General features: G+C 34.0%; 4 protein-coding genes and 1 long non-coding RNA gene across 17 annotated transcripts; 3 read left to right on the forward strand and 2 right to left on the reverse strand.

Annotated features, from left to right (window-relative positions):
* Positions 1–4,841: 4,841 nt before the first annotated feature.
* On the reverse strand, positions 4,842–12,544 carry LOC130826795 (kinesin-like protein KIN-14A). 3 transcript variants are annotated; one of them, XM_057692386.1, is made up of 6 exons: positions 12,368–12,511; positions 10,077–11,113; positions 9,914–9,961; positions 9,338–9,478; positions 9,082–9,240; positions 4,843–8,529 (listed from the first exon to the last, which is right to left on the reverse strand). In XM_057692386.1, the coding sequence occupies exons 2-6, from the start codon at positions 10,188–10,190 to the stop codon at positions 8,443–8,445; spliced, it is 549 nt and encodes a 182-aa protein (XP_057548369.1). In that variant the 5' UTR covers positions 10,191–11,113; positions 12,368–12,511; the 3' UTR covers positions 4,843–8,442. The 3 variants fall into 3 exon arrangements, with proteins under 3 accessions (XP_057548370.1, XP_057548369.1, XP_057548367.1); XM_057692387.1 differs by having other exon boundaries at positions 4,842–8,912; positions 10,077–12,524; XM_057692384.1 differs by having other exon boundaries at positions 10,077–12,544.
* Positions 12,545–19,919: 7,375 nt separating this feature from the next.
* LOC130826796 (protein MAIN-LIKE 1-like) lies at positions 19,920–21,714 on the forward strand. Its single transcript, XM_057692388.1, has 3 exons — positions 19,920–21,075; positions 21,152–21,540; positions 21,619–21,714. The coding sequence occupies exons 1-3, from the start codon at positions 20,335–20,337 to the stop codon at positions 21,623–21,625; spliced, it is 1,137 nt and encodes a 378-aa protein (XP_057548371.1). The 5' UTR covers positions 19,920–20,334; the 3' UTR covers positions 21,626–21,714.
* Positions 21,715–28,442: 6,728 nt separating this feature from the next.
* On the forward strand, positions 28,443–49,413 carry LOC130826797 (uncharacterized). 11 transcript variants are annotated; one of them, XR_009047115.1, is made up of 9 exons: positions 28,445–28,692; positions 29,106–29,342; positions 29,441–29,656; positions 29,747–33,286; positions 33,382–33,560; positions 33,727–33,868; positions 33,973–34,033; positions 38,902–38,995; positions 46,495–49,413. XR_009047115.1 is itself a non-coding variant. In XM_057692389.1 (6 exons), exons 2-6 carry the CDS (start codon positions 29,136–29,138, stop codon positions 33,812–33,814), a joined length of 4,233 nt encoding a protein of 1,410 aa, XP_057548372.1. In that variant the 5' UTR covers positions 28,443–28,692; positions 29,106–29,135; the 3' UTR covers positions 33,815–34,145. The 11 variants fall into 11 exon arrangements, 2 of the variants coding, with proteins under 2 accessions (XP_057548372.1, XP_057548373.1); XR_009047114.1 differs by having other exon boundaries at positions 33,727–34,033; positions 46,495–49,412; XR_009047110.1 differs by having other exon boundaries at positions 28,452–28,692; positions 29,744–33,286; positions 33,727–34,033.
* A 2,589-nt stretch (positions 49,414–52,002) lies between these two features.
* Positions 52,003–57,444, forward strand: LOC130826526 (uncharacterized). The gene is made up of 3 exons (XM_057692108.1): positions 52,003–52,163; positions 52,230–52,468; positions 57,326–57,444. The coding sequence occupies exons 1-3, from the start codon at positions 52,003–52,005 to the stop codon at positions 57,442–57,444; spliced, it is 519 nt and encodes a 172-aa protein (XP_057548091.1).
* Positions 57,445–58,668: 1,224 nt separating this feature from the next.
* On the reverse strand, positions 58,669–60,511 carry LOC130826799 (uncharacterized). Its single transcript, XR_009047117.1, has 2 exons — positions 60,226–60,511; positions 58,669–59,534 (listed from the first exon to the last, which is right to left on the reverse strand). It is a non-coding gene; the product is annotated as an uncharacterized LOC130826799 (long non-coding RNA).
* Positions 60,512–64,069: the final 3,558 nt, after the last annotated feature.

A 64,069-nucleotide genomic window follows, 5' to 3' on the forward strand; every position in this document is an offset into this window, starting at 1 on the left:
TAATAACCTATTTGAGTTGGCAACCATAGAGTAAAGCAAGATATAATTTTTGTTGACAAAAGAGCAATTTACTACAAGAAAAGATGAGATTGGGTCATGCATTACATAAATATGATAAACTTAACTATTTTCTCCATTCACACAACTAAGAAGGAAGATAAATGTTAGTGACGACTTGCCTACAATTATCTAATTTTAGCATTATATTTAGACATAAGTTGGGTAACTTTTGCAATTTAAATCTAGAGTAACAAATAAAATCCTAACATAATTTAGAGCGAAAATTTGAAAAAAATAAGACTTTTTAATGACTTTATTCAAAAAATAAGCTTCGTTCAAACTTTATTTCCAAAATAAGCGTCTTTGGCCCCAAAGCTAGGCTTGATACGTAATCGTTGTTACTAACAGTGAGTATAAAGAAATGGTCAAAAAATTTAGTCAAGGTACTAACAATGACATATTGTCAGGGAAATATTTTTCCCTTTGATGTAGATTGGAAAATATTTATATCTTTGGCATTATTTTGGGAAAAAACTCCAGAATAATCCTTAATTTAATTACTTAATTTATAGATTTATTTAATATATATTTTGATTTCTCATCATTTAAATGATTTGAGTCTTAAATAGACATGTGCAAAATTATGTGTTAAGTAGTCTTTTTAAGAACTTTGTATTTGAAACAAAGTTTGACATGAATCTTTATTGATTTCTTTCTAATATTGTGCGCACGACAACAAAAATAATCTTGATTGTGGCTATTACATTATAAGATATATGCACGATATATCATCTACTGTCATAGAAATTGTTGATCATGTTGAAAAGGCAAATATAATTTTTAAATTATATTTATGGTATGTAATACTATATGAAAAATCTAAAGTATTTTTGTTATTATATTTAGGTTTTAGACACTACTAGCAGAGAAGAACATCCTTTCACCAAGGGTGAAATCAAGAAACCAAGGACGCGGTTTCCTTTGATTGCAGCAAATAGTAAAGCTAGTCGCATGGAGGGGCAATAAAGGATTTTCCCATCACAATTGGCATTATCAAAGCTCGATCGTGAGCCCCTTTCTTTTTGCCGTGGTCTTAAATGAGATAAACACAATGGATACAAGAAGGGGTGCCTTAGTGCATGTTGTTTGTTGATGACATTGTTTTGGTAGATGACACTAAAAAGGGGGTAAATGCTAAGTTAGAATGAAGGAGACAAGAATTGGGGTCATGAGGTTGCAAATTAAATCAGAGCAAGATAAAGTAGATGAAGTGTATTTTAGCAAGAACGAGATAACAAGAGACATCATAAAGCTAGAAGCGAAAGAAACTATTTCAAGTGGGTGCTTCAAATACCTCAATTCTATATTTCAGAGTAGTGGGGACATCCAACAAGATGTGAACCATAAAATTATGTGGGTGGAAAAAATAGAGAGCGACTATTGGAATATTATGTGATCGAGGTGCTACTATATGGATCAGAACGTTGAACTTTTAGAAAGGATCATAGTAGAAAGAGGGAGTAGTGAAAATGCAAATGCTTGGACTGAATGAGTGGACAAACTTTAGGGATATCATTCGAAGTGAATATATAACAAAGATTTTACGAGTTACATATATTGAGGAAAAAATAAAATATAATCGTTTAAGATGGTTTGAACATGTGCAATGACGAAGTAGTAACAGATTGATAAAGAAGATAGAAAGCTAAAGCTCGAAGGAATTAAAAATAGGGAAAAAAGACCGAAGATAATTCGAAGGACAAGAGTAGAAATTGATATAAATGGCCTAGACTTATTAATTAAAATTATTGAAAATTAGAATGAACTGGGAAGAAAAATCCATATGAACGAATGCTGAAACTAATATTTTAATTTAGAAGTTATTCCGGCAGGCCCGTCCCAAGTTAAGTAATTTAGATTAAAAAATTGTACTATTTATAGTTTAATGAAAGTATTATGTAAAAAAGTTATAATATATAATTTTATGAAAAAAGTAATGCATTAAATTGAATACAACTAGTTGACAATGTTCCATCTCATATAATACTACCAATAATAACCTATTTGAGTTGGCAACCATAGAGTAAAGCAAGATATAATTTTTGTTGACAAAAGAGCAATTTACTACAAGAAAAGATGAGATTGGGTCATGCATTACATAAATATGATAAACTTAACTATTTTCTCCATTCACACAACTAAGAAGGAAGATAAATGTTAGTGACGACTTGCCTACAATTATCTAATTTTAGCATTATATTTAGACATAAGTTGGGTAACTTTTGCAATTTAAATCTAGAGTAACAAATAAAATCCTAACATAATTTAGAGCGAAAATTTGAAAAAAATAAGACTTTTTAATGACTTTATTCAAAAAATAAGCTTCGTTCAAACTTTATTTCCAAAATAAGCGTCTTTGGCCCCAAAGCTAGGCTTGATACGTAATCGTTGTTACTAACAGTGAGTATAAAGAAATGGTCAAAAATTTAGTCAAGGTACTAACAATGACATATTGTCAGGGAAATATTTTTCCCTTTGATGTAGATTGGAAAATATTTATATCTTTGGCATTATTTTGGGAAAAAACTCCAGAATAATCCTTAATTTAATTACTTAATTTATAGATTTATTTAATATATATTTTGATTTCTCATCATTTAAATGATTTGAGTCTTAAATAGACATGTGCAAAATTATGTGTTAAGTAGTCTTTTTAAGAACTTTGTATTTGAAACAAAGTTTGACATGAATCTTTATTGATTTCTTTCTAATATTGTGCGCACGACAACAAAAATAATCTTGATTGTGGCTATTACATTATAAGATATATGCACGATATATCATCTACTGTCATAGAAATTGTTGATCATGTTGAAAAGGCAAATATAATTTTTAAATTATATTTATGGTATGTAATACTATATGAAAAATCTAAAGTATTTTTGTTATTATATTTAGGTTTTAGACACTACTAGCAGAGAAGAACATCCTTTCACCAAGGGTGAAATCAAGAAACCAAGGACGCGGTTTCCTTTGATTGCAGCAAATAGTAAAGCTAGTCGCATGGAGGGGCAATAAAGGATTTTCCCATCACAATTGGCATTATCAAAGCTCGATCGTGAGCCCCTTTCTTTTTGCCGTGGTCTTAAATGAGATAAACACAATGGATACAAGAAGGGGTGCCTTAGTGCATGTTGTTTGTTGATGACATTGTTTTGGTAGATGACACTAAAAAGGGGGTAAATGCTAAGTTAGAATGAAGGAGACAAGAATTGGGGTCATGAGGTTGCAAATTAAATCAGAGCAAGATAAAGTAGATGAAGTGTATTTTAGCAAGAACGAGATAACAAGAGACATCATAAAGCTAGAAGCGAAAGAAACTATTTCAAGTGGGTGCTTCAAATACCTCAATTCTATATTTCAGAGTAGTGGGGACATCCAACAAGATGTGAACCATAAAATTATGTGGGTGGAAAAAATAGAGAGCGACTATTGGAATATTATGTGATCGAGGTGCTACTATATGGATCAGAACGTTGAACTTTTAGAAAGGATCATAGTAGAAAGAGGGAGTAGTGAAAATGCAAATGCTTGGACTGAATGAGTGGACAAACTTTAGGGATATCATTCGAAGTGAATATATAACAAAGATTTTACGAGTTACATATATTGAGGAAAAAATAAAATATAATCGTTTAAGATGGTTTGAACATGTGCAATGACGAAGTAGTAACAGATTGATAAAGAAGATAGAAAGCTAAAGCTCGAAGGAATTAAAAATAGGGAAAAAAGACCGAAGATAATTCGAAGGACAAGAGTAGAAATTGATATAAATGGCCTAGACTTATTAATTAAAATTATTGAAAATTAGAATGAACTGGGAAGAAAAATCCATATGAACGAATGCTGAAACTAATATTTTAATTTAGAAGTTATTCCGGCAGGCCCGTCCCAAGTTAAGTAATTTAGATTAAAAAATTGTACTATTTATAGTTTAATGAAAGTATTATGTAAAAAAGTTATAATATATAATTTTATGAAAAAAGTAATGCATTAAATTGAATACAACTAGTTGACAATGTTCCATCTCATATAATACTACCAATAATAACCTATTTGAGTTGGCAACCATAGAGTAAAGCAAGATATAATTTTTGTTGACAAAAGAGCAATTTACTACAAGAAAAGATGAGATTGGGTCATGCATTACATAAATATGATAAACTTAACTATTTTCTCCATTCACACAACTAAGAAGGAAGATAAATGTTAGTGACGACTTGCCTACAATTATCTAATTTTAGCATTATATTTAGACATAAGTTGGGTAACTTTTGCAATTTAAATCTAGAGTAACAAATAAAATCCTAACATAATTTAGAGCGAAAATTTGAAAAAAATAAGACTTTTTAATGACTTTATTCAATAAATAAGCTTCGTTCAAACTTTATTTCCAAAATAAGCGTCTTTGGCCCCAAAGCTAGGCTTGATACGTAATCGTTGTTACTAACAGTGAGTATAAAGAAATGGTCAAAAAATTTAGTCAAGGTACTAACAATGACATATTGTCAGGGAAATATTTTTCCCTTTGATGTAGATTGGAAAATATTTATATCTTTGGCATTATTTTGGGAAAAAACTCCAGAATAATCCTTAATTTAATTACTTAATTTATAGATTTATTTAATATATATTTTGATTTCTCATCATTTAAATGATTTGAGTCTTAAATAGACATGTGCAAAATTATGTGTTAAGTAGTCTTTTTAAGAACTTTGTATTTGAAACAAAGTTTGACATGAATCTTTATTGATTTCTTTCTAATATTGTGCGCACGACAACAAAAATAATCTTGATTGTGGCTATTACATTATAAGATATATGCACGATATATCATCTACTGTCATAGAAATTGTTGATCATGTTGAAAAGGCAAATATAATTTTTAAATTATATTTATGGTATGTAATACTATATGAAAAATCTAAAGTATTTTTGTTATTATATTTAGGTTTTAGACACTACTAGCAGAGAAGAACATCCTTTCACCAAGGGTGAAATCAAGAAACCAAGGACGCGGTTTCCTTTGATTGCAGCAAATAGTAAAGCTAGTCGCATGGAGGGGCAATAAAGGATTTTCCCATCACAATTGGCATTATCAAAGCTCGATCGTGAGCCCCTTTCTTTTTGCCGTGGTCTTAAATGAGATAAACACAATGGATACAAGAAGGGGTGCCTTAGTGCATGTTGTTTGTTGATGACATTGTTTTGGTAGATGACACTAAAAAGGGGGTAAATGCTAAGTTAGAATGAAGGAGACAAGAATTGGGGTCATGAGGTTGCAAATTAAATCAGAGCAAGATAAAGTAGATGAAGTGTATTTTAGCAAGAACGAGATAACAAGAGACATCATAAAGCTAGAAGCGAAAGAAACTATTTCAAGTGGGTGCTTCAAATACCTCAATTCTATATTTCAGAGTAGTGGGGACATCCAACAAGATGTGAACCATAAAATTATGTGGGTGGAAAAAATAGAGAGCGACTATTGGAATATTATGTGATCGAGGTGCTACTATATGGATCAGAACGTTGAACTTTTAGAAAGGATCATAGTAGAAAGAGGGAGTAGTGAAAATGCAAATGCTTGGACTGAATGAGTGGACAAACTTTAGGGATATCATTCGAAGTGAATATATAACAAAGATTTTACGAGTTACATATATTGAGGAAAAAATAAAATATAATCGTTTAAGATGGTTTGAACATGTGCAATGACGAAGTAGTAACAGATTGATAAAGAAGATAGAAAGCTAAAGCTCGAAGGAATTAAAAATAGGGAAAAAAGACCGAAGATAATTCGAAGGACAAGAGTAGAAATTGATATAAATGGCCTAGACTTATTAATTAAAATTATTGAAAATTAGAATGAACTGGGAAGAAAAATCCATATGAACGAATGCTGAAACTAATATTTTAATTTAGAAGTTATTCCGGCAGGCCCGTCCCAAGTTAAGTAATTTAGATTAAAAAATTGTACTATTTATAGTTTAATGAAAGTATTATGTAAAAAAGTTATAATATATAATTTTATGAAAAAAGTAATGCATTAAATTGAATACAACTAGTTGACAATGTTCCATCTCATATAATACTACCAATAATAACCTATTTGAGTTGGCAACCATAGAGTAAAGCAAGATATAATTTTTGTTGACAAAAGAGCAATTTACTACAAGAAAAGATGAGATTGGGTCATGCATTACATAAATATGATAAACTTAACTATTTTCTCCATTCACACAACTAAGAAGGAAGATAAATGTTAGTGACGACTTGCCTACAATTATCTAATTTTAGCATTATATTTAGACATAAGTTGGGTAACTTTTGCAATTTAAATCTAGAGTAACAAATAAAATCCTAACATAATTTAGAGCGAAAATTTGAAAAAAATAAGACTTTTTAATGACTTTATTCAAAAAATAAGCTTCGTTCAAACTTTATTTCCAAAATAAGCGTCTTTGGCCCCAAAGCTAGGCTTGATACGTAATCGTTGTTACTAACAGTGAGTATAAAGAAATGGTCAAAAAATTTAGTCAAGGTACTAACAACGACATATTGTCAGGGAAATATTTTTCCCTTTGATGTAGATTGGAAAATATTTATATCTTTGGCATTATTTTGGGAAAAAACTCCAGAATAATCCTTAATTTAATTACTTAATTTATAGATTTATTTAATATATATTTTGATTTCTCATCATTTAAATGATTTGAGTCTTAAATAGACATGTGCAAAATTATGTGTTAAGTAGTCTTTTTAAGAACTTTGTATTTGAAACAAAGTTTGACATGAATCTTTATTGATTTCTTTCTAATATTGTGCGCACGACAACAAAATAATCTTGATTGTGGCTATTACATTATAAGATATATGCACGATATATCATCTACTGTCATAGAAATTGTTGATCATGTTGAAAAGGCAAATATAATTTTTAAATTATATTTATGGTATGTAATACTATATGAAAAATCTAAAGTATTTTTGTTATTATATTTAGGTTTTAGACACTACTAGCAGAGAAGAACATCCTTTCACCAAGGGTGAAATCAAGAAACCAAGGACGCGGTTTCCTTTGATTGCAGCAAATAGTAAAGCTAGTCGCATGGAGGGGCAATAAAGGATTTTCCCATCACAATTGGCATTATCAAAGCTCGATCGTGAGCCCCTTTCTTTTTGCCGTGGTCTTAAATGAGATAAACACAATGGATACAAGAAGGGGTGCCTTAGTGCATGTTGTTTGTTGATGACATTGTTTTGGTAGATGACACTAAAAAGGGGGTAAATGCTAAGTTAGAATGAAGGAGACAAGAATTGGGGTCATGAGGTTGCAAATTAAATCAGAGCAAAATAAAGTAGATGAAGTGTATTTTAGCAAGAACGAGATAACAAGAGACATCATAAAGCTAGAAGCGAAAGAAACTATTTCAAGTGGGTGCTTCAAATACCTCAATTCTATATTTCAGAGTAGTGGGGACATCCAACAAGATGTGAACCATAAAATTATGTGGGTGGAAAAAATAGAGAGCGACTATTGGAATATTATGTGATCGAGGAAGAAACTATTTGTTCGCTGTTAGTAACAGCGACTTTAAGGGTTAGGGCTGTAAAACGAAGTTATGTGAAATGAGGAAGGAGGAAGAAGACTGCTGTATTTAGGCACGCATAAGGTCGCTGGTACTAACAGAGACTTTAAAGTTTGACTAGGTTTGACCATATATCGCTGTTAGTAACAGCGACTTTACCATTGACTAAATTTTTTTACCATTTCTTTATACTCGCTGTTAGTAACAGCAATTATGTACCAAGCCTAGCTTTGGGGCCAAAGACGCTTATTTTAAAAATAAAGTTTAAACGAAACTTGTTTTTTGAATAAAGTCATTAAAAAGTCTTATTTTTTTCAAATTTTCATCTAAAGCTACAATTCCACCTAAATATTAGAAGGCTTTGCCGAATTACAATTATAGCCCTCCAACTGGAAGTATCAGATTGCTACAAAATTAAGTTCAACTCAAAAGAAATTGAATTGAACAAAGTAATAAAGAAGTAAACATTCAACAAATCATTACATACATTATTATTGTATGTATAGTTGTGCTGGTTGTTGGACACACTCTTACATTGGTTGGTAGTTTCAAAAAGAAAGGGTAAAAAAAACTAAATGTACAAAGATTTAAAGTAACAAATAAAAAAATCCAAGTTATATTCATATGTACACAAATTTTCAAAATGACTTAAAACAAAGTAGTGTTGATGAGAAGAAAGGTATCCTCATAAGTGATACTTCCACAATCATAGTATATAATACATGAATATTGATGGTGCCACTTTTCAAAAATACTTGAACAAAATGAACATGAACCTCATTGCACTAAGCAGTCAAAAGTCATTTGGATTGAAAAAGCTTAGTTGTGAAAAAATACTTTGATGCAGATGCTGCCATTGTAATTGGTACAGAAGTTGAATCTGACAACACAATCTTACAATCTTATAACCAAAAAATATGGAGCATTGGCTCAAGTAAAGAAAATATAAACTTGACTTTAAAGTTCAGCTCAAGCAAAGAAAATACTAAATTAACATCAAGTAAAGAAAATACAGACATAACGTTAACTTTATGTAATTTATATCCCGTGATCCATGAAATCAAGTGTGGGTGACAAAAATGAAGCGACAAGTAGAATATTATGTGATCGAAGTATGCCCTTAAAGCTAAAGGGAAAGTTTTATCGAACAACCATTAGACCCGAGTTACTACATGGATCATAATGCTGGATTTTTAGAAAGGATCATAATAAAATGATGGGAGTAGTGAAAATGCGAATACTTCAATGAATGAGTGGGCATACCTAAAGATATAAAATACAAAAAGAAGATAAAAGAAAGGGTTTATGAGTTACAAATATTGAGGAAAATATGAAATAGAACCGTTTAAGATGGTCCAAAACAATATTACCAAAAAAAGCAATGATTGCGAAAGAATTAAACTTCAAAAAAGTATTCATAAAGTACTATTACCTCAACAATGACTCGAGCTTCAGCAATTTGCCTCGGGGCACATGGATGATCAATCTCAAGAAGAGATGGCATTTGCTCACCAAGTTCATCTAGAGAAGTAAACATTGCTCTTTTCTTGCTTTTACTCAAGGAATTTATGGAACCTTGCCTTGTTATGACCTATTGATGAGACATTGACATTTAAGGTTTCATTTATCATATTTGGATACACAATAAACAACAGAAAAAGAAAATCAACAAACACCAAGTAATCAACCTTGACTTGTGTCAATATGCCATCAAGGGAAATCAGAGATGCAAGCCTTGCATCTTCAGCTGCAGTAGAAGGATTTGGTATTGGCAAGCCACCGCCTTCCAACGTTAGTAGACTTGCGTCAACTTTCATCTGTTGCAATATCTGCATGTGGTGAGGAAAAAACATAGTAATTTGTCATGTGCACAAATGTAAGAGAATGTTTGTATAATTTTATGTAGGAGACTTTTAAACTACAACCCTTGCTCACTTTGTAGTCCCTCCATCCCTTTTGAGTTTTCCGCACTTCCTTACCCATGTAAGAGTATTCACAAGGGGAAAGCTTAAAGAAATAGGTCTAACAGTATAAACTCATTTTCCAATGTGCTAAGATATTAGAACATTGATGATACACCTGAAAAACACATGGAGGTAATCCCAAACCCAACAAAAACACTGCTAGTTCCACTTTTCAAGACCCTATGAATTTATAATAAACACAGGTCATACAAAGTTAGCAAAAAGTACACAATATACCCAATTAGTAAAATAATTGGTTAAAATAGTCTAAAGAAACAGAGCATAGCGTAGTTTTGCCACCTGAGCAGGATCTTTAGCCATTTCCATTGACAATGTGCCTGCAATATCCTGACAAGAGATATACATGATTTAAGAGTATTACATGAGTGTGCTATCAAACAGAACAAAAGCTTGGCGACTACATGAACCTTAAAGCAGGACATTATCTGCTTTGTGTATTTACCTTCAGATGCTGCAACTGAGATGTATACACCCGTTTTGTGTACTCAAATAGGAGTTGACCAAGAGCATCTGTATTTTGGAGGTAAAGCAGCACCAAGCCCAGCAATCCAACCATCCATGATAGTGGTAGTACCCGCTAGTGCATCATCACCTATAACTGAATGAAACTCAAAATTCTCAACTAGCCATGATCTAATTTGATGCTGTAGCTCCCCAGCTACTGTATGAACAAAGAGAGCAGCAAGGGCCTTAATTCCAACAGCAAAGCCTTTGGCTTCCTCTGTTATCTCCCTGAGTTTTCCACCAGTTACATGTTGCCTCCACGTTTCTTATAAATTTTCATAATGTAATCAACTTTATTCAACGAAAAGCTTCCAAAGGATGAAGAAGTTAGAGCAACAGTTAATTTCATGCATTAAATACTTAACCTTTACTGTACAAAATGCAAGATTAACATTTTAAAGTATGAAGGAAAACACACATATGTAAAATACTTGTGTAACATCATAAATTTCATAAACGAGCTTGAAACTCAATAAAGTTGGAAATGAACCAAATAGTTCACAAGAAAACATAGTCTCCAGGTCAAATGAACATGTCTACCTCATCTATACCCTGCAGCTTCAAAACCACAGAATAAAATTTGATATTCTTCTCTTGTTTTATATTCACTCTGAAGCCTTGAATTTGCCCTTAAAAGAGAAGATTAGAGCCCAAATGATAACGCACTGGAGACCGTCCAGGGCGATTCATATAACCTATATATTGCAAACTATCACAATTGATTGTACTTCATTTCAGCATCCTAAACTGTCTTGGAAGCAGACATCCCTCCAGCTCCACACAAATCTGCATTAACACGCTTGCTAGAAAGTGTCACCGACATCATTTGCTGATTTCCACAATGGAATTTAGAAAAACTCTCTCATTGTCAGAGTTGTAGTTTGTAGAATCTTCATTGCCAGCTTTTTGTGACGCTGAAATGTGCGTCTCACTCACTATTTTCATCCTAATCCGCTCAACTCTTGAGCTAATTACCTGACCCAGAATAGACGCACCAATGGTTAAGGCTATGGCAGCCTTAGGCATCATGACAAATAACAAATCTCAAACATACCCATTTAAATTAACCAAAATCAAAACAAACCTAAAAATCAAATGTAAAAACTAACCTAAAATGAAAATCAAAACAAATCTTCATGCACCTCACTAAGTGAGACAGGGATGATCTCTTACAAATGACAAAACCAGTCCATCAGAAACAAACCTTTATTTCTCTACCTAGTCACCACTTCAGTCAAAACTCACCAATCATGGCCACATTTTCATCATATGAATTACAAGCAGAAAGAGAAGTACCAACTTGGAACCATATCCTCTAAATTCTATGGAACCAACTTGGAATCATATCATCTGAATTACAGTCAAATGAAAAACCGAACAGATGAAAAAGAAATTCAAAGAATTACCAGCTTGAACAGGGATAAATTGTTGGCCTTGAAAATTTGTGGGATAGAATTGGAAGGTCTAACAATAAAGAGATCTCCATCCTATATCCAATCATTCAAATCCCATTCTAAACCCCTCTTTCCTATTAACCCTCAATTCAGAGGGATCTATAAAATGAAAAGGGTGAGCTTGTTCCTTCAAATCACACTTAAATCTCAATTCAAAAAGAAACAAATAAAATAAAATCCTTCTATATATGTATATATTCACCTAGGGAGAGAGAACCTAGGGTTATTCTGCGCCAGATGAGTTTAAAAATGGCATGAATTAGATCCTATTATATCGAAATCAACAAATTAAAAACAACAAATTAAGGGTAAAAATTGAAGGAGAATGGACGAATTACAATAAATTAGCTTACAGGATCAAAAGTTTCCTCCATTTTTGGAGCAAAGAAAGTTGAATTTAAATGCATCAAAATTACTAGAAATGGCCCCTCTTTCCCTTATCGCTTTTTAATCCTGAAATACATCAATCTTAAGAAGTTTGTTCTGTTTAATATAAATTGATAACAAATAGGGCCCTATAGCTCAGTGGTAGAGCGTCAGTTTTGTAAACTAAAGGTCTGTAGTTTGATCCCATAGTTGTAGACTGAGAGAAAATGCTTAGGAATCAAATTGATCTTGCTTTACAGAAGTCACAATGAAAAAAAAAATAATGAAAATACATTATATTTCATGGAGTTCAAATTTAAAAGAAGAAGATTAAGTAATGAAAGAGGAGACTGAAAATCGAGAATTCACAATTGAATGAAATGAAATCACCAAAATCAATTCAAATTACCAAAATCGAATTCATCTTGCTTTAATCACAATTGACATTTCATGGAGTTCAGATGTGAAAGAGGAAGATGAAGAGCTGAGGGAGATGGAACATCAGAACACGAAGACGAGCAATTTGAAGAATTCCCAGCTTGAACAGGGATAAATGTTGTGGGTCCAGCCCAAGTTGTGATAAAATGTTTTATTTTTTTTGGTCTTAATAAATGGGCTAAATCGTAACATTTTACTTGTTGTTATGAGTCCTCTTTGGGCTTATTTTTGGTGGCTTCTTTAGCAAGCCTTTGGGGAGTAATTCTTGCTATATAGGACAGCAAGTGAAGCAAGGAAAAAAGGGAATTCAAAAAGACACAAAAGAGAGAGTTTGAGAGAGTAGTGAATTTTTCGGATTTTCAAGGTCAGCCTTCTGTATTTTGTCCGTTGCCGGAAATCCGACCGTTGGATTGCTCTGAAATTTGGTGAGCTTGTTCCTGACATCGAGGGCTTCATTTTGGACGGTTGGATCGTCGTTTTAAGCTCTGGGTTGGTCGGAATCGTCTCCGGACAGAGCTGCTGTTTTTGGTGATTTCTACTCCTTTAGTTCTCTATTTTTTCATCTCTTATAGCTTGATGTATGTAGGTGGGCGTTGATAAACCTTTTATAGACTGATTTGGGTTTATTTTTACCCTCAATTATCAATAAGAGAAGATTAAGGGTGGACTCCTCAAGAGGTCCCGTGGTTTTTATTCTTCACATCGAAGAGGTTTTCCACGTATAAATTATGTGTGTTGTTTGCATTTTTATTCCGCTTATTATTGTTGATTTGTTACTGTCATATTGCTGTCCACAATTGTTATTCTAGGTTGATTAATATTGGTGAATTAATTTGGGTTCTTTGGTTTGGATAATTGGTTGGTTGTTTTGTGTGTGTGACATTGTGGGTGTCGTAGTGACCCCTTCCGATCCCTACAACTTGGTATCAGAGCTGGAGGTTTGTTTGTCACATTATGGAGTCGAGTAGTAGTAGTTCGATGGTTAAATTGACATCCACTAATTATTCTATTTGGAGACCTATGATGGAAGACTTATTATATTGCAAGGACTTGTATGACCCGCTTGATAGTATCACTAGTTCAGATGGTAGTGTGTCTAAACCATCTAAACCAGATAAAATGGATGATAAAGAATGGGCAAAGTTGAAAAGAAAGACTTTGGGGACTATTAGACAATGGGTTGATATTAGCATATTTAACCATGTGTCACAGGAGTCCGATCCTTATGATTTGTGGAAGAAGTTGGAAGGTTTGTATGAGCGGAAGACTGCTCATAATAAAGCTTCATTGATTAAAAGACTTGTCAATTTGAATGAAAGGTGGGAAGTCTGTTTCTGAGCATCTTAGTGACTTCCAGGATATTATTAACAAGTTGACTACTATGAAGGTTGTTCTTGATAATGAGTTGCAGGCCTTGTTCTTGTTGAGTTCTTTGCCAGATAGTTGGGAGACCTTGGTTGTGACTATTAGTAACTCTGCTCCAGATGGTGTGCTATCTTTGGATGTGATCAAAGAAAGCATGTTTAATGAGGAAATTAGAAGAAAGGAGATGGGAGTTGACAATTCACAAGCTCTTGTTGTTGAGAACAGAGGAAGAAGCAAGAGTAGGGGTCCCAGAGGCCGTGGTAACTCGAGGAGCAGGTACAAGTCTAGTGATGGAAAGAATGTCACTACATGTCATTACTGCAACAAGCCTGGTCATATCAAGAATTTTTGTTTCCGCTTGAAAAGGGAACAAAGGAAGAAGAATGACAATTCACAAAAGGAGGGAGATGATAAAAATACTGCAGCAACCGCTTCCAAGAGTGATGATGTCGTCACTTTGATTTGTGCAACTAGTGAGTGTCATCATGTTGATAGTTCAGACACCGAGTGGCTAGTGGATACAGGTGCTTCATATCATTGTGTTCCTAAAAGGGAGTATTTCTTGAACTACCAAGCTGGTGATTTTGGTAGTGTAAAGATGGGTAACCAGAGCTCAGCAAGCATTGTTGGGTTAGGTGATATTCGTGTGAAGACAACTGTTGGGTGCATGCTTACATTGAGGAATGTGCGCCATATTCCTGATCTACGCCTTAATCTATTGTCTGCAAATGTCCTTGATCAAGAAGGCTTTCAACATACTTTTGGAGATGGTAAATGGAAGTTGTCCAAGGGTTCTATGACAGTTGCACGTGGCGAGTTGTGTTGCTCGTTGTACAAGACATATTTGAGTATATGTTCTGGTGAGCTTAATGCAGTGGAAGAGAAGAATTCTCCTAATTTATGGCATCGAAGATTGGGACACATGAGTGACAAGGGTTTGAAATGTTTGGCAGGTAAATCTCTTATTCCCGTTGATACTACAGTTGCTCTTAACCCTTGTGATCATTGTTTAGCAGGTAAGCAGCATAGAGTTTCCTTTGCTAGGAAGTCTACTAGGAGGCAAGCTAATCTGGAGCTTGTGCATTCCGACATTTGTGGTCCCATTGAGGTGGAATCTAATGGTGGCAACAAATATTTTGTCACTTTCATTGATGATGCTACTAGAAGAACTTGGGTTTATATGTTGAAGACCAAAAACCAAGTGTTTGAGACATTTCAGAAATTTCATGCTTTGGTGGAAAGGGAGACGGATAGAAAATTGAAGTGCCTTCGTTCTGACAATGGTGGTGAGTATACTTCACATGAGTTCGAGAATTATTGTGCACGGCATGGTATTCGACATGTGAAGACAGTTCCTGGTACCCCACAACATAATGGTGTTGCAGAGAGGATGAACAGAACCATTGTGGAGAAAGTGAGGTGTATGTTGAAGATGTCTGATCTACCTAAGTCTTTTTGGGCAGAAGCAGTGAAGACTGCAGTTTACTTGATCAACCGTTCTCCATCTATTCCCTTGGGTCTTGACATTCCCGAGAGAGCATGGAAGGGATGTGATCCCACTTATTCACATCTTAGAGTCTTTGGATGCAAAGCATACATGCATGTGCCGAAAGATCAGAGATCGAAGCTTAATTCCAAGACTACTCCTTGTGTGTTTGTTGGCTATGGTGATGAAGAGTATGGGTATAGGCTCTATGATCCCGAGAAGAAGAAGGTAGTGAGAAGCAGAGATGTAGTGTTCTTTGAGCATGAGAAAGGTGCAGAGCTTCTAAGTGCAAGGTATCGCACTAACTCAGACTCATTTCTTGATTCTACTAATGTTTCTCCTGTTCCTACTTCCTTTTCTGATGATCAGCCAGCACTTGATGATCTTGATGCAACACATGATGGTGTTGAGGAGGTACAGCCTAATGATGATGGTGATGTACCACAGTTCGATGATGCTCCTAACGATGCTCAACTAGATGATGATGAGGCTATTGAGCAGGGGGAGCAACCTACCTCTCCAGTTGATGACGTTCAGGTTAGGAGGTCAACCAGAGATCGCAAACCTTCTACAAAGTATCCTAGCTCAGATTATATCTTAGTCACTGATGAGGGGGAGCCCGAGGATTTTCAGGAAGTATTGACCTGTGAAGACAAAGATCTTTGGCTCGAGGCTATGAAAGAGGAGATGAATTCTTTGAAGAAGAATCAAACTTATGAGTTAGTCAAGCTTCCTAGCGGCAAGAAAGTCTTGAAGAATAGATGGGTTTTCAAGAACAAGAAAGATGGTGAGAAGAGTGTGAAGAGAAAAGCTAGATTGGTGGTCAAAGGATGCAACCAAAAAAAGGGCATTGATTTTGATGAGATTTTCTCCCCTGTGGTCAAAATGACATCTATCAGAACTGTTTTGGGTTTAGCTGCAAGTCTTGATCTTGAGTTGGAGCAGCTTGATGTGAAGACTGCTTTCTTACATGGTGACTTGCATGAAGAAATCTACATGGAACAGCCTGAAGGTTTTGAAGAAAAGGGGAAAGAAAAGCTTGTTTGCAGGTTGAAGAAGAGTCTTTATGGGCGTAAACAGGCACCAAGGCAGTGGTATCGAAAATTTGATTCGTTCATGACAAGCAATGGTTATAAGCGAACTTCAGCTGATCCTTGTGTGTATTTCAGAAAGTTCCCCGATGGTAATTTCATTATCCTTCTTTTGTATGTGGATGATATGCTGATAGTTGGACAAGATGCAGAGAGGATTAGTACTTTGAAGAAAGACTTGTCCAAGTCATTTGACATGAAAGACTTGGGTCCAGCAAAGCAAATCTTAGGCATGGAGATTGCTCGTGACAGGAAAGCTGGAAAGTTGTGGTTATCTCAAGAGAAGTATATTGAACGTGTGCTTGAAAGGTTCAATATGAAGCATGCTAAGCCGGTTAGTACACCACTCGCATCACATTTTAAGCTAAGTAAGAGAGTTTGTCCTACCACAGAGAAGGAGAAAGCAAGTATGTCTTCTATTCCATATTCTTCTGCTGTTGGTTCTTTGATGTATGCTATGGTGTGTACTAGACCCGATATTGCACATTCTGTTGGTTTAGTGAGTAGATACTTATCCAATCCGGGTAAGGCTCATTGGGATGCAGTGAAATGGATCTTTCGATACTTGCGCGGCACTTCCAAACTTTGTTTGTGTTATGGAGGTGGGAAACCTATTCTTGAGGGGTTTACTGATGCAGACATGGCTGGTGATGTTGACAGTAGAAAATCTACCTCAGGTTATGTGTTCACATTTTCAAGGGGAGCCATTTCTTGGCAATCCAAGTTACAAAAGTGTGTGGCCTTGTCGACTACTGAGGCAGAATATATAGCAGCTGTGGAAGCAAGTAAGGAAATGCTTTGGTTGAAAAGATTCCTTCGAGAGTTGGGTTTGGAGCAAGGTGAGTATGTTGTACTTTGTGATAGTCAAAGTGCTATAGATTTGAGTAAGAACTCAATGTATCATGCTCGCACCAAGCATATTGATGTCCGATATCATTGGTTGCGAAATGTTATTGAAGAAAAGATGATGAAATTGAAGAAAGTCCATACGAACAAGAATGGTGCAGATATGTTGACGAAGGTGGTTCCCGCAAGCAAGCTTGATGTTTGTAGCAAGCTTGTGGGTATGAGCTTCAAATGGTGATTGAAGTGTGATCGTCTTCCCCGTTATGGGCTGGAGGGGGAGATTGTTGTGGATCCAGCCCAAGTTGTGATAAAATGTTTTATTTTTTTTGGTCTTAATAAATGGGCTAAATCGTAACATTTTACTTGTTGTTATGAGTCCTCTTTGGGCTTATTTTTGGTGGCTTCTTTAGCAAGCCTTTGGGGAGTAATTCTTGCTATATAGGACAGCAAGTGAAGCAAGGAAAAAAGGGAATTCAAAAAGACACAAAAGAGAGAGTTTGAGAGAGTAGTGAATTTTTCGGATTTTCAAGGTCAGCCTTCTGTATTTTGTCCGTTGCCGGAAATCCGACCGTTGGATTGCTCTGAAATTTGGTGAGCTTGTTCCTGACATCGAGGGCTTCATTTTGGACGGTTGGATCGTCGTTTTAAGCTCTGGGTTGGTCGGAATCGTCTCCGGACAGAGCTGCTGTTTTTGGTGATTTCTACTCCTTTAGTTCTCTATTTTTTCATCTCTTATAGCTTGATGTATGTAGGTGGGCGTTGATAAACCTTTTATAGACTGATTTGGGTTTATTTTTACCCTCAATTATCAATAAGAGAAGATTAAGGGTGGACTCCTCAAGAGGTCCCGTGGTTTTTATTCTTCACATCGAAGAGGTTTTCCACGTATAAATTATGTGTGTTGTTTGCATTTTTATTCCGCTTATTATTGTTGATTTGTTACTGTCATATTGCTGTCCACAATTGTTATTCTAGGTTGATTAATATTGGTGAATTAATTTGGGTTCTTTGGTTTGGATAATTGGTTGGTTGTTTTGTGTGTGTGACATTGTGGGTGTCGTAGTGACCCCTTCCGATCCCTACAATAAACTGCTGACCTTGAAAATTTGTGGGTATAGAATTGGAAGGTCTAGCAATAAGAAGATTTCCATCCCATTTTCAATCATTCAATCCCATTCTAAACCCCTCTTTCCCATAACCATCAATTCAGAGGGATCTATAAAATGAAAACGGTGAGCTTGTTCCATCAAATCACACTCTCAAATCTCAATTCAAACAGAACAAAAAAATAAAACCGCTCTATATATGTATATATTTACCTATTCAGAAACTTTTGTACTTCTATATCAATAATTTCAACCTAATAATCACACAAAGACACAAAGTTACTAAAAACAACACCAAATAATAAACCCGATCCTTAAATTTCGCCACCCTTTTCATTTTATCGCCACCCTTTTTATTTTATTGCCACCCTTGAGTAAATTACCATTTTGCCCTTAGATTTTCAAAAAATAACAATATTGCCATTAAAGGTAAAATTTCTATATATACCACATTCCAACTAAAATAATTCTCATTACAACTAAAAACCAACTCACAAAAGCTATATTTCGAAGCAAAAATTAAGTACAATCTGCAAATTATTAATCGAGGTAAGTTATTTTTAATTTAATTAGTTGCAAAAGAAAAAAAAATAAAAATTTGAAGAGGAGTCGCCCAGATCTGGGCGACTCTTCTTCAAATTTTTATTTTTTTTTTCGTGTATTTAGGCATAATTAATTTAAATTTTGAAGTATGTTTTGTTTTATAAATTATTAGTGTAAATTTGTATGTTGTAATGTGTATTTATTTTTTTTAGTAAGTTTTATATATTGTTTTGAAATTATGATATTGAAAAATAAAAAAAAAAAATTGAAAAGGAGTCGCCCAGATCTGGGCGGCTGGACCCCGGTTCAGTCACCTAAAATTAGGCGGCTGAACCGGGGTCCAGCCGCCCAGATCTGGGCGACTCCTCTTTAATTTTTTTTTTTCCGTGTATTTAGGAATAATTAATTTAAATTTTGAAGTATGTTTTGTTTTATAAATTATTAGTGTAAATTTGTATGTTGTAATTTGTATTTATTTTTTTTTAGTAAGTTTTATATATTGTTTTGAAATTATGATATAAAAAAAAATTGAGAAGGAGTCGCCCAGATCTGGGCGACTCCTTTTCTATTTTTTTTTTCCGTATATTTAGGAATAATTAATTTAAATTTTGAAGTATGTTATTATTGTTGTTAATGTTATTATTATTAATTTTATTATTATTATTGTGATTGTTATTTTTTATATTAAATATTGTTATTTTTTTATTATTAAATATATGTTAATGTTATTATAATTAATTTTATTATTATTATTGTGATTGTTATTTTTTTTATTATTAAATATATGTTCATGTTTTGTTTTATAAATTATTAGTGTAAATGTGTATGTTATATTTTTTGTTGTTAAATTATTATTTATGTTTGAATGAAACTGTAAAAAATTGTAGAAAATGGCTGGTAATCAAGGAAAAGGAAAGGGTTTTTTTAGGCAATTGTTGAGAGGTAATAGTTCAAGGCCTACTTTACTCAGAGGGGACCCGCATAAGAAAGGGGTCACGGGTTCTACTAGGAGGGCTAGGCATGAAGAGGCTGCCAGACACAGTGAGGCTTAAAGGTCGAGTACGCTGAACCAAGTGCGTACTCATTTTGATGACCAGGCTGACAGTCTCCAGAGTAGTTGGGGGGTTTATAGTGATGATGATAATGATGCTGATGATGTTCAGTTCCAAGCTCCTGATTCTCGCCCATTGGACTGAGCTGTTGTTCGCGGCCCCGACGGCAGATTTGTCCGTGGCGGCCCGAGTTCTTCTGCCGCATCTGAGCGCGCAGGACATAGTTTTGTTGATAATCAGCCGCCACGGGAGAGCATGCCCTCACAGTCCACTAACACCGACTGGTTAGTGACATCACCCCAGCCCGGGGGCCGACAGATCCGCGACTAATCCCTAGCTATGGCGGGCACATAGCTAAACTTATTTATGACGGCTCCGAGCGTACGCCTCCGATTCTGGATTGCCGTATTAGGAAGAGACCGGTGGAGTCCATCATCGGACTGAGGGATATGTCCGATGCGCTAAACGATGTTCTACCTGCCACTTCCCTCGGCCGACTACCGGTCATTATGCACCAGCACATCAACTGTGCTTTGATATCGGCGTTCGTTAAGAGGTGGCAGCCGGATACGAACACCTTCCACATGCCCTGGGGAGAGATGACGATTATGTTGCACGACGTGCAACGCATATTGGGCATTTCTATTGAAGGTTCTCTGCCGGCTGAGCCTTCGGAGGCGGAGTGGGAGGTTGGTATCACCAATCTGTTCGGAGAGCCTCTGTCTGAGCTTCTACGTAAAGGTGCATTCACCAGCGGATGCATAAGCGTTGCTGAACTGATGCGGCTGTGTCATAGGCCGCAGGCCATGGATACCCAAACGACAGCGTACTACATGGCTGTCATCGGCTCTACCTTGTTGGCGGATAAGACCAGAATTGGCATGCGACCTCACCCGATACTTGCCGTGAACGACGATCAGCAAGACGTGGCCTGGGGTGCGGTGACCTTGGCGTTCTTGTACAGGCAGCTCGGAATGGCATCAAGGGCTGGTTGCAAGACCATTGCTGGATGCCTCACATTGCTCCAGACATGGATCTATGAGTACTTTCCCGCTTTCTGCCCTCATCCTCGCCGAGAAGATGTGCCAAACATTACTAGGGCGGAGATGTGGACACCGAAGAAACCATGTCGTGAGCTGGACAGGTTGAGGGAATGTCGCAAGGTTCTTGACTCATTGACGGAGACTCAGGTATTGTACATTACATTTTGTCATGCATGTGGTTTTTAATTTATAGTATTTTTTTGTGAACTTCGCTTGTATGCAGGTTGAATGGACTCCCTACAATTCTGCTGCTGGTGCGTTGCTGAATGATCACCCACGCACCACCGTAATCGGGGGTATCACATGCTTTGATGTTGTGGAGGTGTATTTGCCGGAGCGGACATTGCGACAGATTGGGTTCGTGCAGGCTATTCCTCCCGCTCCTATTAGACCAGCCAAGGCTCTCCGACCGGCACACGGTACCTACTCCGTGACCTTTCCTTCTTCAGCTGTATATTTGGAGGCATGGAGTAGGTTCCCCTATAGTGCCCGCCTTGTTGAGCAGGGACTTCGTCGGGCTTCTGTTCCTTCAGAGGCTGAACCTAATTACGTTGATTGGTTCAGAGTGTGCTCACACCCGTACATAGCCCTTCTCAGAGCAGATCTGAATACGTGAGTTTTATTATCAATTTTTTTTTCAGTATTTTTTTTAATGAATTAATAACGGACATTATCCTTTTGTGTTTTCAGTTCCTGAATGAATGGCCCAGTCGATTCGCTCCAGTGGCAAGACTACCTGCTAAGCTTGCGGATTTGAACCCCCGTCAATGACATGCCTTAGAAATATACCTTAATGATTGTAGAGATTTATTTGAAGAATGGCAAATTTTTAAAGGGCATGACCCTGCATAGTCTGTACTGAAACTATTTACATTAATTATTGCATTTATTTTCGTCAATGAATGTCATTCGTATACCCAGTAGTATAATTATGGATTATATACAATTTTATATACAATAAATGTCGTGTATAAATTCTATGGAGTATCTAAATTTACAGCATCGTCAGCGGTGTTATTAGTTGGTCGTGATCGTGGCCCGCGTAGATTATTCTAGAGCATAATCCTCGTGGTGAAATGTGTGTCAAGATGTTTGGTGAAATTGTCAGCTGCTTGTTTCCAACGTTCATCGATTGGCGGGAGAGGGGATGAATCGTCGTTCATTAAAAGTTGAACAAAATGATTTCCATTAACCCAACATATATGTATTACTTTATTTACACTATTCACGCCCGATGCTTTCCTTAACGGAAGAACCAAACAATTGTATTGCGAATCACCGTCAGCAGAACCATAATAAGCAATGGAAATGTTTAGAAATGTTGCTGCAGAGTACAAAGCCATCGGTGCATCCATCCAGTGTTGGCTTTCAACTCTGCTGGTAGTCTGGTTACCCAAGTGTAAACAATCATTCGTCCACGCACGGACAAATTTCTCTCTAAGTGAAATCCATGTTCCAGTCAAATACCGAACGACCTTTTTGTTCCTAACCGACCACGTACTGACGATCACTTGCCATGTCTGTTCAAATTCCCCGATTGTAGAACTTTCAACCAAGGGGTTCCATCTACTTTTCCTGAATACCTGCCCTTGTTGATTTTTCTTGCCGCCGCACGACTTGTCCACCATGTTCTCAACGTCGTTGCCAATATGCCAGATGCATAACAAATGCCGCACATCTACATTAAACAAAACATTGAACGTAATTAAGACATTATCATTAGATATAACCACAATAATGAATCAACAAAGCCTTTTTACCTGGGAAGACGTCACGAATAGCTGCAGACAAACCTTCGTCTCGATCAGTTACAATGACGCTAGGAGTCTGAGCAGTGCCGAAAATATCTCTCAATCTCTGCAGCACCCACGAATACGACACAGCCGCCTCATCTCGCATCAAACAAAACGCAACCAAGAAATTGTGATTGGTTGGCGTCATTCCGATTACTTCACATAGTGGCCACTTTTGTTTGTTCGTTTTGTACGTTGTATCTATCAGCACAACATACGGCCACGTACGTATCATTTGGATAGAGGTAGGATTTACAATTAATAGTCTGCTCAATTGCCCTTCGTTATCCAAGTCTGTCCAGACCACATAATTAAGTTATGTGGCCATATGAAGACAGTGTTGAAGGGGAGTCCTTCCCTCCATCTCTTCTCTCCTTATTGATTGCCTAATATTATATATCTGATTCATACTAGCATAAAAACCAGGAAAATTATCTCTAATAGAATTCATAATAAAGGCCGGTTGCATTCCGGTTGCACTAAGATGTCGTATGTGCTCCCGAATATCTACATTAATCCTATTTGCCCTTACATGACCATCTCTGTACACCAAGAACGGGTGGTTATGTTTTCCTTTTTCACCAGGACACACCCTTACCGTCCAAGGTCTTTCTGGTGGTTTACGACTACTTCCTATAATCATAAATTTACACCCGCAACTTCTACTTTTAAAACCAGGTCGGGCAGTATTATCTAGATTATGTACATCACCCATAATATTACCATAGCGGTGACATCTTAAATAGACACTGACTCTAGAACGTCCTTCTTTCTTTTTATAAGAAGCACGTGTAAATTGAAAACCGATTGTTATTGCTATCGCATCGGCCCAACTATGTAACTCATCTAAGGAGATAAATTCCCTATCCGTAACAAAGCTACCGGAGTAGTCTACGTTGTCTCCAAAGTTTTCAAACTCCTGCAAATTTGAAATATAAATAATATAAATTAAGTACATTAATGACTACAATAATAATAATAATAATAATAATAATAATAATAATAATAATAATAATAATAATAATAATAATAATAATGACAACAACAACAACAACAACAATAATAATAATAATAATAATAATAATAAATAAATAAATAAATAAATAAATAAATAAATAACAATAAGTCAAATTAATAATGACAAGAACAAATAACAATTTTAATAATAATAAAAACATTACGTAAATAAAAAAATTTAAAAAATTTAAAATTATCAACAACAAAAATTATAATAATGACAACAACAACAACAATAATAATAATAATAATAATAGTACTAACAATAATAATAATAATAATAATTTAAAAAAAAATTAATACGAAAATAAAAAAAAAAAATTTCACAGTCGCCCAGAATTAGGCGACCACACCATGAATCAGTCGCACAAATTTGGGCGACTGGACCTAGGTTCAGTCGCCCAGATTTGTGCGACTGAACCATGATTAGTCGCCCAATTTGGTGCACTTGAACCATGGTTCAGTCGCCAACTTATGTGCGACTTTTTTTTTTTTTTTTTTTTAATTTGCAACGACAACTTTACGTACCGCATCCGACTCATAGTCGCTTTCGTTAGCCATATTTACCCAATTACGGGTTACCACTTCTTTAACAGTTTTTAGAGAGATAGTACCAGTTTTTAGAGAGATAGTACCGTGTTTGAATTCGTACTTCATACGCATCTCAGAATTCGATATATATAGACAAATCTTACGCATTAAATTCTTAATAGTGTTATCAAGCGTGATTTACATTTATTAATTAACTTTTAAGTCCAGTGGCAATTTTGTAATTTTTTAAAGTACAAGGGCAAATATGTAATTTTGAAGGGGAGTGGCGATAAAATGAAAAGGTTGGCGAAATTTAGCAACACTCATAATAAATACCCAGAACCCAAAAACGGATCAAAGATGAAACCTTTACAAAAAAAAGTGGGTAAAGTACAAAAACTAATTAAAAGAGTACAAACGGTTAAGAAGGCAGAAGAAATAAAAGACTCAGGGTGAAGAATTGGAAGACTATCATATTATACTGTTTAAAATGTACAATTTCACCTAAAAACAGTAATGAATAGTAGCTTGACATGTTTTAAGTAGTAAATTAAGATAAAGATAAAATAATACATAACCAATTTTAAATTTTTAAAATTAAAATTTTAACATTATTATTGTTAGTGTTGAGACCGTCTTATACAGAATTTTTTCCCATAATATTGCTTAAAAAAAAAATTCTCACTTTGCATTATTTAGGAAAGTATTTCCCACAATACCGTCCAGTGTCCACGTGGAATTTTTTTTTTTTTATTTTTCAGAGAAAACTACCACTTGAGATGGCGGTTTGCCTTAAGCACTAAACCGCCACATGAAGTGGCGGTTTGGTCAAGGCAAACCGCCATCTCATGTGGCGGTTTGGTCCCTGGTAAACCGCCAGTTCATGTGGCGGTTTGCTTGTGGCTTGCAACTTTTTTTTTTCTTTCATTTCCCCTAAATAGTGAACGCAACCTGAATTAAACTAGTTTAATATCATCTATTCCATAATAATCAATTATGAACCAGGTTGATTTGAAAAAATTAATTATGAAAATAATGCAAAGATATATTACAATCATGGAAAGTCATACAAGAAGTTCAAATCATATAAGCATATACAAAGTTTGTTAAACTACAACCCCCGGCCGCTTTTGTTTTGCGCACCGGTGGATGATGATGGTGTGAACTCGTCAACCTCCGCAATGACATTAAGAGCAGGAGCTCGTCATTGACTAGCACGCTGATATGTGATGATCCTTTGCGGAGGCGATGGATGTGGAGGAGGAGTGGTGATGGAAGCTGGAGGAACGAATGGCGACATAGTACTGGATGTCGATGGCGATCTGGAAGACCGACCTCGAGTAGATGAACGCTGGCGACCTCTTGTGGACCGAGAACTGGATCCTCCGGAAGAGCTACCTCGGTGGGCTGAACTCCGTGGAGAAGGAGTGTGGAATGTGTCATCTACCTCGCCAATGATGGGTGGAGTCGGTATGAGGTAATCATAACCCGCCTGACTCAATGATCGGTCAACGACGCATTAATGAAGCCAACGGTCTGAGAACATAGCCGATACCCCACATCAACTGGCGATGTAGCGGCCCCTTGAATGGTGTCATTGCATTATATGAGCACCGATCGGATGCGCTCAGCCTGTTTGTTATCATTATATTGTTAAAAGAGTCACATAAAACTATTACTATATGTTATGAGTGTTGAAAGAAGACCTACCAGTAACGTAGATGTCGGATGGTAATGTGATCCTGACTGCGCAAATGTGGTGTTCGTTAGGCGTAATATGGAGATACGCCTGTACCAACTCATGTACATACCAGAGCTATGACCTGTAAAGTTATCTCCTCGAACCAATGTAGATGCTCGGTCATTCCACGCATCTACATGCGATCTATGTCGTGCGACGTAGTTCCTTTCCCCAGTCCTCTGATCGATCGCATGTAGTTGAGGTTGGGTGTCACAGTCTTGCGGAATAACCTGCTCCAAACCGAATTGACGCATGACACGATCCGGGAGATGTAGCTCGACGATGTCAAAGCAAATAAGTGGACAACGCGATCTCCAAATCTCGTGGCCCGATGTACATATGTGTAGCAGAGCGTCCATCTTAGCCGCTGTGTAAGATTGTCATGTCATCTGTAATAGAAATCAATATGCTTAGTAATATATACAATTTATTCATAACTAATACAAATAGTAAATGTTAATAACCTGCTTGTCCCGTTGTCGATCAAGTGCGTCTCTGTAGTAGACGAGAGTATATGGGGAGTGAGATCTCGAAAGATATACGCGAAGCCAGCTGCAAAAAAATGAACATTGTTTAACATTTTTATGTATCATAAAATAGTGAAATTATGAATTTGAATGGTGAATTTAGTGTTGCTACCTTACTGCTAAAGGATCCATCCCCCGACAATGCTGTGAACCTAACACCAGTTCAAAATCATCCGCGTCATCTTTCTGATCATGCTACCCATCGGGTCGAATCGTCCGGATTATGGGCCTCCCTATATGAATATGCTCCCATGACCATATCTGTAACAACATCAAGCAGTCACCAATGTCCTTGGCACCCTTACGAGATGCTCGACATAAGTTATGATACAGATACGCTAGGGTAGCACTTCCCCAATTGTACTCATCTACGCGCTCCAAGTCTCCCAGTAGAGAGAGATAGATCAACTGCACCAAGTCACCGTACTTGTCTGGAAACAAGATGCATCCAAACAGGTACAAGATGTACGCTCGTGCATGTCTATCAACCGTAACATCATCCGCGTCATCCTCTAATACCCTGTCATCCACCTCCCAATGTAACGTACTCGTCTGGTATTGCTGACGAGTAACCAATTAGGCAGTGGAGCCCTCCCACGGCCCACGCAGCTACGCTCCTGTGTGTCGCCTGAAGCGTAAGCACTGATGGATCATCAACTGGGTCCGGCATCACCATGATCGCTGTTACATAGATAAGATTCGAAGGCATGTTTTCTTATTATGACCGCTAAATCCACAAAAGCTACACGTGTTTTTCCCAGTCATCGGATATTTCATCTCCATTTTTAACATAAAAAAGTTGCGATCACAACCAATTACATCACATATTTTGCTATGAAACACCTCAAAATTAGTATTCTGACCATGAATAAACATCATTGTATTTAATCCTCCATTATACACAACATCGGATCCAGTATAACTTACTTCCCCACCCCAATACACTATAACGGGATAATGATCCATATTCTGCAAACACAAACATGTTTTTCATGTGATTTCATATACATTTTATTGTTGCTTATGAGTAAGGGAAGTATAAATGTGAATACAAGAATTTGTCATATTAAGGTATTAGAACACTTATTAGAACTTTCAATTCAAACATAAAGCTAAAAATACCATGAATATATACTAAAACCATTAAACTAACCCAACAAAGTAATAAACTTTCATTGAAGCATTTCATCAAACAATTTATATGCATACAAACCAAATCATAAAATTCAACTACAAATGTGTAAAACGTAAGCTTAAATAATAAAATCAAGAGAATGTAACAAAAAATCAATGTATTTATAACTTCAAATAACAACAATAATGAACAAAATATTCAATTTGCAAATTGAATTAAATTAGGGTTTATATTAATACCTTAAATGATGATGAAAATGAACAAGTAAAGAAGGAGAAGATGAGAATGTAGTTGATTAATTCAGTTGAATGAGAGGAATTGTGAATATATGAAGTAATGAGGATTGAAGAAATTTTTTTTTTAAAAACAAAATCGGCAGCAGCAAGGAGGAAGGAGGAAGGAAGAACAAGTGAGTACAAGTGCCCAAATGAAAACAGAACCAGCCGTTTTGTACAGGTACAAAACCGCCACTTCAAGTAGCGGTTTGCTATATTTAATTTTTTTTATTTTTTTTCTAAAAAAAATTGAAATTCAACAAAACCGCCATATCATATAGCGGTTTACTTAAGATTTCTAAACAAAATCGTCATTTCAACTAGCGGTTATATTTAAAAAAAAAATTTTTTTTTCCAAAACCTATACTACATGAACGGTACTGTGGGAAATACTTTCCCACATAATACAAAGTGGGAATTAATTTAAATTTAGGCAATATTATGGAAAAAGATTCTCCTATACAATACTAATAATTTATCAGCTCGTAAACCGGTAAAATACAATTTCAAAAAAAAAAAAAAAACACAAAATCCACCTCTGCTTTCTCTCTCCGTTCCTCTCCGTTCCTCACAAACCCTAATTCTTCACTTCACTTAATTGATGACAATGTTCTGAATTAGTTTAGTTCGCGATATGATTTGAAGTCTTCGAGCTTCGTTTTTGCGCAGGAAGAGTTATCAATTTTTTCTGGATTTGAATTGGAAAAATTTCATTTCCCGCGACACTGATTTCAATTCATTTTCTGTAAGTTTTTCAGTTTTCGTTTATGTTGATATTGTGTACTTCTTGCATGTCAAAATCTGCGTTATTTTGTTGTAAATCTAACTCAAAATTAGCCGATTTTTATTTCGGACTTGTATCTTTAGAAAAATGTGCGTTATGATGATTTTTGTTGCTGTAAATTTTTTTATACTACTAATTCATTTTGCTTATTGACGACAAAGATGTGTTGTTTTTGATAACTTTTTTCGTTGCTTTAATTTTTTGGACATTAATTGAAGTTGATTTTTTTTCTTATTTCTTTTAATTTTGTGCATATTCCGTCTGTTGTGTTCATGTTTTATTTTTGATTTTGAGAGTCAAAGAAGGCTTTGGATTGAAGATTGGATGGCTGCTAAAAATAATTACATTAATTTTGTTTGCTTGATTTATAACAGGAAGCACCGCGCAGTTTCCTTTCCCTAATCATGGGTTTTGACAATGACTGCATCTTAAATATTCAATCGCTTGCTGGAGAATACTTCTGTCCTGTTTGTCATCTTCTTGTCTATCCAAATGAGGCTTTGCAGGCACAATGCACTCATTTATACTGTAAGCCATGTCTGACTTATGTTGTTAGCACAACACATGCTTGTCCTTATGATGGGTACCGGGTGATGGAATCAGATTGCAAGGTTTGCTTTATTATCTTATCAGTGATGCTTGGTTTTTGGTTAACTGTATGGTGATTACGACGCATTCTTATTGTGATAATGTTTCTTTTCTATCACAGCCACTGTCGGAGTCCAATAAAGCACTGGCAGATACAATAGGGAAAATTCAAGTTCATTGCCTGTATTATAGGACTGGATGTACATGGCAAGGTGCTTTATGTGACTGCATATCTCATTGTTCCTCGTGTTCATTTGGAGAGTCTCCAGTTCTATGCAACAGATGCGGAATTCAGATTGTGCATCGCCAGGTGCAGGAACATGCGCAAAACTGTCCTGTGAGTTGAGACGTAACCTCTTGTTTATTATTTGACATATTTTATCACAATGCTTGTATTGAAATCAATCTGGAAAATGCCTCAAAGCAGGGTGCACAATCTCAGGCGCAACAGTCAGGCACTGCACAGGATAATACATCCACTGGAGTTGGAGCTGGAGCTTCAGCAAATCAAAGCCAGACGACGACTCAGACAGGAACTCTGGTTTCTCAAGCTCAGACAACTCAAACTACTGCTCCTGCTGTATCTGGTCAAGATTCTAACCACGGAGGCAATTCTACTGTGCAACCACAAGCAGCACAAGCTGCAATGCCCACTGCAGAACAGTGGCAACAATACCAGCAGCAATACCAACAGTACTATCAGCAGTATCCTGGATATGATCCTTACCAACAGCAATATCAATATTACTATCAGTATCAGCAAGGTGCTCAACAGTATCCACAACAGGCTGTGCAAGGTTATCCTCCTCAGGCTTATGGGCAAGCCCAACCACAGGTTTATGGTCAAACTCAGACTCAACCCCAACTCCAGACTCAACAGCAGGTCCAGCCTCATGCTCAGCCCCAGCCTCTTACACATCCCCAACCACAACCGCAACCTCAAGCTTCAGCCCAAACTGCACTAACAGCTGTCAATGCACCACCACAAGTTCAGCCATCGGTTCATGTACAGCCTAAAATGCAAACTCAAGTTCAAGCACCTCCATCTCAAGCACTTTCATATAACCAGTCTCAGCCATTAACCCAATCTCAGCCCTATTCTCAGTCGCAGCCTGTTTCTCAACAGCAGTTGCAGCCACCTCAGTATCAGCAAACTCATACTCAGATGCAGCATCTTAATGCCCAACCTTATCCACCTTCGCAAGCCCAAACGCAAACCCAGCATTACCCCTATCCACATCCACAATCTCAGGTACAAGCACAACCTCATTTGCAACAGAATTTACAGGCGTCTGCTCATCCTCCGGCTCAACAAAATCAGCCTATGAATCCTAGTGCCCAACTTCAGACGCAGAATGCTGTAACTGGTTACCAATCATATCCCCAGCCACAGCCTCAACCTCAAATGCAGGTGGGAGCTGCACGTCCAACGCAAATTCCTGGTGCCCAGCCTCAGTACCCAGTGCAAATGCAGGGGAATTTCCCTCAAGCTTCTCAGATGTATCCTGCTCAAGCCTATCCTAACATTACAAGTCAACAGCCAGCTCTGTCATCTGCACAAGTTCAACCTCCAAGCAGGCCTCCAGCACAGCAGCTGCCTGTTCAGCCTCATCCGCAGCAGCCTGGATATCCGGTTCAGCAGCGTCCTGGTGTGCAGGCTACACAACAGCAGTATGGACAGCAGCAAGCTTTTCATGGACATGTTTTTGCACAGCCACAACCACATCCACAGCCACATCCACCTATGACAGCTCAAGCACATGCCCAAGGTCCTCCTCAACTGACGCAGCCACCTCAGCAGAATTATGGACTAGGGTATGGTGTTCAACCTAATGCTACTCAAAGTTATGCCGCCCGACCAGCCACTCAAGGAACGGGTAACCAAACATATGCTCCTGCTGTTGGACTTACTGGTTTGGGTCAGGTTAGGCCCTCCCCTGTAAATCAGGCTAATTCAATGAGAATGAACAATCAGCTTCTTTCTGAACAGCAGACTGGTCAATCCCAACAACCTTTAAGAGCTACAGGTGGTGAAAAGACTCATGATCAGATGTTGGATAGTAGCATTTATGATCAAAATAATCCGAACAAGGAGGCTAGAGATTTAGCTGGGTTTAAAAAGGATGAAACTAAAATAAAATCAGAAAGTGCTTTAGATGGTGGTGCTGATGGAAACAACAGGACAACACCAGTTACAGAGCCTAAGGTCTCGGAAAATGATATTCAGGATAGCAAATCAAGGATCAAGGCAGATGGATTTGAGGGTGTATCAAAGCCGTCACCTGGTGCAAATTCGACCAAAAATGGTGCTCAGGATCTTAAAGATGTCGGGAAGAAGGCTGAGGTGCAGGACTTAAAGCATAGAACTAACACTGGAGCTAGTGCAGCTGCACCAGCTTCTAATTCTGGTACAAATTCATTTCCTTCTGCTGGTCAGGGAAGAAATCAGCTTCAAGTAATGCAGTATGGGCCTTCAGCACACCTCGGACCTGGTGGTGCATCTATGCCACAATCCACGCTTCATCCTTATAACACCCAGAAGCCAACAGCGGGACATCATCTTAATCAATTGAGACCACAAGGACCTGGACAAGCTCCTCCAAGACCACCTTTCAATGCACCTGAGAACTCCCAGCCCCCTCTTCATGAGCAACCCCTTGGTCCTTTGCCTCAGGAAAATGCATCTGGGGCTATGTCAATCCCTGGCTCATCAGCATCTTATGCTAGAACTGGAAATATGGGCTATCGTCAAGGTAATATGCCTCCTTATCAAGGTGGCCAATTGCAGAATCCTCCTGGCGAACCTTTTGTTGGACCCTCATTTGCTGCTCAAAGGCATGGTGCACTTGACTTTCATGTTGGTGCAAAGGGGAGAGAACAAGCTGATGTCGAGCGCCGTCCTCCATTTCCAATGGAAAATGAAACATTTCCTCAGAGGCCTGGTTATTTTGATGCTAGAAAACCAGAGCCACTTCCTCATGGATCCACGGAGAGAGCTCCGTATGGGTCACTTCATCCTGGTTCTCAGCCTGGGGCTGTGAAGTTTGGTGATGCTTCACCTCATGATTCTATGTCTGCACCTGGGATGAGAGATGGAAGGGTGAATCGATTCCATGAAGAGCATTTGCAACACTTTCCTCATAGGGACTTTGAACACGATTCGAGGAAATTTCCAAGACCATCTCATTTTGAAGCCGGACCATCATCAAAATATGGGACTCAATTTCCAACATCCGGGGCACTTGATCATGGTCCTCACGTATTTGACAAAGGACCACATGGATTTGACCGTAATTCTGGATTGAAAAAAGATTCTCTTGCTGGTTCTGGCCCTTCAAGATTGTTTCCTCCAAATCTTAATCATGCTATTGAAAAGGGCCAAGCTACTAGTTTTCCTGATGATAGCAGGAGGAGAGGAGATTTTGGACACCATCCTGAATTTCCTGGTTCAGCAACTGGTCCTGTTTTTGGTCGATCCCGCATGGATAGTGTGCCACCTGGAAGTCCTGGTAGGGAATTTCCTGGGTTTCCTTCTCGATCATTCGGAACCTATGGGGATGTAGGTGGAAATAATTTTCCTAACGAACCATTTGGGAAATCATTACATGATAACAGGTTTCCAGTTCCTCCCAATCACTTGCTTAGGGGTGAACGTGATTTTGCTGGTAATTTGCGTGCAGGTGAGCATTTGGCCAGCGGTCCTCATAATCCAGATATGCTCCCTTTACATTTACAAAGGGATCATATGGGTCCTCGGAATTTGCATATGGGGGATGTAAAAACATTTGGTTCATCTGGTGGCCATCCACGGATGGGAGAATCTCCCCTAGCAGAAAAGTTTCACCAACACCTGCCTTTTGGAGAATCCTTTGGAGGTGAGAAACCCGGGCGCCCTCTGATGGGTGAACTTGAATTTAAGGGTGCCTCTGGTTTTCAGCGTTATGCATGTGAAGGTGGTTTTTACCCTGTAAGTACTTCTGTTTTGAATTATTCTTAGGCATATTGGTTTTAGAAGATGATTTGTTTCTGGTAGCTTATTCCCCTAGAGGTACCTTTTTTTAGGAGGAGAGGGAACCTTTTGATAATCCAAGAAAGTGGATGGCTGGAAGCATTATGTGCCGCATTTGTAAGGTTGAATGTGGAACTGTGGAAGGTTTGGACCTGCATTCGCAATCAAGAGAACACCAGAGAAAGGCTAGGGATATAGTCTTAAACATCAAACAGCAGAATAAGAAACAGAAGTAAGTTGCTATATGTGCTGTATGCTATTCTGCATTTGTTTGTCTGCTTTCCATCTCGCTTGGATCTTTTGGGAAGAGGGGCCACTTTGGGTAGGATTTATATGGAGGATTTGTGTTAGCTGCTGCTATTTCTAGGCGTAATTTGTTGATTTTCTTTGTTGAGCAGGATGTTGAAAGACCCAGCTTCAATTCAAGGAAGAGATGGGGGGAGGCCCAAGAAGGCTGGCTTTCAGGGTCGTGGAAACAAGCGTTAAATGGCGTGATGGTTGTTTTGGCTGACAAACAATCGAGTGATTTTGTAGCTGACAGTCTGCATTTTTTCCTTCAGTATTTTGCATTTAGTGAATAGGTGATGCAGCTTTCCGTGTCTCTTTCTTTTGCTGGTTGGTTTATGCCAGTTTTGTTATTTCAGGTTGCTGATATGTTAGTGGAGATGGTATTTTGGGAGTATGTGGACTGAAGTTTCAGTGACAGTTAAGTTACTTTGTTTGACTTTGTGCTTATAATATTTTGGAGTTTAAATATGCTGGTGTGAAATTTTTTCACGACCCATCATTTTAATGCTAATCAGTCTCTTTGCTGTAACTAAGTATCTTTTTTCCCTTTGTTTTGTTGCATTTGTTTACACTTCTGTTAACTACATTGCCACGTTTTTTCTTCCACTTTCTTTTCATAACGTCATTTTGCTGGAGATGGGTACCATCTCTGGCTCATCACATTTTTGGAAATAATTGGAATGTTTAGTGATTGGTCATAATTACAAATTTTCTTGTGTCTACTCAAAAAAAAAAATTATGTTTCTGGGTTTACAGTGTCATTTTGATGTGCAAAAAGGGTAAGGATGGTGTTTGGAGAAAGGGAGATAACGGGGGTATATAGGGTAAATATTTTTGGGAGGATACATTGTGACTGATAGAAATTGGGTACAAATTAAAGTAGATAGAGGAGATTTAAGAGATTCTTAGATCAATCAAGTTTGTCTCTTTTTTTTTTTTTTTTTTTTTTTTTTTTTTTTTTTGGCTGTGAGAGCTATCCTTGGAGACTTTTGCTTTACCTCCTTCTGTGGCCTTCGGACGGATGTTTATGTAGAAGGTATTTTCCATCAAAGTGATGATTTTTCTCCTTACAAAATGGTCTTGATTGTCACCAGGGGATACTGTTCTAATTTAACCTTGGCTCATGTTGTATTTTAGAATCTACTCCCAAATATTTTGGTTTAGATAATTTTCTTTTGAGAAAGGTTTTGAAGAATTTGAACAATCTCTAATCATTATAGTCAGCTCTTCATTATATGATTCACGCTTTCGTATTAGAGCTGGTTTATTTTTTAGAACTTTTTCAGCTCTTCATTATATGATTCAGGCTTTCGTATTAGAGCTGGTTTATTTTTAGAACTTTTTATTATACTTTTAATGTCGACATCTAAAACAAGATTGTGCGAGCTCTCTTCCGGATAATCATTACCAATTAATTGTGTAGGTTATACTTTATTTTGGAAGTTGGTTTAGATGCTTCTAGGTGTGGATGATGTTCTATCTTGTTGCTTTTTTCGGAGAGGGAATTTCATTTATTACTTGTTATTGTTTCATTAGTCAATAATAAGTTTTATTAATAGCTATGACTTGATGATTATATTATAGGTACTATTATATTAATTATTATGATTATATTTAATACTTCCTTCGTTCGAATTTACTCGCAACATTGGATATAATGACACTATTCACTTATCTCCTTTAATTTGTGATTAATTTATAATTTATAAGTTAAAACATAGTCAATTGAGATCTTGTTTGATTCGTCTCGATGCAAAGATTATTAATATCTAATTTTTATAATTTTTTTTGTACATAATTATAGATATTAAGGATTGAATTAGTGCACTGGACTGCGTGGAAAAGCAAATGTTGCGAGTATTTTGGAACGGTGGAAGTAATTTTTAGGGATAAAAACTAAAAATTAAATAATTTTGTTTGAGAAATAGTAAAAAATGACGTACTTAAATACTTGGATCCGCACTCGTAATTAATATTCGTACCCAAGTCAAGGTAATATAGTGTTTAACTAATGTGATGTAAAAAGATTCTGCAGGAGAAACTGTAAATGAAAAATGGAAATATCAAATAAGGATGAGGGTGTATATCTTAAAGAAAATAGAGCTCATCATCTTATGAGGGGTGCTATTTTATTATGAGGGGGTAAGGGGACATATGTCAATGCGTTTCCTTTAGATTTTAAGCTGGAATTCTCTGTTTTATGTTACGTGCTATAACTTTTCTTATTGAAATCTGAAAGGAATATTGTGTTCAATTTGATTCTTTTATTTACATGGATTATTTGAATTGCCTATGAAGTTGCATAGAAAGCTTGTATATTGGGGTTATCTTATGATGAAATTTTGATCAAGAGACCAATGTAGTAATGCTTTGTTATTATCAGTTTCAACATGCCCTGGTTGGGATTGTAGGGGGCAATTGGTTAGAATTTTTCTTTTGTTTGGAAATATCCATTTTGTTTGGTCATATACTCGTATCTGGTGTGTGTGGTCTGGGATCTTTTTTATGAATGAAAGGACAAATTGCTAATGCATCAAGCTGATGCTAAGCATTAACTCTCAGCTTCTCGTCTTTCGATAGGTTTGACTTGCTTTTTGTAAGTAGTGATTTAAGACTAATCCTCAACATAACATTGTAAATTGGTAATAGTGGCTGAACTGATTCTTCTAGCTCTTTACTGATAAAAGCTGACCTATCTGATTATAATTGTACTACAAAAAAATCTCGACTTAGCTAGTTCTTCATACGTCGGCCAGCCATTGAGCCTGTTGGACCTGTGCTTTATTAACCTTTGGAATTTTACTCATTAAAATTTTATATGACTGTGCATAAATGTCTTTAACTAATTAAAGCTGTTTTTCCTGATGAAAATTGATATATACATATGAAATAATGTAAAACTTGATTTCAAATTAAGAACAGGGCCTTAGGGTGCACAATAAAGGTGTACATGGAATTGATACAAAGTTAAATATCATGTAATCCTCTAGGTGTACATGGAATTTGTATGGGTGATATTTCTGGCTTTGATCTTTTATGGCTGTGTATGTTGGCATGGTTTACTATAAAATTTTGAAAATAGATTTTGAAGTCTGAATACTAGCTAAAGCTTGTACTGTGCTTGGTCTAATTTAAGTTTTTGAAAATAAAGGGGCAGAGCTCCAGAGTAAAAGTTAAAGGCTGTAGTTTTTTGAAGAGAGCAATTGGAAACGCAAGGTTTTTATTTCTTTTTTTTTTTTAAAAAAAAATGATACGATATAGCATTTGATGGTATTGTGAATCTGTGATACTCTAGGGAGATGAACTTTGTAATGCAAGTTCAAGTCTTGTCATCAATAGGAGGATCGACCTGCAGTTCCGGGATTTAGATTCAAAACCACGGGAGGGTAATAGGATGGACTGTTGATGACCTTCGGGCACTCTTGTGATGCAACATGTACTCTTCTTATCTGGGGGAACGTGTCATTTGTGGGCTTTAGGGTTAAAAATTGCTAGTATACTAGGGTGGGTTATTAAAGGTAATTTTGAGAGCATTCAAAGCATTGATTAAAACGTGGGATGATCATGAAAGTCAAGATTATTAAATTTGTTGCTCTGAAAATTGTGTATGCTCACCAATTAGTGTCCACAAATTATAAAACTTGATCTTCAGCTCTTGTACCATCGCTTCAAATGTACCTCTGAGGGAGAATTTAATTATAGTTGTTGGTTTTCCTTAAAAGAGTAAGATTACATCAATGTATTTATCTTCAAAAATGCTTGAATATGCTGTGCTGCAAGATTAAACACACAAACCCAAACTACATTTATAATTTTATATAAAACTGAATCAACAGATTTGAATTGTGCAAGACTTTTCCAAAATGGCCTTTGAGAAATATAACAGCTTTTCAAGCATTTATTGTTTTAGGTTGCAAGTAAGATTGAAAAAGCTTGAGATGAATTTCTCATGTCAATAAGATGGTTACTCAAGTTTAGCCAATGACTTATTCTAGAAACTTTGATTGGTTAGAAATTTGTTCTTCAGTATGACGTCTTAGCTTTTATGGACCTTGGTTGAATAAGAGATTTCTTTGCTAGCTTTTTATTTACTTGGGAGAAAGAAGTTTCGAATTTGTCTAGAGCTCAAAGTGATAATCCTAGTACTTGAAAGTGATACTCTTGAGGGCTGTTTAATTGGGGCAAGACCTGATTGACTATAACTGTTAGCTAAATATGAAACCCAATTGAATATAGGCATGTGACAAAATCTTAAAATGATCTGATTCAAAACTATAGACTCGAAAATACCCGTGGTCTCCAGGTTGTTTGTTTTAAATAATATATATTGTCTTATGTTTTTGTCATAATTTGCTGTTATGACCCCTAGTTGAAAATGAGAGAAATTAGCAAAATTATAAAGCTAAGTCTAGGACCGGGAGAATTATCTTCTAGAAATGTATAGTTGGTTAACATTGTGAGAATGACACCATGATAGTGGAGTATGTAATGGTTGCTTCTAAATTAGAATGAATATACATGATGTTAACATCAATAACAATGCCATAACCTTAACCTTTCTCATTAAATGGACTTTTAGGCCTTAATCTCTCATGTTAACCCTTTCTTAAATTTCCCGGTTTCTAACTTTCCACCTTTTTTATTGAAGCTGTTTTCGGTGTTTGCTGCATAACCAACAAAGACAATTTTCCTCCATCTTATCATTAGTCTAATTCTTTGCGACAAAATGTCACATTTATTTGTTTTTGTTCATGTACCGTTCCATATTGTTGGGATGAAGACTTAGGAATTGTTGTTATCATTGGTTTAGCAAAATAAAAGACTTGAGCTTGAGTTTTGTTTGGATTGATTTAGGTTTCTTAGTTGCAAGATCTTTCTCTTTGAGCCGTTGTAAACTAGCTGCAACATTTTCTTATATGTTAAGCTTTTAATTATCAGTCTTAAAACATAACTTCATCTTCTTCATATATCCTACTTAAACACTATTCCTTCAAACTAATGAATTCTAACTCTGAATTTAAATAAGTTTCTAGTACTTTAATGCATTCAAACTGTGCATTCCATTAACTTAACACTACACTTTGGGTAGGGCTTTTTTTTTAAAAATTTTTTTTTTATATATATTTGAACTTTGAATATGAGGCTTTGTATTTAATATGGAATATTTTCTTCATTCCATTTCTAAGTTTCTACTGTTAATTATAGGTTTGAATAGCATTTTACATGTTATGAGGCTAGTGCTCAAGTTGATTATTGTTTCTGGCTGAATTTTTGTCCTACCATAGATGTTTTCAAAGTGAACCTGTCTTTTTCGGCGATGCTGACAAGGAAAAGGCTGAAAAGCAGAAAAGTTTTACCTTGCAGTCTTCTTAGAGTGTGGTAAGATCATGTCCAACCACAGGTTTTATGGGCAAACTTATGCTTATTTATAATTCAGACATTTTAAATAATCATTTGTTGTTGTATTTAAGGTTTCTAGTTGATATTACTTTAGCTTTTTATATTTTGATTTTTTTTCGAACTATAGGTCCCCAAGCTAAAAGATCATAGTTGATCACAATCAGTTATGTTTTTCACCATTTTATTCATGATTTGGGTTACCATTTTATAATTTATTAGAGGATACTAAGTAAGTTACAGTTAAGATCATCTCACAAGGGATTCGTTCGTTTGTGGTCTATGTTTGTATGTGTTAAGTACTGTGGTTATTGTCAAAGAATCACGGTGCATCAAGATTTGAAATGCTGTGGTTTATCGCAAAAGCGATGATGGCTGTGTTTTTGGATAGCTAGAATTTGAGATGAGTACCTAGTCGGTGTTACAGTACTTGTTTTAAAATGAGTAGTGATGATTTTTCACTAGTCTTTTGTACTATGAACGCCATATGGTGTTGATGGACTTGTTTCAAAATATAAGAGTGGTTGTCTCCTGAAATTAACCTGGTTGCATAATTAATAATGGTAGGCTTTGGGTTTATGCTGGGTGGGCTATAATTAAACCTTTTGGTACTTTAATGGTTTAGGTTATATTTTTTGTGGTGTTCGATGTTTCACTTTAGTGATTTAACTTGAGGTAATCTTTTGGTATTGAGGGGATAGAAAATAAGAAATTTGAGTACAACAAAGCCAAAACACTTGCCAAAACACTTGGTAGAGCTATCCAAAGATTGGTATATGGGAGAAGGGGCGAGGCAAGGTTAGGATCATTGTTACCTAGATTGACATTAGGTTTGGAACGGGGAATGAGAACAAAAATAAGGAACATAACCTAAATTGACTTAGTAGGGTAAAAGATAAAATATGTATAAACAGTATATTTGAAACAAAATAAAATTAATATGATTTTTTTGCTATAAGAAATTGTATACAAGTGGGATTTTAAAGTTTTCTAGGTTTCATCTCGCTTCTTCCTTCCTTTTTTCATAAATTTGTAAATGGAGGCCAAAACACCTTAAAAAAAAGGTCTTCTAAACCGGGACGGCAAATTGAGCGATTTGGGTCGTGTTTTGTAGTGATTAGGACGAACAGACGTTCTTGGGTTGTGGAACATGGCTACGTCCATGGGTAGGATGGTTTATATTTCCGATAGAACTATTAAGAGATAGTCTAGGCTAACTATGTTTGTTGGTTTTTAACTTTAAAAGGTAGTTGACGAAGTGTGTACCAAATCAAAACACGCAATTTGCAACCAGTTCTACAAAATGTTCTTTGATATTCTTTTACTTGTCCAAACTCCAAACTAGATCAACATCGAACTGTGTTGAAGGGTTTGTTTTACTTGTTCCAGCCAATTATTATTATTGTTTAGAGAATTGGCTTGAGCAGTAAAATGTATGTAATAACAAATTTGATATCGAGGAGAGAATTAATAGTAAGAGCAAATGTATAGGAATGCAAGAAAATAGGAATACATGCACGTCGGGGTTAATTATTTTTTGCCAAAGCATGTATATGGATAATAAGTTTGTACCATCCTAAAATAGTTTTTTTTTTTTTTTTTGGAAGATAACGGATTAGTGAAGTGACCATTAACTTCTAGGCCTTCCCTAGATTGGATTTGAAGAAAACAATTACTAGATAATTATTTCCCCCTTATTTTAGAGTAATATTTACCTTTACCTCCCCCAGGGGAATTGTTCAAGGGAACTATTGATGAGAAGCTATCAACAAAATATTTATAAATTTAATCATGGTCAAAATGAACTCATGGCCATTCAAACACATAATCAATATTTAAAACTATAAAAAAATCATAATTTGTAAATTACTAAAAAAATACGAATATTACAAAAGTTGAGATATAGAATTTTCCCCACCATCATCACCACTCAACCACCTTCATCTTCTCTCTCTTCACCTTTCACCGCCATTGACAAAGCTCGAAGGATATTTTCTAATGCTTCAAAGAGAAGAAAATCTTCATATATTCTTCTTCCAAGTAATTTTCATATGTGAAAAATTTAGTACTTGATTTCAAAATTGCAAAATCAATGTCAAATATCAAACAAGAAAATAAATATTTAGTTTTTTATATCGAAATTACAAATAAGATTGTGGGTTTGTGATGAATGATAATGAAACTTTGAGAGGGCAATTGACAAGATTGGTGTTGATGAAGGAGTAGAATGCTTTGAAATAGGAGTGTTCTCTTCTTAAAACATTTACTATCCAACAAATGCCTAACCTATAGTTTTAATATCCCTTAAATCCTTTTCTCCTTATAATATTACCAGTTACTAATTGTTATTTCTCCCATATTATTTACCCCAACTTTTTAAAGTGAGATTTAGGCATGGCCCTAGTTGTACTTTTTCTTTTTCCCAATTAGGCAATGTTAATAAATTTGTAACTCTTGCATTCTTGAGAAATTGTTAAGACTGCATTGATTTTGATCTGTGTGGTCATCTCTTTGGGATGTTCTGACATGAGAATCTCGAATAGAAGTATAAAATCATTATGTTTGTTCCATTATCAATTATTTCATTTATTTTCTGCTCAAGTACAATTTTCATTGGCTCCCTGCTCCGTAGGGTTGACTGTTTAGTAAGGTAGAATCTGGTGGAAACTTAGGCTTGATTAGATTTACAGAAAGAGAAACAGGATCAGCTGCCTCTTGACTTTGTAGGTATCCGTATGTTTCACATTAGTAGGTTAATTTTGCTCCCAAGTGCGTGTAGTGCACAAAGGCCGAGGTAAAACAGACAAAGAGTCTGGGATTAACTGTTGGAATTCATTTTGAAATATTGTTCAACAATTTATGATCTTCTGATCTTATGTATAACAGTTACTAGTGGTTGCTTGTTCTTTTTTGATAGAAAATTTACCTTCCTAGATATGTATTTAGAAAAAAAAATTTGAGAAGGCCTAAGTGACCTGTTTATAAGAGTCTAGGAACCATTCCAAAAAAAGAGTCCATGAATAATTTAGACAAGGATTTCCGTAAATGGCATATGAAACTGGAAATGTGATATAGGATTCTAGCAGGCAAATCTGTAGATGTCCTAAGGATTTTATTTGTATAATATTAGTAGTTGCATGAATCATAGCAGTCAAAAGCATGGAAGGTTATTATTCCCATGTAGGAACACTAATGCGTTGTAGGAATGATTTTTCTAATTAGTGTATCTTACCTTCCATTTTCTGTCGTCATAGACGCTTCTTTTCCTGGGTTAGACAAACCAGGTGCGAGATGGTACTTTTGATCTATTATAGATTTATACATTTCACTTTCAAACTTGAAGCACCTATGAACTAATTCGGATCCAGCCCATAAGTTCTTGTCCCTTTTTGTCGGTCCCAAGAAAGGGGGTGACCGGTAATTTAGTGACAATCAACTTCATAAAACTTAGTCACATCTCCCTGATTATGACCCAAATTCGATTCTCGTGGGGGTGTTCTCTACTTAGCGATGCGCTGCACTTCTTAGCTATGGGTGTAGTGAAAATTATGCAAAGGTTGCTAGGTTCTGGTCCAAAAGCGATGCAATATTGGCCGAGTGCAGTGTCTAATCAAGGGCAAGTTATTCGTGTTATGGACGTTGTCCAGAAACAACGCGCCACATAGCCTGTGTGTGGTCTCAACGAGCAACGGCATATATGTTTTGTAAGAGGTTAAGGAAAACCAAGGGCCTCAGGTTAAGAATGGGATCTTGTAATATTGGTAGGTTGTCTGGTAAAAGTTTTAACATGTTTTGTCTACAAAAGACAATGAATTGTTAAATAAAAGGTAGGAATGTAAATTGTGGTGTTTGGGACAAGATAGAAATCAAAATGAAGTAGGTGTTATTATCGAGGAAGGAACATCTAAGGATTTAGTAGTGATATGCAGAAAGAACGATGAGATTATAAGAGTGAAAATTGTATATATTCAAGATATTTTGATTGTAGTAAGTGCTTATGCATCGCGAGTGAGAATAAAGCAAATGGAGATAGAGGAATCAATTAAAAGGATATTTAGGAGGATCTCAATGATATGGTGCAATATATAACAACGAATAAAAGCTCTATATTAGAGGTGATTTGCATGAGCATGAAGGGGTATGGCACAGTGACTACGAAAATGTTCATGGAGGTTTTGACTATAGAACTAGGAATACAAAGGGAGAGTCCATTTTGGATTTTGCGCTCATACGATTTGTTGGTTGCTAACACATGGTTTAAGAAAAGAGATAGCCACCTGGTGAATTTTAGTACTAGAGTAAGCGCAAATGAAATTGACTACCTTTAGACAAGGATAATAGATATAGGTTATTGTCTAAACTTTAAGGTATTTAGGAGAATGTGTAGCTATCCAATACAAACTCCTTCTCCTAGATGTTTGCTTTTAAGCTAAGACCAAAAGTAAAAAGTTAAAAAAGAACGTAGGGTTAATTGGTGGAGATCGAAAGAGAATAATGCGTAACTTTTTGCCGAGAAAGTTATTGAAGAAGCAAATTAGAAGATGACTTCGAATGTAGATTATACTTGGACAAAGATGAAAAGCATCATTCAAACAACTAAGGAGATTTTAGGAGAATCTGGTGGTAGTTTTGTGATAATGAAGGATACAACATGATGAACTGAGGAGGTCAATACAATTATCAAGGAAAAGAAAATTTTTTTATCTTGCATTAGAAAAATGCAGGAATTAGGAATACTTGGCCAATTATAAGGAAATCAAAACCAAGACAAAAGTGGTAGTCCACAAGGCAAAATTAAAAGCTTTTAAGAAGTGTTTGACAAAGTAGTATCTAAAAAAGGTGAAAAAGACTTACTTCATAGTGTAAAAATGCGATTATGTTCGCGATTGCGGTTACGTGATGGTGATGCAGTTATGGGACTAATGTCGTTATTGTAACGCTTAAATATCGGTCGAATCATCAGATATCTATGCGGCTTAATACGGAGATTTTTTACACTTTTACAATTTATGACGTGTATCAAGAATAAGGATAAGAATATTCTACTTTAGGGTGAGAACATCAAAAATCAATGGAGAGAATATTTTGATGAGCTAGAGAACAAAGGAATGTTGTAGGGGATATAACAACTACACCCTTCGATTAAAATAGAGATTTTATGCGAAGAATACAAAAAATTAGAGTTGGATAAAGCTTTGAAGAAAATAAAACTAAAGAAAGCTGTTGGGCTAGATGGAATACCTATTGAGGTATGAATATGGCTAGGGATAATTGGAGTAACTTGGTAACTAATCTATTCAAAACTAGATGCCCAATGACTAGAGAAAAAGTATTCTAGTGCAAAGAAGATGTACAAGATTGCTCTAACTATCAAGGAACAAAACTCATGAGTTATACTATGAAGTTATAGGAAATAATGATAAGATACGTATATGAAGATGTATCCCATATAAAAGAACCGACTTGGATTTATGCCAAGTAGATAAAGGTGGGACAAATAACAAAGTACATGGAGACAAATAATAAAGTGGATAAGGGTGAGACAAAGAATAAAGTAACTTTCACCCTTACAAGTAGATCTACCATGAAACCAATGCATCTTATGAGACAAATTATAAAGTACTATATGGGTAGAAAACGAGACTTGCACATGATTCTATTGACCGTTGTCTATCATTTGACCTTAAGCCATTCTCTTTTATATGCGATAACTCGATCATACAAGGAGACGTCTCTTGGTGTATGTTGTGGGTTGATGACATTATTTTGGTAGATAAGACCTGAGAGGAGGTACATGATAAGTTCAAATGATGGAGAAAAGAGTTAGAGTCAAGAGTCTTGTAATTAAGTTGGAGCAAAAACTACATGGAGTGTAATTCTAGCACAAACGAGATAACGAGAGACATTATAAAGCTAAAAGGGAGAAATCTCTTCAAGTGGATGCTTTAAATACTTTGGTCCATATTTCAGAGTATTGTAGACATCTAACAAGATTAAGTGTGAGTGACAAAAATGGAGAGCAGCTACTGGAATATTATGTGATCAAGGTAACCTTTAATGTTAATGAGAAAGTTTTATCGAACAATCATTAGACTGTTGCTACTATATGGATCAAAATTATGAGCTTTTGGGAAGGATCATAGTAGAATGATGGGAATAGCAGAATTGCAAATGCTTTCATGAATTAGTAGGTATACTTTGAGGGATAAAATTCAAAACGAAGATATAAGAAAGGTTCTAGAAGTTGCAAATATTGAGGAAAAAATGAAAGATAATCATTTAAGATGGTTTGGACATGTGCAACAATATGGTATTTGTGAACTGGTAACGAAGATAGAAAGCTGGAGCTCGAGAGATTTAAAAAGAGGGGAGGAAGATCAAAGATGACTTTGTGGTGGTGGTAGTGGTGTGCGAGCTTCATTTATGTGTTATTTTTTATCTTTGTCAAATATGAAGTTTCCAAAGGTATTTATCCTTATTTTTAATGGTGCGTTGATGCTTTATTCAACTTTGTTGAAAGTCTGACTAAATATTTTTATTTGTTAATACCTTGTCTCTAATCTCGTGTTTATTGTACTTTTCCTTTCAGTCCCCGTGGAAAAGAAAATCACTTCTATCACGTAGCTCACTGTAATAGCTTCTTTTTTAGGGGTTTAACTTCCCATTGATAAAAGAGAAAGTCTTGTATGAATTTGGTCCGCACAATTTTAGTGAATACGAACCGTAAAAATATTAAAATAGTAAGTATTTTTATTTGACAGTACAATCAAGTACAATCATTGAGCAATACTTGTTATTATTAGGTTAGTACATATAAAAATAGTGTGGACCAAGTCTTTGCTAGACTATTACTATGTAGGAATATCAGTGGCTTCATCTTAGCTTCCTGGTGGTTTTACCATGTCACTATTTTCAAATTGAATTACGATCTTTTTTAATATAATCTGTAGGTCTCTTCCCATATCATATAAGCTGAAGTTATTTCTGCTATTGGAGTGTGAGGGATGAGTGTCGGTGCCGTGCAGGGAACTGTGAGTGCATGAAATGATATGGACTGTTGGTCTTTGGAGCTCTCAGTATATGCTTAGTATTTAGTTGCGTCAGGGTAATGTGCTTATATGCTGTTTCTTTTTCTTAAAAGTAGTTTTTATTGTGTATTTGTGTGTGTGTGTGTGCGCGTGTGTCTGTTTAAGAGGAGGGACAGTGGTTGACACTTTGTTGAAGCATGAAATTTTATGTGGAGAGATGGAGTCATATTTGGTTAGTCATGACTCTTGATAATTAGTTTTTCCAAGCTTTGCTACTGTTTATTCTTTTCTATGTGCTTCTTTCCTCATTTTTTTCAGTTTCGGATTTAGTATCCAATATATTAAAAGGTTTGAGTATTCTTTGACTATTGCCTATCAGTTGACCCGAAGGTATGATATTGCTAACAATAACAGTTATTTTGCAGTGCTTTTTAGTGTATTTTTTTTTGATAGGTGTTAAAAAACTGAAACCCAGCACTTCTTTTGGAGAGGAGCTTGGTTTCTTGATCTCGAGTACCTTACGTTTTGCTTCTATTGAGCCTTGGTCTTGCTTTGAATTTGCTGGTAATTTTTTTTTTCTCTACTTTGGTAGATGTGTGCTTATTGCTAATTGTATATGACTTGGGCTGACCAAGTAATTTAAGTTCTATTCAATCCCAAAAAAGTAAATAATAGAGATAAAAAAAAATCAAGTTTTATATTACTTGGTTGTTCCTATTTAATTATTTACGTGGCATTTCAATCTCTGCTAGTAATTGCATCATATATTAATGAATAGAGAATACCATATTTTGGTTCCCCGTCAAGAAATATTTCCCAGACGTTTAAGCCCTAGGATACAGCTTGCCAAAAAAGTAAATAATAGAGATAAAAAAAAAGCAGAATTATTATTTTTGATTTCGGGTGAGGACAATTCCCTACATGTAAGAGGGATAGGATATCATACGGGTGGAAGTGAAAGGCTTCAATCATTAGACCAAACTATGATTTTCTGGTGATTTATTTTCCAAACAGACTTGAGCACAATTTAGGCTGAAGAAATACCTTTTGTTGCAATGTAATACGATCGTAGTAAAACATATTTTATCATGAAGCTTTAATTGCAATAAGTTAAGTTTAAGTTAAGTTCTAGTGAGGTTTAGAGAGATAAAGTGAATTGAGTGATTGTGAGAGTTTTTATCTAGGGAGGGGCAAAGTTGGATAAAAAACGAAGATAGTGGTTACACAATGAAAAGAAAGGGTGGTAACAAATGTGCAACTGGAGCCAAATTAGACATAATTGGCAGTTAGCAAGCTTGTTCTGTAATTTGATTGTGATTTGTGAATAACCTCTTAGGTGTACCTTGCCTTTGATACTTTGTTAGTGATGAGGCGACCTTCTAAGATAGATTTATTCTTGGTTTGTTGCATTAATATTTTGAGAGTATATATGCTCTTTTGTATTGAATTATTTGAATGAGGATTATATATGTTTTTGAAATGCACTTGTGTGAAAGATTTTTTCCCCCTTTAGTTATATATAATATATTCTTGGATTCTTGCGATATTGCTGTGACATTTAATGCTGAGTATTTATCTCATTCTTCATCCTCAATGGGTCTAAAGGTATACAAATTTTTAATTTCAGATTATACTGAAATATGTTAAATTTGACCAACTAAAACACCTGTACCTATATTTGTATGAAGTTGTGGATGATTTTTGGTACAAAGTGTTAATTGGAATCCGAAAGTAATCATTTTGTTATCAATTACAAAGGTAATATTGCATAATCGACCCTAAAATCTATCTAAAGGAAAGACTGGGCAATGGGCATTTTATGATATTAGTAATGAAATTTTTAAGAGTTGACGAGTCTAGAAGTGTACCTACAATTGGAAATACAAGGTGTTCCGCGATTTGATAAGCTGGTAAGCCTCAGGTATATTGCACCTAAGTTTTTAGAAGACTTGTGATGTAGAACCTATTTTCTGTTTTCAAAATGTTTTCCCAATGTATATTGCACAAAGATTAGAAATAGTAGAACTATTTGAATTGTATGGATGATATTACAAGATAGGTATAATATATGGATGAATGAAATATTTTCACAAAAAGAAAATTTTAGTTAAGTGAAAGATAGAAACTAAGTATAACAATTTGTTACAAACCAAAGGAGTAGATTAAATATCCATTATGGTTAGTGATTTGGCTGTATATTTTTATTCTTTGTAATTGAAACCATATAGGTGATAATGACGGACAATTACCGATAGCCAAGGTCACTTTCGGGTGTGAGAATATATTGGTCAATTACCGATAGGATGTGTATGCCTTATAGTTTTTGTTGGTGATACTCCTCTGTTCTAAAAAAGTTTGCTTTTAAGCCGTCTTAATTTTTCTGATTTATATTTTTGGCTATGATCTATCCTACTCCCTCCAATTCTTTTCAATTGTCTCATTTTCTTATTTGGGTAATTCATTTTAATTATCCTATTTTTATTTTAGAATGTAATTTTTGAACCAAATTGTCCTTATACCATTCATGTAATTACTAAAACACCCTTATTTTTTTTACTAAAATACACTATTTAGCCCCCCAATATCCACTATATCACATGGGTATACTATTCAAAGAGGTCCCTCTACTTTCTTAATTTTCGTGCCCAATCCAAATGGGACAATCGAAAAGAATTGGAGGGAGTATTTCTTTATTTGTCATTCACATATGTGACATAATTTTTTAATTTATCTACATATTCACTTTACTTTTATCTCGTTCATATATTTTTCATTCTTCGTAAAGTAAATAAAACAAATATTGCTTATTTGGCCGATCTTAGGTTTTTAGGGGTTCATATATTTTTCATTTTTCGTAAAGTAAATAAAACAAATATTGCTTATTTGGCTGATTCTAGGTTTTTAGGAGCTCGGGGCGAAAGATTAGTTTTGGCCTCCTAAATTATTGTATATATAGAAAAGTTCGAACCTTAACATTAGTTGAAAACTAAAATTTTTTGAGGGCTCTGAACGTAGGGACGATTTGCACTTGCTAGGGTAGATCTTGCTGTTTTAACACTTACATATTTTTTTTCTTATTTCATTTGTACTTGAAATTATTTTTTTGACATTAGAGTAATGCAATAACATAGTAACGACTAAGGTAACACAAAAAAGGTCAAGTTGTCAAAGATTTGATTATTTTTATAAATATGTATGAGGGCAGTCGTTTTTACGTTATTACTTTTGGAGCATAAAAATTAGAAAGAAAAATTATCATGAATAATACAATGTTTTGTTAGTTTTTTGTAATAATATAACTTTTGATTAACCATGAATAACACTAATTTAGGGGATTTTTTCCTAAAATAATGCCAATTTTATTTTATTAGCTAATTTACCTTTTTTTGTCATATAATTTTCTATAGTTTGATTTTTAACATGTTAGGAATATTTTTGGGAAACACCCTTAAAGTTGGTTTTTTTTTTTTTTTTGTCATATAATCTTTTATAGTCTGATTTTTAACATGTTAGTAATATTCTAGATAACACCCACCAAAGTTGATATTATTCCTAGTAATTTTTCCAAATTAGGGAAACTCTTGAAGTTGGTATATTTTTTTTGTCATATAATCTTCTATAGTCTGATTTTAAACATGTTAGGGATATTTTAGAAAAACACCCATCAAAGTTGATATTATTCCTAGTAATTTTTTCAAATTAGAAACATCATAAAATGGGTAGCGCATTTGCTATAAATTTTTTGTTCTTTTTCAGAAGTGATTTATGTTTGTTTGAATATATCAGCTAGATTAGATAATTAAAACTCATTGGCATTGCAAGATTTTTGAAGTAGGCAAATTTCTAAATTGTTCGTAAGAATCTTAAAAATAAAGTTGAGTTTGAAATGATTTAGGGATAAAGAGTTTTACATGAGTTAAAATAACGAATAAATGATTTTAGGCATTGAAAGAGTTTTACCATAGCAACGTTGATGGAAAATTTCTATGGTAAAGTCTAAAAGATTACGGTTTAAGGCTGGAGATACTCATTGCTAGCTGAATTAAATGAATTAAAAAAGTACTTTCTTAATTCTATTATACTTGTTATTGATAGTAATATTTTTTTATATAATATGTCACAATTATGTGTAAGTATCTTAGAACGGCTAAATTATCAAGTACTGGGGATAAAGAGGCTCGTGTTGTTAACTTTTGCATAATTTGGAAAACCAACCAACCAAACATGATTTGATCAAATTCAGTTTGATCCTATTTTTTGAATTTAATAAATATTTGGAAATTAATGCTATTATCTTTTAAGTTAAAATCTACAATTTTTTTTAATCTTATTTGGAAAGCTGTTTTGGCTGGCCATTGTATGAAAATTAGATTCGAGTCTTTTTAATTACATAATAATGTGTGTAGATGTCTTACAGCGCTGAGAAGATATTTTATAATTGTACTAATCTAACTTGACTATTGAAAAAGGTATATGACGTTATTATGGGTATTAATTTTGCTAATATAGTCAATAGCATTAAATTTATTTTTATATTAAAGCCACATCAGATCAAAAGACCCCTTCGGAAGAGGTTGTATTAAACAGCGATATGATAGAAGAAATGTTTTGGTGTTAAATCTCCTTTATAATGATCGTGATGTTTTCTATTTAGAATTTTGTTTAGTTAAAATTGTTATGTACTTGATCAAATGTTACTCTGTTGTAAATATTGATAACATTTTTATTAATGAATTATTAAGTTTATTTACAAAAATCAGCTCCACTTTGTATTTAATATTTTGGTTTTGTTGACTAAATACATGGGCATGAGACTATGTAAATCGATACAATAAGGATAATTTGTAGTTTTTAGTCTATATTTTGGAGTTATTTGATGTTAAATTGCTAATCACGAGTGTAAAAACAATAATTTATACTTTTACTATTTTGCGTAAGTTTGTAGATGACAAAAATGAGTGTTCAAATAGAGAGTATATATTTTTTCGGTTTCAAATTAGTTGTGATATTAGAATAATAACATTATTCATTCATCCCTTTTAATTTGAGATTAGTTTTTTAATTTATAGGTAAAAATATAATCAAGTGATCTTGTTTGATTCGGCTCATCGCAAAAATTATTAATATTGAATTTTTATAATTTTTTTATTATACATAACTAGAAATATTAAGGATTGAATTATTGTATTGGACTGCGTGAAAAAACAAATGTTGCAAGTAAATTGGAATGGAGAAAATATTTGTAAATGAGATTAAAAAAGTGATATCATTGCCCAAAAAAGATACAAAATTAATAGAATAAACTAAAATGAAAAATGGTACAAATTGAGATGGACTAAAATAGTAATATAGCCATTATAACTCAAACTAAATAAAATATATATTTTTGGTCTATAAAGGACTTATTGGCATATTTATTGATAACTAGTTGTGGGGTCGCACGCGGTCTCCCGAGTTATACTTTCGAAATTCATAATGTTATTTTATACACTTTTAATGGAATGTCAATGTGTTGCAAATGTTTGAAAGACTGCCAGATTTATTCCTGCTAAAGTAACTTGGAAAGCAAAACAATTGGTCGATGCTTATGTGAAAGAAATACTTAGACTACATGGTATACCGATGATAATAGTTTCAGATCGAGATCCAAAATTTGTGGCTTGATTTTGGAATGAGTTACAAAGAGCATTTGACATGACCCTTGATTACAACACCACTTTTCACCCAGCTACAGATGGGCAGACAGAGAGGACTATCCAGACTCTAGAGGATATGCTTCGAGCATGTGCCCTTGATTTTCAGTGTTCGTGGGAGGACATCTTACCATTGATAGAATTCTCCTACAAAAATAGTTACCATAGTAGTATTGGTATGGCTCCGTATGAGGCCTTGTATGGCCAAAGGTGTAGGACACCGCTTTATTGGGATACCGGGAGGCCTGGCGTGGTCGTTGGACCAAAGATGATTAGAGAGACCGCAGATCACGTCAGAATCATTAGAGACCGGATGAAGGCTGCCCAAGATAGACAGAAATCCTACGTGGACCGTAGGAGGAGGAAACTTGAGTTCAAAGTCAGTGAGAAGGTGTTCCTTAAAGTCTCACCAAAGAAGGGAATCAAGAGGTTCGGAATGCAGGGGAAGCTTGATCCTAGGTACATTGGACCCTATGAGATTTCGCGCAAAGTTAGGGAAGTAGCTTATGAGTTAGCACTACCACCACTGTTAGCTAAGGTTCACAATGTGTTCCATGTATCACAATTGCGCCAGTATGTGTTTGATCCATCACACATTCTCCAACATGAGCCGATTCAACTTGTTGAGAGCTTGCAGTATGAGGAGAAGCCCGTGAGGATCCTAAGTCGAGAGGTTAGAAAACTTCGTAGCCGCAAAATTCCACTTATGAAAGTTGTAGAAACTGATAGAGATGGTGAACGACAACAAGAGGGGGGTGAATTGTTGTTGTAATAAATTAAAATATTTTAGCCCTATTTTTGCGGAATTAGAATGCGGAATTAAAACTTAAACTTAAAACGAAAAAGTAAAGAGACAAAACAATTTCACGTGGAAACCTTCTAGGCCTAAATAGAAGGAAAAAGCACGACCCCTCGGGATTTCAAAACTCTCTAATATGTTTTAGGCAATTCGTTACAATTACATAAAACAAACTCAACTTGCTTCACTCGAAGCTTCTCTAACTACGCCAATTCTCTTTCTCTTGCTTCACTCGAAGCTTCTCTCTTCTCCAGCTTTACTCAAAGCTTTTAAATTCTCTATAGCTTCACTCGAAGCTTTCCTCTTCTCTAGCTTCACTAGAAGCTTTCTAATTCTCCTCTAGACTCACCCAAGCTTAGTTATAACAATTCTCTCAAAAACCCTTTATAAAGGATAAATTCTCTAAAGATAAAATTAAAGAGTTGCACAAGAATATATTATAAATTAATTGGCAAATTTTTGGAACAAAAATATTTCTTGTTTTTATCAATCTCACGTATGATTTCTCCTAGGCATACACACACTTTTTTTAAGAAAACAACTTCTCTATTTATAGGAATTTTTGTAGCTAGAAAAAAAGGAATAACTACCCATTACTACCTTATTCCTAATAAAAAGGAGATTTAAGTGAATCTTAGATCTAAAGATTAAAAACCCACAGTTAATCCTTTAATAAGAATAAATAGGTGAAAGCTTTATTCTCAAGTAATAAGCCACAGTTTCTTTTTCCTATTAATAGACAAAGTAGTTTATCACTTAATTAAATTCAAAATACAAGCCTATTTTTAAGAAGAAAAATAAGAAGAGAAATATCCACTCTTTAAAAACCACACGGTTATTTTGAGGTGGTTTAAAATATTTTTGCCAATTAAATTTAATTATTAAATAATGCAACAAATTAATTTTAACTAATATATCAACTAAAAAATCAGAAAAATAAAATTAACAGAAATTCCAGCTAACGTAACTTCTTCAGACTCCAGTCTGGGAACAATGCATTGTCTCTATTTTCCAATAACGTCATATCATCAAACTTGGGAACAGTAGACCTCCTGTCTACATTTGACATCCTAAGCGATATACCTTATCTAACTTCATTGGATTCTTTTGACTAGTACACGTTCATAGACTAAATCATAGGCACTATCAACGATCCTTAACAAGACCGGATATCGACCTGCGTACAATTTCTAAAATATATTTGTTTTTATAAAGTGTAGTCATCATCAAAACCTAAGAGAGCCAACAAAAGTGCTATGGAGTGGACAGGATGACGATTGTGCTACTTGGGAAAAAGAGGACGACATGTTAATTTGAGTGATGTATTTATATCCATTAGTTTGAGTTAGTCGCATCATTATGAGGTTTCATTAGTCGTTTTTAGCGCCAAATATATATATATATATATATATATATATATATATATATATATATATATATATATATATATATATATATATATATATATATATTTATTTATTTATTTATTTATTTATATATATATTTATTTATTTATTTGTACACTTACATACACGAGTTATAAACTCTACCCAAGAACCCCTTTTGTTCTACCCAAAGCTTGTGCATCATTACAAGCATGCAAGAGGCAAATATTTGAAACAAAAACACTCTATTTTTTGAATAATTATTCAGCCATAAACTCCAACACATTGCTCCCAAGTTCATCTTTGAACAAACACTAGAATCCTTCAAACTTTCAACTACTAAAACACCTTCTTTTCTCATTAAATCTTCTTCAAAAATCCATCTAAAACTTCTGAAAATTTATTTTTATAAAATCAAATCTCTCATAAAAATAATCTTTATTTCAAGACCTTTTCATAAACACCAAACTTGAAGAAATCCACCAAGTATGAAGTGAGTTATGTTCATTTCTTTCTTCCATTACTTTTTGTTAGAACTTGTTCATGCAAAATATTTTTTTTTTTACATAAATCCTTTTATAAACTAAGATCATTATAAAATGGGTATTTTATCTCTAAGACTAAGAAAATCATAACTTATAAATCTATAAAAATCGGTTATAATAGAAAATAAGAAGATGTATTTCAACAAACATATAAATTTTCTTACTTTAAGGATTTAAGTAAAATTATGAGACTTGATTAAGTATGTTGCTCAACATAATAAGTATACTCCAAATATATTAAAATCATCACAAGAATTAGGTTAACAACTCTAACTAAGGAAAGTTAAGTGCATTTTAGAAATCCAAAATTATTATTGATTTTTGGGTGAATGCAATATGTTTAATTGAAGAGTTGGAGTTGAGACTTGAAGGGCAAGGACCCGAAGTTGAAACCACTTCTAAGAACGCGTAGAAGCTTACGTGGGAGCTTACAGAATATTATATAGGCTTGGAGTCGAGGCATGTCCCATGGGGTGATTTTTAAAGGATTTAAGAACAAGATGGGAAAGTTTGTGTATAAACTTGTTTTTAAAAGTAAAATTCCCAAAGAGAAGTTCTTAAATCTTGAAAAATTATTTCAAAATGATAATTTTGAGTATGAAATAATTTATTACATGTATTATTATTGTGAGCATCATGCATGTTGATTTTATGAATTGTTATATGTTTAAAAACATGATTAACACTACTTTGTGAAATTTATTGTGATGGAAATGATTATACGAACTTTGAAAATATTTGAAATTCATTTTTGAAGTAATTTTCAGTAGCTATATGTTAAGAAAATCTCTTGGATATTTTTTGTTGAAATTATTCGTTAAATTGATATTTTAATGGATTTTAGGGTGTTAAATACTCTTATTATATAATATGGTATTAGATAAACTCTTGATCATAAAAAATATTTAATAAAACCATATTATAATGTCTACAACAAGATTTGACCAGAATATATTTAGTTTGGAATTTTTCATGATTTTTTTGTAATCGTTAAATTGTTTATCGTTAAATTGTGAAATAGTAAAATATAAAATAATTACCAAATAAAGACATATGGACTTGAAATTTTTATCACATACGCATATGGCCAGTAAATAAATTGGTAAAAGTTTGGGAAGATTTTTTTGACGTTTAAGGGCCTAAATAATTTTTACTCGCTTATTAATAATCTGTAAGTTAGAAAACGGTAAAATATAAAATAAAAACTAAATGACGTCTTTTGAACATGAAAATTTTATGAGATACTTACTCAAATAGTAGATACAAGTACAAAATTTATATGGATTTTTGTGACCATATATGGACTTAAATAAATTCTATTTGTTTTATTGGTAAAATAACGAAATTAATTATTAAAAATACCTCAATTGATTTGTAATGGTTATTTAAAATTTTATATCTCTTCAAATAGTTTCTGAAACATTATAGAATTTTTATTTTATTTTATTCGGACTTAAATAATTTTAAATCGATTTTTTTTATTTATCGATAAAATGCCTGTACAAAATAATAAATATCATACATGACTTTTATAAGTTTAAATGGGCTAATAAAAGTTGTTTTATTTTATTTTTATATTACTTTAGAACTTTGCTATAATTTTGTTATATTAATTATTTACTAATTTATCTAATTAATAGAAATTGTTTATTTATTAAAAGGTGTAATATTGTTAATTAAATTTGAGTAAAAATAGACCTATATCAAAAATTTATAATTGTATTAATAACCTACTGCCTCATAGTAATAAAAAAATTTTAACTTAGATGGTTTATAAATTTTACTGATTTAAGACACCATTTAAATAACGGTAAATACCTAAATTATCGAAAATAATCGTAAGATCATTATAAATTCGCATAACCAATTATAATCTGATGGGACAAACTTAAATTCATTTTAAATAAGGTATTATAATGACTTGATTAATTTGGGCCTTGTTGGAGAATTAATATGTATTTTGTAAATCAATTATCGATTTTATTACCGGCAAAACTATCTTGTATTTAAGAAAATAATGTTTTATGAAATCTTCTGTCATAATGATTTTATAGAGAATAATATACTAGTTTTTTTGAATGAATTTCAAAACTCTTTTAAGTTATATTTACTTTAAGAAGGATTGAAACGAAATATTTTAGTGGTTTCCTTGAAAAATCGTGTTGAACTTTAATCAATTTTTGTTACGATGCATTTCCATACACGCTAGTGATGCCCCAATATAATACAAAGGTTATGTTTAATGATATGATTATGCTAAGCTTGTTTTACCCATATGGAAAAGATTATGATTTGGTTTTGCTATGTTGCAAATAAAGTATGTTTAGGTTTGGACTATTTTAAGGATGTAATTTGAACTTTGGGCTTATTTCGATTTGGTTGTAATTTTTCTTTATTTTAGACTGTTAAGACTTCTGTTATATTGCTTTGGTTTTGGTTCAAATATTCTACTTGGACATTGGCTTACCCTTTAAGTAACCCTTTAATTGTGTTGGCAAAATTAAGCTTCCGTTTGATTTAAAAGCGAAAAGAGAAGAATTGACTATGCTCTCAAATCTTTTATCGAATTTGAGTACATGCTGAAATTATAACATCATTGAACACATTTAATGAAAGGCACAATCAAAGCTTTTACCGATTTTATGCAACAAAATCGTTTTTAGATAAATCATCATTATGTACTTTTATTTAAGTCACCAACAACATCATCACTTTATATTTATTATAAGTTATGAATATGGTTGAAAAAGGTCACAACATGGATTAAATCAAATTAAATGACATTAAAAACCAATTCAAACGTTTAATTGTTGAATCGTTTTAAGTTGTTCCAATGCTCTCAAATTTTATATTGAATCTAAGGTACAAAATCGATGTTAGATATATCAACATTGAGCTTGTACAAGAAGTCGCCGACAACAGCAAATCAAATTGTAATTCAACTCTATCCATTCCAAAATCGTGAATACAATGCAAACTAAACATAATTAATACAATCTGGTATAGGAATGTAAAATTAAGAGGAACAGAACAATTAGCTCATTGCTTTAAGTAGATTACAATGCAATCTAAACAAATTAATGGAAGCCTTCTCATACTCTCACACTGCAAGCCTTCTACGACTCTAATTGGGTAGCCTGCTTAGACGCACACACATCTGTTACTATATAGATTGTCCTTTTTGGCAAATTTCCTGTGGATAAGTAAGAAACTGTATTCAAATATTCGTCTAAATTGTATTACATAGTAAAGAAAATCGAATAAATGGTTCTAGCTTTTAATGATGGCTTGGACACATCACTTGTTGTCCCATGGCTCAGGTATATAAAAACTATTGTGTGTTACTTCGAACCTTTTAGGGTTCTAGTTTCTTTAACCTGTTTAGAAGGTTCCGTGAGAAGATGCAAAAGATAAAGGAATATATTTAAAATTTATATTCTTGACGGATCTCATTGTAAGGAGATATTATCTACATGCTAATGACGCTTTCCTTCTGCCCTACCAAACTCACACAGCACACCTCCCAACCACAACACTACACCAATAATGATAGGTGATTTAATTTTACCGTAAGCGCATAGTATACATAGTAGTTAACGAGTCAAACAGGAGGAAGCGAGATTAATTGTGGATTTATCAAATTCTATTAATCACGATTGGTAACAAAAGATATGTGATAAGTGAAAACTACGACTAAAAAGGATTGAAGTTAAAAAGACTAAGGCTTCGGAAACTCCCGCTACTATACATGAATTGATGGACGTTCAATTAAAAGATATTTTAGATTGATAAACAAATGATACTATTAAGACCAGATAAATTACAATTGCAACTACCACATCTTGATCTATAATCAACAAGGTTTTAACTTAATTCATTAAGACAAAGTTGAATCTCAATCACAGCTCCCTCATCTCGATAAAAAATCAACAAAGAATTTAACTTAATAGGTCAATCAACCAATTAATCTAATAAATCTAATAAACAAACAATACTTTTGTCCATCAATCCAATCATGTTTTGTAAAGTTCATTCCTCTACCTTAATAAGAAGACTATTCACTAATATAATGCATAGAGGCAAGTTTATTAAACAAATAAGTAAAACTACAATAAACATAATTAAAGAGATTAGAAAGCAATAATACCTTAACAATGGAGGATGATAAAGAATAAAAACCAAAACTTGAAGAATAAAACCGTAAACTTCGAATCACATCAAGGTACTAATTAAAATTAAAAAGAGATTAAAGTTTAATTAAGAAAAAAAAATAAAAGCATGAAAAATCTAAAGATCTAAGGTTCTAAAAACTAAAGAAAAGAAAAACGTTTGCTGCCAAACTTCCTAAATTCAAAATGCTAAATCCTAATTCCTAGCTAATCTAATTAAAATCATAATGACTAACTTCCACTAACTACCCAATTAAACTATCTAAATGAAAACTAAAATAAATCTAATAACCTCCACTAAAATGATAATGCTTAACAAAATGGTAACCTCCTCCCTCCAAAAACTGAAAATTGACTTTCTTTATATATTGCAAGTGGGAGAATTGAAGAGAAAAACAGAAGGTAGCAGGTCATAAATTCCGTCGAAGCTGAGATGAGTTTGGCCGAAGCTTCATTCAGCCAACATCAGAGACTTAGGTGTAGCAGCAGTTTCGACCGAATTGCATCCGTCTTGGTCAAAGTTAGTTCGTCTCGACTATCGACCGAAGTGTGTTGGTCTCGACCGAAATCAGCTCAAAGAAGGTACCAGAACATTTTGTACAGCCAAGCTTCGACTGAAGTTAAGGGAGTCTCACTCGAGACGTTATCATAACAACCCAGCAGCTTGTATTTAACTTCGATTCGACTGAAGCTTTCATATTCTAGCCCGAGATTATACATAGGACATTTAAACACCTTGAATACTCAATCAAACGACCCTCGAACTTTCCTCATCTTTGATCAAAGTCCTCATGAGCTACGAAATAGTGTCCAAACATGCAACGATACATCACTGAAGATCGGTAGACATGATTGAAGAACAGGATGACTTGAAACACGGTTGAATCAACTTGAATATCAATCTTTAAGGCATGAAAAGGGATATAACGATAAATGAATTCAAATTAGCAAAGCATGAGCACAATGCCTATGGAGTAGGCCAAAGCTAGCAAATTGTGAATTTCAAATTCCAATTTCCAAATGTCAATAGCAAAGTTGCCAATTACAAACATTATTAAAAGCCATGAAAAGCATTAGTTTCCAAGAGTTCAGTTCGGTGCAACACATCACTTCCACTCACATTTATTCTATTCTTTCAGTTCATTGAAGCACAGTCCGGCAAAGTCCGATCAAATAGGGGTCTTTGTAATGGCTGACAAGTTACACACTTTAGCACAACATTTGAGGTACCAAACATAAGAGCACCAGCAATGCTAAGAAACATATAAGCATACATCACTTACATAACTGGTCGTTCATCTTTAGAAAAGTTTTGGCCATGTAAAATTTCTTTCTAGACTGAATGTGCATAGACATTACCAAGAGATTGGATCCAAAACTAAACCCTGAATTTTCATTCAAAAGAAAATGATAATAAATTGTATACCCTAAAATCGAAATTTTAAAGAGTCACAATTTAACCCATAAAATTATAAGCAAAAACCCTAAAACCGAAAAATCAAGGAAAGATGACAAAATGAAGAATTACTGCAACCTAATCCCAGAACAAACAAGTTCAGATGAAAAAAAACCCCTTAAAAATCAAGCCTTTACCTTAAAAAATCAAGCCTTTGCTTTAATGGTGAAAGTAAAAATGGCACCAAAATCAAATATGGAACTATACCAATATCTATCACTGTCGTTAACTCCATCGAATTCAACGGCAGCGTCATCGACGAACTACACAACACTGTGATTTGATCAACTTAAAGAGAGAAATGTGAGGGAAGCAGACATTTCTTCTTGAATGTAATATGAAAGAGAAGGAGAAGAAATGTGAAAAAGTGAGTAATGGCAAAAGCACGAGTAAAGTGAAGAACCGAGAAACCCCATACACACGTGTCGAAAGCTGAGCAAAAGAAGAAACAACTGTTCATTACACCCTTCGTGAATAGTATTATCACCTTAGATGTGTTTTAGTTACTCCCTTCCAATTTAATTGCACCATTTATTTTTTTAATTAATCTAATATGTTAATTAAATTTTTAATTAGTATCTTTAATTATGTATGATAAAAAATTATAAAAATTTGATATTAATAATTCTTGCAATGAGACGAATTAAACAAAATCTCACTTGACTATATTTTAAACTATGAATTAAAAACGAATCACAAATTAAGAGTGATGAATGAATCGTGTTATTTTTGTCATTGCAACTAATATGAAACGAAGAAAGTATAGTAAGAGGATATAAAAAGCTTTTGGTGTTGTTGGTAGAGATATTCATTCGAGTCATCAGGTCGATTTGTTCGAGTGCCATTAGGATTGGTGGGATTTCAATTCAATTAATTTTGGTTATGTCGTTACGGGTAATAGTCGGATCCAATCGGTTAGTTACGGGTCGGCTTCAAAACGCTTAGTCGAGTTATTGGGTTTGCATCGGTTTGTTAACAGTTAAAATTCGAGTCGAATATCAATCGAGTTTGGGTTGTCATCAGTTAAATTAGTTTAGTTTTTCAATGAACAAATCGGATTCGGACTTTATTTTGTAAATAGATGTTGGTTACGAGTGCTATCGATCAGGTCAATATTTGATTAAGTTGATAATTGAATTTTTCATTGATGTAGGCTTATTTACTTACGAAAAAATAATCGAATGCATTAGATTAATCTATTTTAATTGTTTTAATTGAGGATATAATTGTTATTTGATAACACTTTCGAATTAGCTTTATAATAATGTTGGGTTCAAAATTATTTATTTTCGATAGTTCAAAAGCATTGGGTTGCAAATGTTTATGGTATATATATGACCATTATTTGATATAACAAAACTCTGAGTTAATACTTTTATACATATGAAACTATATATTTATAAAAGTTTATTTATGAATATATATTTGTACTCTAATAGATTATCAATAAGATAATATAATAAAATATAACTCAATATATTCAATAATTGTACTTTAAGTGTGTATGTTCATAAAAAAACTTAACTACTTTTGTACTTTCAGTGTGTACGTACATGAATAAATAATCCTAAACAAATCAAACATTTTCAAGTTTCATATAAAGATGTTTTACAATGTATAACATCTCTAAATAATTCATAGCAATAATTTCAATTATTTACTAATCCTTATGAAACCAAACATCAAATTTTCATATAAGGATGTTTTACAATATATAACACTTCTAAACAAAAAACTTACTGTTTATAATTTTCAACCTTTTAAACCAAAACTTTGTAAATAATTGTAATTATTTAAAATCCAACATTATATTGTATAAACATATTATTAATAAAAAAAGCGCGATGATTAAATGACTCTAATCTATAATCATGTAAACATAATTAGTAAACACCCTCAATGATTGAAATAGAATGAGATAGTTTAGCTTACATGAAAAAGTTAAATAAATTAATCGATAATTCTTATAGTTGAATTGATAAATTGTACGTGATATGTATATGCATTAAAAATAAAACAATTAAAAGTAATTATTAAAAATGTAATATTTCTCAAAAATAGATTATAAGAACAATAAAAAAAGAACATTATATACTAAAAGATGTATTTTCCCATATTATATATATATATATATATATATATATATATATATAGAATGTGTATATAACGATTTTAAAAACTTTATAAGAAGTAAATTAAATGTGGTTTATAGAATTGATATGCTATTCACTTGAAAGTTAAAAAGTTTGATTTGTTAATAGGTTAATACTGATACAGTATAATTAAAATAAATAAATTCTTGTGATGACTACATGACTCTAAGAAATGAAGTCCCACACTTGAAGTTCAATATAAATGTTGAATAAATTCAATAAAAAATTAAAGTTTTAATTTATACAATATATTAATTATTTTAAAGAATAATATAACTTTTATAGAAATATCACCATATTATTCAGAATAGAAACAAATATATCATAAAGATACCAATCAATTTGATCATCAAGTATATTACACTCAAAAATATCATGCAATCGCAATAATATGAAAATAAAGATCATACGCAAGATCATAAAATATTATAATATAAACAAGATTAATTTGGTAAGTATGTTAAAATCATACATATAATAAAATATATATGTATGATTCTTCAATGCACTTTTGAGAAAAACGTTCATATTATTAATTCTTAATATTAATAATAAATGGAGATAAATAATAGTTGATTTGTACATTTTTCTCTAAATGAAGTTGGGAATTTTAAGCATGGAGAATTATAGTCTTTCAAAAATTGCAAGAATGAATAGAAAAAGAACGATTAAAAATCGAAAGAAACACAAGAATGACACACGATTGAGTAAAGGTAACTTTTAAATAATTGTAATTGCTTTATAATTACTATATAAAAAATTAAACTATATTAAATATATTTTACTTGATAAACGCAGGAATTTCATCGTCAAATATTCAAACAGTGCAAAATTTAAAAACTCAAATTTAACATTAACAAATTTCATTATTATTTTATTTTTTCTTGACATTTGTAATTTATAAGACAATATTTTATTTGATATAAGTTATAAGAAAAGTTGATAAATTTCTAATACAACATTATTTCTAAATGTTTAAAGAAAATACGTGTAAGACACTTAAAATATCTGGAGATAGGTGTAATCAGGTACAACCATCAATATGCTGAAAATGTTTATGATCCTTCCGCTGATGAGACCTCAAATCCTACAATACAACGTTAGCCTTGTCCGGGGGTGATTTCCCAGAAAACCCCTCCGACGCTCAAGTCAGATCGGGAGACAGAAAGTAATGAATATATGATAATGAATGAATACAATATTAACGGATTGTAGGATGAGTTCAAATCAATTGAAGGAATATTTGGTTCAGTATAGATTGTACGTAGGAGGGTGAATATTTATTGTGGTGTAACGATAGCAATATAAAAGCTTAGTCCGATGCAAATGATATACGCGACATGTATTTATAAGGGTAGAATGGAGGTTGGATGGTGAATTAATGTGGGAATCATGGGTATGATGGGTGAGTGGTAGGTTATGATGAGTTGTGGGTAGTTATTTTAAGAAGTTATTGAACCTAAACAACAAACTTAATTATTTAACATGTTAATTTACATCAAACAAGCTTTTTGAACAAATTGTATAAAAATAATTGTATAAAACAATTTTATTTAAGTTAATTTTAAAGGAAAATTAAAGACATTTTTTAATAAATACTCATTAGTTTATTTTTTCATGTATCTATACACTTAAAGTACAACAAAATTAGTAATTTATAATCAGAAAATAGTTAGAATATTATTACATGTTGATATGAACAAACATATTTACTTTTTCCAAACGTCATATTATTTATTAGAGTTAACTAAAAAAATATCACTCATTTTAAATAATAGATTAATTTGGAAATTTGCTTAATAACTATGTTAAATTACTCAAAATAAAA

Source organism: Amaranthus tricolor, chromosome 11 (assembly GCF_026212465.1).
Source record: "Amaranthus tricolor cultivar Red isolate AtriRed21 chromosome 11, ASM2621246v1, whole genome shotgun sequence".
Classification (NCBI taxonomy): Eukaryota; Viridiplantae; Streptophyta; class Magnoliopsida; order Caryophyllales; family Amaranthaceae; genus Amaranthus; species Amaranthus tricolor.

What these genes read in the sequence shown, in the direction of transcription:
- LOC130826797 (XM_057692389.1), top strand. Translation starts at nt 29,136, where the DNA reads ATGGGTTTTGACAATGACTGCATCTTAAATATTCAATCGCTTGCTGGA. An exon ending in GTGAAGGTGGTTTTTACCCT is followed by an intron (nt 33,287 to 33,381) that starts GTAAGTACTTCT and finishes ACCTTTTTTTAG; the next exon opens with GAGGAGAGGGAACCTTTTGA. An exon ending in CAGCAGAATAAGAAACAGAA is followed by an intron (nt 33,561 to 33,726) that starts GTAAGTTGCTAT and finishes TTTGTTGAGCAG; the next exon opens with GATGTTGAAAGACCCAGCTT.
- LOC130826526 (XM_057692108.1), top strand. Translation starts at nt 52,003, where the DNA reads ATGATTAGAGAGACCGCAGATCACGTCAGAATCATTAGAGACCGGATG. An exon ending in CCAAAGAAGGGAATCAAGAG is followed by an intron (nt 52,164 to 52,229) that starts GTTCGGAATGCA and finishes GCGCAAAGTTAG; the next exon opens with GGAAGTAGCTTATGAGTTAG. An exon ending in TGTAGAAACTGATAGAGATG is followed by an intron (nt 52,469 to 57,325) that starts GTGAACGACAAC and finishes ATTGAATCTAAG; the next exon opens with GTACAAAATCGATGTTAGAT.
- LOC130826795 (XM_057692384.1), bottom strand. Translation starts at nt 10,190, where the DNA reads ATGGTTGGATTGCTGGGCTTGGTGCTGCTTTACCTCCAAAATACAGAT. An exon ending in CTCAGTTGCAGCATCTGAAG is followed by an intron (nt 9,962 to 10,076) that starts GTAAATACACAA and finishes ATCTCTTGTCAG; the next exon opens with GATATTGCAGGCACATTGTC. An exon ending in GCATATTGACACAAGTCAAG is followed by an intron (nt 9,241 to 9,337) that starts GTTGATTACTTG and finishes TCTCATCAATAG; the next exon opens with GTCATAACAAGGCAAGGTTC.
- LOC130826796 (XM_057692388.1), top strand. Translation starts at nt 20,335, where the DNA reads ATGTCCGATGCGCTAAACGATGTTCTACCTGCCACTTCCCTCGGCCGA. An exon ending in ACTCATTGACGGAGACTCAG is followed by an intron (nt 21,076 to 21,151) that starts GTATTGTACATT and finishes GCTTGTATGCAG; the next exon opens with GTTGAATGGACTCCCTACAA.